Source organism: Sorex fumeus, unplaced genomic scaffold (genome assembly GCF_029834395.1).
Source record: "Sorex fumeus unplaced genomic scaffold, SorFum_2.1 ptg000063l, whole genome shotgun sequence".
NCBI classification, from domain to species: Eukaryota; Metazoa; Chordata; class Mammalia; order Eulipotyphla; family Soricidae; genus Sorex; species Sorex fumeus.
The window spans coordinates 49096138-49164860 of NW_026606120.1; the positions used below are offsets into that span (position 1 = coordinate 49096138).

The 68723-nt window shown below is 55.7% G+C and overlaps 3 protein-coding genes across 4 annotated transcripts in view; 1 reads left to right on the forward strand and 2 right to left on the reverse strand.

Moving 5' to 3' along the window:
- The first annotated feature begins 728 nt into the window (after positions 1-728).
- UNC119 (unc-119 lipid binding chaperone) lies at positions 729-5543 on the forward strand. The gene is made up of 5 exons (XM_056126875.1): positions 729-1042; positions 4021-4134; positions 4730-4832; positions 4952-5124; positions 5349-5543. Exons 1-5 carry the CDS (start codon positions 817-819, stop codon positions 5459-5461), a joined length of 729 nt encoding a protein of 242 aa, XP_055982850.1. The 5' UTR covers positions 729-816; the 3' UTR covers positions 5462-5543.
- A 7521-nt stretch (positions 5544-13064) lies between these two features.
- Positions 13065-27777, reverse strand: FOXN1 (forkhead box N1). The gene is made up of 8 exons (XM_056126865.1): positions 27655-27777; positions 26688-27152; positions 23591-23701; positions 21835-21965; positions 20053-20149; positions 16680-16887; positions 16012-16503; positions 13065-13384 (listed from the first exon to the last, which is right to left on the reverse strand). Exons 1-8 carry the CDS (start codon positions 27775-27777, stop codon positions 13065-13067), a joined length of 1947 nt encoding a protein of 648 aa, XP_055982840.1.
- Positions 27778-54949: 27172 nt separating this feature from the next.
- SLC13A2 (solute carrier family 13 member 2) overlaps positions 54950-68723 on the reverse strand; it is a 24290-nt gene continuing 10516 nt past the window's right edge. Inside the window, exons 2-12 of one of the 2 annotated variants that reach the window (XM_056126867.1) lie at positions 64054-64182; positions 62252-62388; positions 61939-62135; positions 60954-61134; positions 60760-60882; positions 58126-58344; positions 57862-57950; positions 57518-57639; positions 56190-56351; positions 55484-55621; positions 54950-55108 (exon numbers count right to left, since the gene is read on the reverse strand). In XM_056126867.1, the coding sequence (XP_055982842.1) occupies positions 54950-55108; positions 55484-55621; positions 56190-56351; positions 57518-57639; positions 57862-57950; positions 58126-58344; positions 60760-60882; positions 60954-61134; positions 61939-62135; positions 62252-62388; positions 64054-64182 (1656 nt within the window). Of the gene's footprint in view, positions 55109-55483; positions 55622-56189; positions 56352-57517; positions 57640-57861; positions 57951-58125; positions 58345-60759; positions 60883-60953; positions 61135-61938; positions 62136-62251; positions 62389-64052; positions 64183-68723 lie in introns of both variants that reach the window. The other variant, XM_056126868.1, reaches the window with a different exon arrangement.

Genomic DNA, 68723 nt, shown 5'->3' on the forward strand with positions numbered 1-68723 from the left:
TCCGGGGTTCAGTTTGGAGTAGTAGTGCAGAGGCTCAGAGCACCTGCCTGCATGCATAGGGGAGGTATTAGGAGTTTATGTCCTTCGTGCCCCTGTATGCTGAGACAGCCCTGGCAGCCCTGAAGCTGAGAGGGTTGCTGGCACCACAGGCTGGGACAGCCAGGCATGGGAAAAGGTGTGAGCACCTTGGCCAGGAAGTGGGGCCTCTGGTGAGCCCCGCAGACATACCTTGTATGCCTTAAGAGTGCCCTCCTGGAGAGCACGTGGGCAGGCACCGCCAGTAAAGGTGGGCCCCACAGGAAACTGCCCCCCCAGCCAGCACCACAGCTTAAGATGGGAACTTCACAAGCCAGGTGTGTGCCACACCCCTCCTCCCCTCTTCATACCTTTCTCGGGAGCAACAACGACAAAGGGAAGGGATAGGAGCAGGAAATTAAAGGTGTAAAAATTCAGTGCCAGGGCCATGGTACAGCAGGGAGGGCGTTTGCTTTGCCCGCGGCTGGCCCGGGTTCGATCCCCGGCATCCCGTATGGCCCCTGAACACCTCCAGGAGTGATTCCTGAGTGCAAAGCCAGGAGGGACCCCTGAGCATCGCCGGGTGTGACCCCAAATAAAAGAAAGGTGTGCAGATCCGGGACCTGCCCGGCCGGGTCGCAAGCGGGCGGGGCCGGCGGCGGGCCGCCCCGGGGGCGGGCCCGGGGCGGGGCGGCACCTGGGCCGGGGCGGGGGCGGGGCTGCGGGCGCTCCCCCTTCCCCGGGCTCCAGCCGGCGCAGGCAGCCGAGGCGGCAGCAGGCGAGCCGTGGCCCCGCGAGGCCATGAAGGTGAAGAAGGGCGGCGGCGGGCCCGGGTCGGGGGTGGAGCCCGCTCCGGGGTCCGCGGGCCCGAGCGTGGAGCCCAGACCCGAGCCTCCGCCGCAGACGGAGTCCGAATCCGGGTCCGAGTCGGAGCCCGAGCCAGGCCCGGGGCCCAGGCCGGGGCCGCTGCAAAGGAAGCAGCCGATCGGGCCGGAGGATGTGCTGGGGCTCCAGCGGATCACGGGCGGTGAGCACCGGCGAGGGAGCGCCGCCCGCGGGCGGGAGGGGAGGGGACCCTCGCGGCGCGCCCTGGCCTCCGCCCCCTTTCCCGCCCCCCACTCCGGCCTCCCCTCCCCCACCCGCTCCCCCTCGCCCCGGGCCCCTAGCCTCCTGCCTCCAGGCCTCAGAGCTCCAGGACCCTCCTGCCCCACCTTCCTCGAGCTCCCTGTGCGTCCCCACTCTCCTTGGGGGATTGGTTGCCACCCCACTCTCCCTTTAGGGGTGCCCATCCCTCTGTCCCGTGGTGGCGGGACAGCCGCCTCATCTGGGACCCTTCCCTAAGTCTTCCTTGCCTTGTTCTCTGCTCTAGGGGAGGGGGCGAGAGAGAACTGCCCCCCCCCCCCCTGCAGGCTCAGGGAGGGGGATTACTTAGGTGGCCACGAAATACAATGATCCCCAGGAGCCTGGGCCATCCCTTCTGTCCTCCCTCCCCCCAAAGGATCTGAAGGGGGGGGAACTCAGTGGGCCCTGGGGTGCGGGGGCCAGGGGGGTAGGGAGGTAAGGACACCCCTTAGCCTGGTCTAACCCGCAGCCTGGTCTCCACCAATGCGGGTCTGTGGCCGAACTACCTGACTCCTCTGTCAGTCTCAGCGTCCACAGCTCATTGCCTTTATGACCTTGGGCAAGCAGCTTCACCTCTGAACACATTCATCTGTGAAATGGGGATAATGACATTTGCCTTACAGGGCTTTTGTGAGAATAAATGCTCCGGCTTTGCACAGGTCCTCAGTGAGGCTTCTCCCGAGAGGCAGACAACTGGGCAGCAGGGGAGGGGAGGGTGACCTCACAGACTCAGGGCATGGAAGCCCTGTGGCCGAGATCATGGCTGAGGCTCAAAGAACAGGCTTTGCTCAATGGTAGCCCCTCGGGCTCCCCCTGTGAGAGCAACTCTTGGATCAGTGCTGAGTTCTGGAGCCCAGGACTGCCAGCCAGCCATGGAGGGACCAGGAAGGCAGGTCTGAACCTGTGCACCTGGGTCCCGTGGGGACCAGCTTCTCCTCTGAGCTAGGCAGCAGCCACTCAGCTCCCCCGTCCAAGCTGCTGTGGGTTCAGAGCATTCAGGATTCAGAGTCGCTCTGGGGTGGAACTTCCTCCTGGAGTTTAGGTCTGAAATCACCTGAGGGTTTATTTTGCAATTCTAGAGACTTTCAGCCCATGCACTACCATATTTCTCCTGTTTTGGAGGAAATTCATAGTGTTTCAAGATGGGGCATGTGTGAAGAGTAAGGTTAAAAAAAAAAAGCATCTGTAGAAGCTGAGGGCAGGGTTCTAGAACTTTCCACCAGTGCCCCCCTGCCTGCTCTCTATGACCCTAATCACACGGGTCTGAGGTTTGCTGTGCCTGGATTACCAGGTCCTGAATCCATCTTAGGAAACTATTTGCGGCTGAGGGAAGGGAGTTGTGGTCTGAGCCTTTGGCCACTCTGCGCCTTATTCTGGCCGGTCCCCGGTGACAGGCCTCCTCTTGTCCTGACCAAAAAGAGTGTCTGGGGAGTACTGTGCCCTGAGCACCTCTAAAGATGCTCATTCAATACATAGGTCCAGTTTGCAGTGGGAGAGACTGAGGTCAGACCACAGGAAGTTGTTCCCAAACGAGAGAAGCTGAAGAAGAGGGCGGGGAGGTAGCCCACAGGCTAGAGGGGGCCTTGTTAGTCCTTAGCACCACATGGTCCCCCCCAGCACCACCAGCAGTGATCCCTGAACCCTGCCAGCTCTGGCTGCCAAACCCGAACCAAACAAACCAGGTTGGGGACTCCAGGCAGAAGGGAGGGCTTTATGGGGACCTGGGACTTAGTTATCTTGGCCACCTCCTCTATCTCTGTCTTTGGGCTGGTGCTTGCTTCCTGTGAGAACAAGGTATGTTCTGGGTGAGAGGGGTTGTCCTCCTCTTCTCTCAGCTCTCAGTTTGCCCCCCCCACCAGCCTGCCACAGGCCCTTCTTAGGGGCCACATGGTCACACCAGGAAGGCTTCCTGGAAAGGGCCGCATCGGTTCGGAAAGAGCAGTGGCTTTACATTCACTTCCTCTTCCTGCCTCAGAGGACCGACTGGGGTGGCCTAGGGGCTTGGGGGTGATTTCCGGGCCCTTGTGGGGAGGATGCTGCGGTGCAGGCTGATAGCCCCAGACCCGTGCTGCGCCTCTCGCATCTGCCCGAGCACTGCCGGTGCTGCTGCAAGACAGGCTCTAATATTCCTATGCTCACCCAGGCAGGGCCCATCAACACTCAGTTTCTCTTCTGGGCCCCAGGACTCCCCTCCCGGCTGTGCGCCACATCCTCCTCCTGGCTCTTCCCTTTGTGGGTGACTCAGGCCAGGTAGATGACCTTCCAGAGTCTTCCACGTGGAAATGCACTGAGGATGGGAGCAGAGACGGCCCCTTCCCCTTCAGCAGCCTCAGCTCTGCAGAGCTTTGCTAAGCAGCTTAATGGAACTGGGCTTGTGTAAGAGGCTTCCGGGGAGAGGAGGTGGCCGGGGTGGGAAGCGACAGGACGGGCTGTCCTCCTGCCCAGCTCAGGAAAAATCCTTCTCCAGACCTGAGAGGTCACACCAGAGGTAGCTTTGGGTGCACGACCTCTGTGGAGCTGGTGCCCAAAAAGAAAGGAGTGTATCTGCCCCATCTGGCTGGGGGCTCCCCATTGGGTTGGAAACTCCATGGGCACAGTCATTGCACCAGCCCTGGCAAAGCGGGGCCTGGATTAAGATCCCTCAAGGTCAGGGTTGGCCGAGCCAGTATGGGGGGAGTATTTATCCTTTGCCCTGCTCCGTTCTGAGCCCAGCAGCCATCAGGATAGAGCTGTGTATCCCCCCATTAGATGCCAAAGACAGAGCTATGACTCCCCTCTGCGGCGGTAGGGAGCAGGGGCTGGGACGTCAAGGGTGGGAGCGAGTCCAGGGTCCCTTGGGAGCCGGGCCAGCTCCTTCCTGGCTCAGCCACCTGTCTCCCCTAGACTACCTGTGCTCCCCCGAGGAGAACATCTACAAGATTGACTTCATCAGGTTCAAGATTCGGGACATGGATTCGGGCACGGTCCTCTTTGAAATTAAGAAGCCCCCAGCCTCAGGTGAGGGGGCTTGTGGGCCTGTACAGAGGGAAGAGGTTTGGGGGGGCCAGGTGATGGGAAGGTTCACAGGCCCAGAGGGGTCTGAGCAAACTCAGGGCTTGGACCCCACCCTCTCAGGAGTCTCCAGGCCCATCTGGGCTGGGCCTCTTCCCCCTTTCCCTCCTGTTTCTGAGGCTCCCCCCACTGTAATTACAGAACTGTGTCTTCTGTAACCTGGGGACCCTCACTTGTAGTTGGTGAAGCGCTGGACTCTACCCCCAAGGTGGCACCTTCAATTGTGCATCAGAATCTCCTGGGAAGTTTTTTTGTTCTGTTTCATTATTTAGTTTGTGGGGGCCGTACCTTGCAGTGCTCAGGAGCTACTCCTGGCGTTGCACTCAGGGATCACTTGTGGCAGTGCTCGGGGAACTGACCATTTTGGGTGCCAGGGATTGAACCTAAGTATGAGTAAGCAAAATGCCCTACCCACTATACGATCCCTCCTGTCTTATGGGAAATTTTTTAAAGATTCAAACAGATTGGGGCCTGGGGCGGATCCCTGGGTGGGCGAGGGCCCAACCGGAAGCCACTGAGCCCCAGCTGGGCTACATTACAGAGCGGTTGCCCATCAACCTGCGGGATGTGGACCCCAATGCCGGGCGCTTTGTCCGCTACCAATTCACCCCTGCCTTTCTCCGCCTGAGGCAGGTGGGAGCCACGTGAGTCGAGGGGCCTGGGCGAGGGTGGGTGTGGGTGGCGGGAGCCTGTCCCAACTCCTTCCCCAGCCATTCTCAGGGTGCTTTCCCAGGCACTCAGCCTGCCCCTGTGTCTCGCTCAGGGTTGAGTTCACGGTGGGGGACAAGCCTGTCAACAACTTCCGCATGATCGAGAGGCACTACTTCCGCAACCAGCTCCTCAAGAGCTTCGACTTCCACTTCGGCTTCTGCATCCCCAGCAGCAAGAACACCTGCGAGCACATCTATGACTTCCCCCCGCTTTCCGAGGAGCTGAGTGCGTGCGGGGCCTTACGGATTGTGGGGTGCAGGAGGGGGGCAGGGATGCGTACTCACTCCCTTTCTGCCCACCTGGATCTCTCGTGTCTGCTCCCTCTGCCTGTGTCCCTTTACAGGGACCGAGGCTCAAAGAGGCTCTTTCAGGAGCTTCACCTGTGTGCCCGCCTGGGCCCCTGTGGGGACTGGCTCAGGCCCTTGACCTTTGCCCCCCATCTCTTGCAGTCAATGAGATGATCCGTCATCCATATGAAACCCAGTCAGACAGCTTCTACTTCGTGGAGGACCGGCTGGTGATGCACAACAAAGCGGACTATTCCTACAGCGGGGCGCCCTGACCCCCACCCCAAGCTGTCCCCTACCCCCGGACACTTCTGCGCCCTCAGTCAGGACTTCCCCAGCACGTACCTCTCCATCCCAGATTTTCTGCCCTGGGATTGCACCCTGAACTCGGAGTCAGCATAGGGAGAGGGGCTATCCTGGGTCTCAGTTCATGTCCAGGATACCTCTGGGGGCTTGGGGCTGGGGGTGGGGGGGCTGCAAGGGGGATATTTTGCCTCCATGTCCTTGAAGTTCTCCTGAGAGAGGAGAGGTCAGAACTTCCAACAGTCTCACTGCTTCTCTGGAGCCAGACCCCGTATCCCGCTCACCCTACAGGCTTTCAGGGTTGAACATTCACAGGTGACAATCCGTGGTGGAGATCTGGCTTCCAGGCCACCTGAGGGACTCTGGGTGTCCTAACCCCACCCCCAAACCTGCATCTTAGTGGGGCCCGGACACTGCCTGAGTTGTGGGAGGGCCCAGCTGACTACAGCCTATGGTCAGGGCTGGACCACCTGTGTATATAGTTTTCAATAAACTCTTTCTCCTTTTCCGTTCTCTAGTTGTAGGCCAGAGTGTGTGGAAGTGTTGTGAGTGGGGGGTGTGGACAGTAAACCTCTCGGTCCCCTGAGTCCCTGCACACTGACACCCTCACCCCTGCACCTCCAGCCGTGCAGCAGCTGGAAAGTTTTTGCCTCTGGGAGTCCTAGGCCCTAAGGGGGACCTGGAGAACACACGGAAACCAGGCCTTAAGCCAAGGCGGGAGGGAAAGTACAAGATGCCAGCTTGGCTTCCTGACCACAGGTGCTACTCAGTTCCCTGGGTGTACTTCTAGCCTCTTGCTTGTCAGTAGACAGGGATTTGGCTTAGGAACCATTTCCTTGTTCTTGGCTGCCTTGGGGAGACCTAACATATAACATGGCCCTGCACCCCTCCTCTCCCACCCCCACACCAGCCCTGGCCTGGCCCCATCTTCCTTGCCCTGTTGGAGGAGATCCAAGAAGAGGTAGCCGAGGTTACCCCAGGGTTCCAGGCGTGGATTCTAAAGGACAGTGTCATCCTCTCAGTCTGGGTGAAGGGTGATTTTTTTTTCCATCACACCCGGCAGCACTGACAGTCTGCTCCCTGCTGTGTTGCTTGGGGGTCACTCTGATGCTGAGTGCCAGCCTGTTGAGTTCCAGCTCGAGGGCCGAGGACTGGCTTCTAAGAGCTTAGTTAGAACCTTGACCGAGGCCTCACCTGTGGGTTATGACCCAGACTGAATGTAGGGGGTGCAAAAATATTGACAACAGTAAAAGGTTTCTGAATGTGCAACTAAAAACTGAAAAATTGATCCCAAATCCACTACACATTCAAGTTGTGAATCTGTGGTGTTTCTGGCAGTATTTGTCTGTGCTGGGTGTCTCAGATAAAAAGTGGTGATGAATGAAAAAGTTTAGGAAGCCCTAGACAAGGGCTGGAGAGATAGTACAGAGGTTGCATGCATTCAATCCCAGATCAAACTCCTGACATCGTACACGTTACAAATACAGAGTATGGAGTCTGGAGTAATCCTTGGGCACAGCCAGGTGTGCCTCAAAGTGTCAAAAAACCAAAACTACAACAAAAAAAGAAGTCCTGGTTTTGAGACCTGAGAATTCTTTTGGGCTTGGGGGTTCTTCCTGGGAGCCAGGACTTAAGCAGAGCTCTGGGAAATCCAAAATGAGTGAGAGCCACGGAACACATCCCTGGCCCTGGAATAAGATGGACAGAGCACACAGTGGACCAAGAGTCATCCTTCATGGAGTCCGGAGAGATAGTCCTGGGCGTGTTGGGTGCTTGCCTTCGTTGGTCATTCGGGTGTTGGGGCTTCTAAGGAAGATGAAATCCAGTGAGGAGGAATAAGTAAGAACAATGGGGTCAGATTATCTCCAACTGCCAAGTGGAGAATGAGACCAAAAATCACCAACAATGCCATGTTCCAGGTCTGGGATAGGGTGTTTAGAGTATGTTAATTTAGAATGTTCACAGTTATTTCTGAGGAGGCCCCTATTAGGCTCAATTTGTAGAAAATGCAGACCCAGAGAGTTAACTTGCCCCACTATTGCACAGCTTTTTGGTTTGTTTGGGTCACACCCCCTTGCTTGGGGGACCATGAAGTGCCAGGGAATAAACCCTGGTCTCCTGCATGCAAAACCTGTGCACCGACCCTTTGAGCTAGTTCTCCAACTTCTCAATGCTTTTTTGTGTGGGGGGGCTCTGTGCTCAGGGGTCACTCCTGACTGGGCTTGGAGAACCATATGGGGTGCCAGGGATTGAACTTGGGTTGGCAGCATGCAAGGCAAGCACCCTACCCACTGTATGCTGGTCCCATTTTTTTTGGGGGGTGGGAGTCACACCAGTGGTGCCCAGGGCTTATTCCTGGCTCTGTGTTCAGGGACCATTCTTGGCAGTGCTCAGGAGATCCTATGGAGTGCTGGGGACTGAACCTGGGTTGCCGCAAGTACAGGCAAGTGCTGGACCTGCTGAGGTCTCACCGCTGGCACAGTTCTTAAGTAGCAGCACGACCACTGCGACCACTGCTCTGAGCGTTGATAGGCGCATGACGGGGAGGTAAGCGCACAGAAGTGTGGGGAAGCAAGTGAGCACTTGAGAGCAGGGCAGAGGGATAGGGCTGAGCAGGGAGTTAAGAGGCCCAGCCAGAGCGAGAGTGGGGCAGTAGGGAAATGGGGGGGGGGATGGGAGGAGTTTTGGAGTGGGTTCTGCTGGGAGTTAAGGGAGGAAAGAATTTCACCGAGGGGTACATTGGCAGGAACTGTCAGTTGTCACAAAGGAGAGGAAGGTGCCCGGCGTGGGAGGGAATTTGGTTTATATTGGAGGTTCCCTAGAATTCTGGAGAGGACAGGTGTGTGTGTGGGTGTGGGTGGGAGGTGGCGTGGAGGGATTTGATGTAGGTGTTGTTAATCCACAGAGAAACTATAGTGAGCAAGAGGGACTTTTAGGTCCACAGGCGCCAGGAACAAGAGGTCGCCCTGATAACTTTGGTCATTGCTCTTGCTAAGGCAGACCAGTTTTATTTTTTGTTTTGTTTTTCGGTTTTCTGGTTTGGGGCTGCATACGGCAGGGCTCAGGGCTCTTAGTCTCGGCTCTGTGCTTAGGGATCACTCCTGAAAGGGCTCAGGGGACCGTGTGTGGTGATGGGCATCCAACCTGGATCAGCTGTGTACAAGGCAAGCGCCTTAACTCCACTCTCACCCCAGTCCCAGTTCTGTGTCTTTTTTTTTTTTGGTTGGGGGTGGGAGGCATCCAGTGATGCTCAGGGGCTACTCTTGGCTCAGAGCTCGGGATTGTTCTTGGTGGTATTCAGGAATTCTGAGGTGCTGGATATTAAACCTGGACTTCCTGCCTGCTCTCTAGCCTGGGCTGAGGTCCTGAGTTTTGGTTTTGCGTCACACCCGGTGATGCTTAGGGGTTATTCTTGGCTCTGCACTCAGGAATCACTCCTGGCAGTGCTCGGGGGACCATATAGGATGCTCGGGATCAAAGCTGGGTCCGGTGTGTGCAACGCAAACACCTGACCCGTGTACTTTTGCTCCAGCCCCTGGGTTGAGGTTCCGCTGCACTTCCCTAAAGGGACCCTCGGAGAGGGTCTCCTGCTCTGAGTTCCTCATCCCTGAAGCAGGTCACAGGCCTGCACTCCCCCCTGTGGAGCCTGTGTCCCTTGGGTCCTTCTACTTTGAAAACTTCCTGCCTCTGGCACTGCTGCTAAAGGCCCAAGGGGCTGCATTTGGTTCTTGGCACTTCCTCTAAGAACCTAAATTACCCTTGGGGAGAGAAGCTCAGTTCCAATCTTGCTGTATCCAGGCATGAATCTGTCTCTTTGCAGTGGCTCAGATATTTAGATTTTGAACTCAGGCATTTCATGAGACTCCCCTCTTCCCCGCCCTCCCTCCCCCATAATGGGATTAGCAGTAAAATGCAAAGATTACAGGGAGACTCATGGCTTGAGCCTATCTGGGTTGGACTGAAGCATTCACACTGGGAGTGCCAAACCAGCTGAAATATTGAGAGGCAATAACTGCTGGTAAATTGCCATCCTCCTTAGCCTGGTCCCGCCCCTTCGAGCCACCCTCCAATCCGCACCCAGCAACGGAAGCCAGGGGCGTGGTGCTCCGCTACCGCGGGCCCTGCTGCGGCTGATGGAGAGCCAGCCCTGAGCCATCCATCTCCCCTGTCCCGTTTTTGTTTTGTTTCGTTTTGGGGGCTCCACATGACGATGCTCAGCGGTTACTTCTGGTTCTTCACTCAGGAATCACTTTTTTTTTTCCTTTTTGGGTCACACCCGGCAATGCACAGGGGTTACTCTTGGCTTTGCACTCAGGAATTACTTCGGGTGGTGCTCGGGGGACCATATGGGATGCTGGGAATCGAACCCAGGTCGGCCGCGTGCAAGGCAAACGCCCTACCCGCTGTGCTATTGCTCTAGCCACAGGAATCACTTCTGATATGCTCCGGGAACCACATGGTGTGCCAGGGATCAAGCACGGCTCATCTGCATGCAAGACAAGCGCTCCCCTTAAACCCTGTGCTATGTCTCCATCCTCTCTGTTCAGTTTTTGAACCCTCAGGTTTGGAACCCCTGAACCGAAGGGTTAATTTTTCCAGAAGAGATCCAGAATCCATTCAGAATTTGCTGCTCACCCTTAACTGTGGTTAAAAGCTTGGCGACAAGTGGCCAGCAGGGGGCAGCATATGAGTAGGAGTGTGGGGTTCAGCGGAGCACGACGGGGCGGCCCCGTTTTAAAAGCATACGGTCCCCCATGGAGCTGGAGAGATAGTATAGTGCGGAAGGCGCTGGCTTTGCACGCTGCCAACTGGGTATCAATACCTGGTATCTCATATGGTCCCCTAATCCTTGCCAGGAGTGATCCCTGAGCACAGAACCAGGAGTAGTACCTGAGCACTACCAGGTGTGGCCCTCCACAAAAGTCAAAAGTCAGTTATAATGACAAATCAACAAATACAAGAACAAGACTCAAAGTCTTGAAAGCATGTGCTCTGCTCTTTAAAGCTGTCTCTCCATGCCCCAACCCCCAAACCTTACATTGCTGCCACCTTTCTTTTTCTTTCTTTCTTTCTTTCTTTCTTTCTTTCTTTCTTTCTTTCTTTCTTTCTTTCTTTCTTTCTTCTTTCTTTCTTTCTTTCTTTCTTTCTTTCTTTCTTTCTTTCTTTCTCTTTCCTTCCTTCCTTCTTTCTCTTTCCTTCCTTCCTTCCTTCCTTCCTTCCTTCCTTTCTTTCTCTCTCATGTGGGGGTAAGCACTCTAGGGTGTGGCTGACTGGGCCCAGGGCAGGGGTCTCGTTGAGGTCCTGGAGGCGTGACCTGCTCACTGCCTTGACCTGGGGTGTAGCGAGTTGGCTTGTCTGAACAAACCAGGATGTAAGGGTCTGAGATAAGAAAGTTTTTGCCAGTAAATCTCTTTTTTTTGGGGGGGGGGGTCATACCTGGCGATGCTCAGGGGTTACTCCTGGCTCTGCACTCAGGAATTACTCCTAGTGCTCAGGGGACCATATGGGATGCTGGGAATCGAACCCAGGCTGGTGGCGTGCAAGGCAAATGCCTCACCCACACTGTGCTATCATCGCTCCAGCCCCCTTGCCACTAAATCTCTTTCACAAAATGCTTGACCTTAACCTACAGGCCAGGGTTGGTCAGAGCTGGGGTGTCATGTCATCTGGGGGCTGAAGAGAATCTTCACCCCCTTTATCTATAGCCAAAGCCAGGCTGGGGTGGATGGGGGTCTTCGTGTGAACACCCAGGGCCATGCTGTCCCCACGCTTACCCCAGGCTGTCTAAGCCTTAGAATCTCTAGGAAGGCGAGTGCTGATGAAAGGTGGAGTTGTATTCTGGAATCTTCTATAGAGCTATTCTCTGAGGCAGACAGGCTTTGGCTGACCCCTACCTCCAGGCCCATCCTGAAAAAACTTTCCAAACAAACTCCCCCCGCCCCCCCACCCCGAGGTTATTCTGAAACTTGGGGTTCACGTGTATGCTTTTGGCTCCAATTTCAACCCTATTACTGTTCGGGCATAGTGTGAGGCTGTTTGCCCAGGTGATGCCAACCTGCCTGGGAGGTGAGTTTGACCAAGATAGACAGAGACCACCACCCAGAGTCAGCTGTGCGTGAGTCACAGTCCCTGTGTGGGGGTGCGAAGGCCCAGCCTGGGCCTGGCCTTGTTCGAGGAGATGAGGGCTGTCAGCAGCTGGTGGGGGGGTGGCAGGAGGTGGGAGCAGGCCCCTCGCCCTCCCTCCAGGCAGGGTGGCCACTTCTTCACATCCCTTTGGAAGCTCTCCTGGGAGGAGCGGTCTGCCCGTGTACCCCATCCTCGGTCCCCCCTGAAGTGGGGACAGCCCATCTTCCCAGATGCTCACTCTTGGGACCTGGAAACTCCCCGGCCCAAGGGGCGCACGGCAGTGACCACACGGGCTCGGGGTGGGAAGGGCTGGGAATGAAGCCTCAGGAGCAATGCCACAGGCACTTGCTTTATTGTTCCAGAATAGGGGACAGTGGCGGCCATGGAGGGCTCTGCCTGCGCTCCGACCTCATCAGAGACAAGCGTCCATCCACCTCAGAGAGAGCTCTTGTCACCCTGAGGCTCAGCACTTGCTTCTGGGGCATCTGGAGTCTGCTAGGGAGTCAGAGAAAGGGGCCTAGGCACCCCCAGCCTCCCTTTCCTGAATGCCCCAGCTGCCTGAAACCGTTGGGAGGAATTAGTCGCCTGGGACCTAAACTACCTGAACTTCTTCTAGGATTTGTGGGACCATGGGGACCCAGAGGGGACCCCCTGCACCCAGGATAGGAGGAGAAGATGCTTTCAAGTTTCTGAGGACGAAGGCTTTTCCAAACACTTTGTGTTGGGACTGGGCTCAGTTTGGTCCGGGGACACAGGTGGCTCCTCCCGTGTGCCCCCCTGAGAGAGAGGCCCCATACAGCGTGTGTGGAGGACGGGGTTGGCCCTTGCGGTCCACAGACGACCTGGGGAGAGGCTCCCTCTATCTTCCTCCTCCTCCTCCTCCTCCTCCTTGACTGACTGTGGGGCTGACCTCTGGGAGAATAAATACAGGAGCTCTGGGAAGGACTAGGCCTAGTGGGGGGTCAAGCTGGAGAGAAGTGGGTGTCAGAATCAGGTTCCAGGGTGGGCTTGGCCCTGAGGCCGCACGCTCTTGGAAGCCAGAGCCCTCAGCTCTCAGCAGCCTCAGAAGCGAAGCCAGGGTGTCTGGGAGGCTGCTCTGATTCCCCTGGATAGAAGGAGTGCAGGGGCCTCTATCTGAACGCCTGAGCGGGCATGGCCTCTTGGGAGACCCAGTAGGGGATGGGTGTGGACAGGGGGAAGTGGGGGACGCAGGTCCTCCTGGCTTGACACTTGTTCTTCAAGGGCCCTGGTGAGGAGCCGGCCCTCCGACGGCAGAAATGTGCGAGGGACGCTTTCGGGGGGCCTCCTCACACCCTCCGCTGCCAGCTCACAGACAAGTCAGCTGAGTGGCTGGGGGGGACGGTGGGAACTGTTTTCCTTCCTTGACCTTTCAAGTGAGCCCGACATGGGCGGCCGGCTGGGACTTCCAGGCTGGGCTGTGACGGGAGCTCAGGCGAGGGCCATGGGCTTGGAGCTGGGGCTGAGGTACACGGAAGGGCCCGCGGGGGCCGCGGGGGGCGTGGGCTCCAGCTCCATGAAGGCCGAGTAGAGAGTGGTGAGTTGCAGGTCGCCCAGCGCTCCTGAGGCCCCATTCCCTGCGGGGGCCAAGTCACCCACCACACTGCCCGTCTCTGCCAGGCAGGGCCCTGGGGGGAAGCAGTGGGGAGGCGGCGGCGGCGGAGGCATGGAGGATGGCGTTGGGGACGAGGTCACCAGTACCAAGGGGTCGAGGGCCAAGCTGTCATCCTTCAGCTGTTCCCACAGGTTCCCTGGTTGGGGGAGAGAACAGGCATCACTGGGAGGCACCAAAGGGTCCTCACTGGGGCTGGAGCGATAGCACAATGGGGAGGGTGTTTGCCTTTCATGTGGCCGACCCGGGTTCAATTCCCAGCATCCCATATGGTCCCCCAAGCACCCCCAGGAGTGATTCCTGATTGCAAAGCCAGGAGTAACCCCTTGAACATTGCCGGGTGTGACCCAAAAAGCAAAAGCAAAAAAAACCCAAAAAAACAAAAACAAAAACAAAAAAACAAAGGGCCCTCACCGCTCACCAGTTCTACATTCTCACAAGCCAATGAGGGTCATACTGGGGTTGCGCTGGGAATGGGGGATTCCTTGGAGATTCAGCTCAGCACCTCATCCACACGAAGCCCGCGCTCCCTTGCTGAGCTGTAACCCCAGCCCAAGGACAGCTGCCATGTTCCCTAGGGGACCTGACACTATCTATCACCCAGATCCTGGCTCTAGTTGTGTGATCCCAGGCAGGGGCTGACCCTTTCTGGTTCTTCCTGTCATGTAGCATGGTTGGAAAGCCACAGTCCAGAATCTTCCAGATGGAGCTTCCTCTGTTTGTTTGTTTGTTTGTTTTGAGGGTGTGTGTGGAGGGTGAAGGACTTGAGGTTTGTGGATGGAAGAGTAGCTGCAGCCGTGGGGTGCTCAGAGGTTGATCTGGGCACCAAGGGGGTCAGATGTGCATCCCAGATCAAGCACCCCTTGGCAGTGGACTGATGGACCCCATAACTGCTTTCCCGGGGCTTCTTCACCATTGTGGCCCAGTGATGTGAGCAGAGACCAGAAACACCTCTGGCTCGGGGGCAGACAGCACTGCCACCTGAGGCCCCTCTTTGTGTTTTGGGGCCTACATTGCGGTAGGTCAGGTTCTGGGGCTCCCGCATCACAGGCCATGGGGGCTGGACTAGATCCTGGATTGAGCGGGACTTCCCAGCTCTCAGCCCTCCTCTGCCTCTTGCTAGCTCCTAAGCTTGGTCGACTTGCCTGAAACAGCCTTCACTGTCTGGCAGCTCTATGACCCATTGAGAGAGCACACGGGAGAGACAGATGCCTGATGGCTAGGCGGGGCTCACACTCACGGGTGGAGCTCAACTCTCCCCTATCGGACAGGGGGCACAGGTTTAGTTGTAGGTTTCCAATGATAATTTTTTTTTATGTAGGAGTACTGCTATTTATTCAGCCACTGATTAGCTGATTGAATTGGGCATGAACTCCACTCCAATGATAATTTTTTAAGATCTGAGCCCTCTCCCCATCAGACTGGGCATGGCCCCTCCCCTGTTTATGGGTGTTTCTCCCCAGGCATAGAGAGGGTCTGGGGCCCAGGCCACAGCCTCCAACAGATCCCAGATTCCAGGCTCCAGACCTCCTGTGGTCACGACCAGGACCTGGGGGTGCCTTGGAGTTTCAGTGTGAATGGTGGGCTGGGTCACGTCCAGAGATGGAACAGGCAGCATGAATGGCATAGGCAGACCCTCTCCCTGCACTCGGCTCTAGGATTTGCAGGGCTCTGTGTGTGTGTGTGTGTGTGTGTGTGTGTGTGTGTGTGTGTGTGTGTTCCATGGGGATGGGGGGAAGGTAGGGTTGAATAGGGGGTGGGGCGATCTTGCTGCTCTTTCTGCATTGAAAGATGGTCTCTGGGGGCCAGGGAGATGGCTCAATGGGCTGGAGCACATGTTTTTCATTCAGGAACCCCAGGTTTGATCCCTGGCACTACATGGGCCCTTGAGTACAGAAAGCACATGGAGATGACCTAAAACCCCAAACTAGACAAAACAAAAGATGAGGGCCAGAGAGACAGTACAGCGGGTAGGGTGTTTGCCTTTCACAAATCCAACCCACATTCAATCCCCAGCATCCCATAAGGTCCCCCAAGCACCACCAGGAGTAATTCCTGAGTGCAAAGTCAGGAGTAATCCCTGAGCATCTCTGGGTATGACCCCAAAAGCAAAAAACAAAACAAAACAAAACAAAAAACCAAAGATGAATTCTGATGGCTAGGGGTATGGCTCAGTATGGCTTTGAGGGTTGGGGATAAAGCACACGGCTTGCACGTGTGAGGCCCTGGATTCAATCTCTAGCACCACCAAAGAAAAACAGAAAAGAAAAAGAGGAAGCCAGAGTGATAGCACAGAGGGGAGGGCTTTTGCCTTGCACGTGGCCGACCTGGGTTCAACCCCAGCATCCCTGAGCACCACCAGGAGTAATTCCTGAGTGCAGAGCCAGGAGCAATCCCTGAGCATCACTGGGTGTGGCCCTAAAAAAAAAGCAGAAAACAAAACAAGGAAAAGAAAAGAAATATTGGGCCGAGGGGAGGAGGGAGAGGGGAGAAACAAAATGTAAACTATGAGATAAAGCAATTGAGTTTGGAGTGCACTGTTTGGTCCTTTAGGCAGATCAGGAACTGAGTGGGGTATGATGGTGGGGTCACGTGTTCACAGGTGCCAGAGAGGAGGCCGGGACAATCTTCTTTGCTCCTTGTGAACCCCTGCTGGCTAGGCATGTCACTGTTTGATTAAGGTGCAATCTGCAGCCAGAAGGCTGGGGAAGAAAGCTTACTGCTGGGGTGCCTCTCCACTACCTCCCCTCCCCAAGTCCCACTCACCCTGGAAGTCAAAGTCAGTGAGAGAGGGGTTGATGGCGTCCAGGTCTGTGCCCAGGTCCCCGTCGGGCAACAGTGCGTCATGCATGGTCCGGGCCGGGGAAGGCTCTGCCAGCAACTTGGCACTGTGGCTGGGGGGAGTATGGGCAGGCAGAGGTGAGTCCTGCGGGGTGCCGGGCTGGGCCCGCAGCTCCAGGTGCCCGTCTGGCTGTGGGAACAGTGGCTGTGGAGGTCCAGGGGGCGCCAGGCCTGGTGAGAGGTGCGAGTATGTCTGCCCATAGCAGGAAGGTGCGTGGCCCCCGAGTAGGTCCTGCAGGGGGTTCTTGCCAGGGAGGGGGCCCGGAGTGGGATGGAGAGAGTGCAGCGGCTGGGGTAGCCCGACTGGGGGGACCAGGGGCCGGATGGGCCCTGAGCCTGGCAGGCCCGGGGGCGGGCAGCTCAGCAGCGGGGAACCCAGCTTCTCCCTCTTGTCTCCAATGAGGCTGTCCAGTTCTTCTGAAAAGGCCCAAGAGAGAGGGTTACCATGAGACCTTCCCTCAAGACCCTCCCAGGTCCCACCAAGCCCTGGACCCCTCTCTCGGGCACTTCGCTTGGTCATTTATTCTCTGGGCTCAGCGTCTGTCTCCCGGCCCATGGTATCTCACCCTTCCGGGCAGTGCCGCCCACCGCACCTGGCTTGGCCATGCTTTTGCGCACGGCGATGGGGTCTTTCCTCTTCCATTTCTGCAGCTCCTCCTGCATCTTGTCGATCTTGGCCGGGTTGAGGGCCCATAGGCAGCCCTTTCGGGAGGAACTTCCCGACTTGTTCTCCACCTTCTCAAAGCACTTGTTGAGAGACAGGTTGTGGCGAACGGAGTTCTTCCAGCCGTCAGGCGCCGTCTGCCAGAGCAAGACAATGACTCGGGCTGGGCACGGGCAGCCAAGGCTGACTTGGGGCTCTGGAAAACTCTTTGCCCTCTGGGCACAGAACACCTCCCCACTCTGTGGGTGTTTGTCCTCCTGAGCGTATCAGAGGACACTTGGCTGCTACCTTTGTCCTGTCCTTGCCCTGGCCCATCCTTCAGGGAGTCATCAAGGTCATTCATCAGCGGGTCCCTGAGCCCCTCCCCTTTGGAGCTGGACCATCCCTACACTCAAGCTGGGGTCCTCTGTGGAAAGGGAACTCACTCCTGTGTGGCCACCTGTGCTGGAAAATGCTCTTCATTTTGGGAGCCACGCCCAGCAGTGTTCAGAGGCGCCCCCTAGCTTGGTGCTTGGGGGGGTCTCTCCTTACATGGGGAGCCATGTGGTATCAGGGCTCAACCCCCGACTTCCGGCTGGTGAAGGACGTGCTCCAGCAGGCTGAGCTCTCTCGCTTCTGGGAAATGCTCTACTCCTGGGGCTGTCTCATTCCCGCTGGGGCAAACGTGGGAAAAAAGACGGTGGGGGTTGCACCTCCCTCCGTGTGTCCCAGGGGGCTGGCTGCCTGCTGTGGGTCTGTGAGTTCCTCTCAGTGAGGGCATGTGTGTCCCTGAGGGTGAGACTGTGTGAGAAAGTCTCCCTGGGTGTGTGTGGGGAGAGGGGAACTCACGGTTGTGTGTGTGTGTGTGGGTGTGGGGGTGTGAGTGTTCACATGAGCATGCCCGGGGGGCGTGTCCCGGTGGGGAGGCCAACCCTCAGGCAGGGGGTGCTCGTGCCAACAGAATAAACAGCCATTAGGAGGCCCGGTCACGCTGCCAGTGCAGTAATTGTGCCCAGGGAGGGTTGTAAAAACCATTAAGCTGACTCAGTGGGGTGAGAGGCGGTGGCGGGGTGCCACTGGGGTCCCGTCACAGACCCTCTACCCCAGCTCTGTGTGGGGCTCTCACGGGCTGGGGGCGGAAGGGGCTGAGTGCAGGGGGCACCCGCAGCTGGTCGGTTGGGCCTCCGTCCCATTCCCCTGGCTCCTCTCCCTTTCAGCTTCCAATTTCTGCTTAATGAGGGGCGGCCACTCCCTCCTCCCCGGCTCACTTGCCTCAGGGCCAGCCAGGCTGAATCACACCCCAAGAACTGGGCCCCGGTGCCAGCGTCCCTGTACGGTGCTGGCAGGACCTGTAGGGTTTTCTCAGGGGCCGCTGACCCTGTGAGGGGGCTGGTTGGGGTGACCCTCAAGGTTCTCAGGGCCACGAGGAAAGATTCTTGAGCCATTGCTGACAGTACATCCTTAACTCCCAGGACAGTCCCCATGAGGCGTCAAGGCTGTGTCGCCTGCTGGGCAGAGTTAATGGGCACTGGGCCCTTTTATGGCCCCATAAACGGGTGACTTGGGAAGATCAGGGCAGCCCCCACCCCAGTCACTTCCTGTTTGGAGGAGGGATGGTCAGCACCAGCAATTATGTCCAGTGGCTGGCTACTTCCCCCGTCCCACAGCCCTGACTCACTGCGCGAGAGGACGCCCACCTCAGCTGCTTTGGGCATGAGCGAAGCCCACCTCAGGGGTCATTCTGCCCTGGCCCAGAAAAATAACCTTCAAGTTGGGAAGGAGAGAGAGAGGCGGGGATGGTGTGGGAGGGGGGAGGTGGAGGATCTCGAAATGAATTCCTTACGGGGTCAGAGAGGAACTCTCAGTCCTGGAAACAAACTGTGCTGCTGAGTTCAAGTTGACCATTTTACAGATTGGGAAACTGAGGTCCAGAGAAGACAGGGCCTAGACTGTAGATCACACAAGGAGGCCATGATGCACCCAGACTCCAGCCCTGTTCCCTGGTGATGGGCCCTGCCCAGGTCACCCCATAGAGCCGGCTTCACCCTCTGGGGCCCAGCCCAGCCTAACAGATGCTTTCTCTCTGAAGTCAAACGTAAACTGGGGATGAGGGAGTGATGCAACTGGCTAGGAACAACAACTGGAACCAAAAAAAAAAAAGCTGTTAGACCTCTTCACTCTTCAGCCTCATAAAACAGGGATTACACGGCTCCCAGGAAAAATAATTAAGCCAGGAAGATGAGATGCTTGGTGGGGAGGGGCTGGGGGCTGGGCCGGGAGTTGCAGGGAGGGAAGGCTGAGAGTGGCTAAGGGCCCACATTTCCCTGAAGAACCCCCCCCCCCACCTGAAAACTTTGAGGGGCTAGAGAAAGTGCCAGGTTCCTGGCCTGCTGGGGCTGGGACAGCTGTGGTTACCTACTTCGAAACTTCTAGAATTTCAGTGGCAACTCTGGTCCCTAATCTCCCTGCCGTGCTTTCGCTCTCTTGGGCATCACACTCCAGCCACCTCTGGGGGCACTTCACAGAGAAGGACCTTGTTTGTCAGCCTCTGGGGATAGGGGTTGGGGAGGGGGTGGAGGGGTGGAGGGGCAGGAGTCAGCCACCAGCAGGGGGAGCTGAATCCGGGTTCCTTGGTTTCGGTGCCTGCCCTAGACTTGGGTAGCGACCACCTTGGAGAAGGCCTCAAGCTCTGATGGGGGGCGGAGGGGAGATGAGGAGAGGGGACGGGAGTGGGGGAGCGAGTGTTCGGCAGATCCCCGGAAGCCCCCCTTGCCAGCGACAAGCAGCAACTGTAGCTGGGAAGGTGGGGTGAGCCAACCAGTTCCCTGGGACACTGAGAGCCGCCGGTGGAGCCCACACCCGCTTTCTGGAAGAACCACGACCGAGCTGCCGCCCACAGAGGCAGATCTAATCTCTGTGTGGAAGGCACCGGATTCTGCAGGCTACCATGCCAGGTCCCCTGGTGGGGCTGGCTCCTGCCTGGACCCCTCCTGCTCTGTACATCCTGGTTCAGTGCTGGATCTCCCTGAACTATCTACTGCTTTGTGTGTGTGTGTGTGTGTGTGTGTGTGTGTGTGTGTGTGTGTGTGTGTGTGTTCGGTGGAGGATCCTCAGAGCCTCTCAGGACAGATGAGTTCTTCTCCCAGCAGAAAGTCAGATCCAGCCTATTAGGGTAACCGAGGGCGCATTTTGGGTTCTCTGCCCGTCCCCAGCACCTTGAACTCTGAAGGGGGAGGATTTCCTTCCCACCTGCCCACGCAGCCCCTGGCTCCTGACAGGCTGGGCTGAGGGCTGAGGGCTGGGCTGTGGGGTGCGGGGCTTACCTTGAAGTAAGGAAAGTGCTCCGTCATAAAGTTGTAGATCTCGCTGACAGGAAGGCTCCCAGTTTTACTGTTCTTAAGGGCCATGAAGATGAGGATGCTGCAGAGAGAAAGTCCTGGGGCTCTGAGCTTCCACCATCCCAGGGCCCCCTCATCTTGGGGACGGGGTTGGCTCTCGGGGAGTTTTAGGGGAAGAACTCACTGGCTAGAGGAAGGAAGTAGATGCATTCTGAGGTGGGAAAGGGAAGGAAGGAGACAGCAGCCCCCTCAGTGGACCCTGAAGTCGGGACTGAGATACGTGAAGTCCTTTATGGGGTCAGAGTGACAGCGACAGAACCCGTGCTTGAGCCACAGGGACATCACCTGCCTTAGCCATACACGGTGTGGCCTTGGGCGACAGCTGTCGCCTCTCTGAGCCCATTTCCTCAGCTTTGAAGAAAGTAATAGCTACCTCAGAAGTGGGAGGATTAGGGATGAAGGCCCTAGTGAAGGGGCGGAGGAGGGAGCACAAGAGGCTGGAGTGATGCCCTGTTCGCTGGAGACCTGGGTTCGACTCTCTGGTCCCCGAGCACCACATTAGGAGGAACCCTTGAGAACTGCTAGAAGTGACCCCCAGAGGAAAAGAAAAAAGACAATTTTTTTTTAAGGTACTCATTGCAAGGAAATTTTGGGACTAGAGAAATAGGCCATATGCGGATTAAAGTATTTGGCTTGCATTCAGCCAATCCCAGAATCAAATAAAAATAAATGAAAATAAGTTGATGGACGTGGAAGGAGAGAATGAAAGTTTCCTGAGTCCCTACAATGCACATTTCACATTATCTCACTTAACTCTCACAAAGACCTGTTCTTCCCCCCGCCCCCCCCCCCTTTTGGGGCCATACCCAGAAGTGCTCGGGGCTTACTCCTGCCTCTGTGTTCAGGGATCACTCCTGGAGGATTCAGTGATCATATGGGGTGCTGGGGATCAAACCCGGGTCAGCCCCATGCAAAGCAAGCATCTGCCCTACTGTGCTATCTCTCTAACTCCCTACTTCTTCTTTTTAAACATTTGAATAAACAGAGGCTCAAAGAGGCCAATGGACTTGTCAGAGGGGGTCACAATAACGAAGTCCCGTGCCTGGACTTTAACTGATTGATGGACTCGTGTCTCCATGTGCCCCCCTCTACCTCCAACCCTGCTTCCCCCCTCTCTGGGCTCCTTGTTCTTCCCCGGAACTCACTCTGCCATGACTGGGCCCTACAGAGGGTCCGGACTACAGGAGGGAGAGAGTCACTACAGGGGGATACTTGGAAGTTCCAGGGCAGGGGTCTTCCTGCTGGGTGGGGTGCTGCAGCCAGGCACCTACACCCCATCCTGAGGTGGCACCTGGTTTGACAGATGCCGAATAACCGAGTCACATCCCTCACTGAGTTCCAGGAGAGCGTTGGGGATGGGGCTCCTCTGGTGGTCTGGGGAGGGAAGGACGTGAGCATCACCCTGAAACTCTAGTCCTAGGCCCTAAGTTCCATGATGTTAGAACTTGGTGGGTGCAGTCCAGAGCAGAGGCCTGTGCTGAATGGAGCCACAGGTGTTGCTCCCCAGGACTGGAGGAGAGGTCAGAGGTTATCTTATCTCTACCCCTCTCCCTGTTTGCATGTGGAGTTCTCTCTCCAGCATCCTCTCAAAGTGCATTGGGTCTGACAGCTGCCTCCTGTTACCCGTAGGCCGGGATTCCGTGCCTCAGTTTCCCTTGGAGTCCTCTTTTCTCCCCTGCTCCCCTCCTAGTTGTGTGGGAACCTTACCTGTAGGAGTATATCGGCTTTGGGAAGAGAGGCTGGTGCCCATCGGTGCTGGCCTGCGGGGCGATGCGCTGGTACGGATAGTGAGAGGAACCCAGGTAGGGTACAGGGTAGCTGCCGCCACCTGGTGAGTACTGTCGGGGTCAAAGGGCAGGGTGGTTGCCATGGTAACGGGTCTTCCTAAGAAGCCAGTTCTCCCACCCCATGCCATTTTGAACATCCAGAGGGGAGCTGAGGCTGCTTAGAGTCTCCCCTCCCTTGGGGTGTTCTCTACCTGTCCCCGCTTGGCAGGATGTCCGAGGGGCCTGCCCTGGGGTATGGGCATCTGAGGGTCTGTGAGACCCACATGCCAGAACCAAAGCCTCTCCACGCTTCCATCCCTAGGCCCTGTGACTCCTCTGGTTGTCATGGAGATGCCGAGATCCCTGGCTGGGTTGGAGAGAGAGAGGGGTGCCCTGGCCTCCGTACCCTACCAGGCAGGTGCTCCCCGCCTCCTCTGCATCTCCTGGAGCTGCTGGGCCGGAAGTGGGGTGTCCAGCCTGGGCGTTTGCTGGGCACTGCCACCTTTTATGAGTTTCAGTGGCTCTTTGAAAGGGCTGGTCACGGTGGTGGGCAGGTGGGGGTAGGAGGTGGTTTTACGGCAAAGGGAGTGGCTGCGGTGCCAGGGAGGGCGTTTTATGGAGGCGAGGGGGGGCAGGCGACTCTGACTCCCCCAGCTGCTCCAGGCTGAAGGGCTCTTTCCAGGTCACCGAGAGACACTTGGTGCCTGAGTCACCCTCTCTCCAGGCTCCATAAAGCCCTGGGTGCGGCCATCTTGTTTGAGGAAGGGGTGCAGGACGCAAAGTGCCTCTGAACAGGGCTTGGCACGGCCAGGTCACCGGAAACCTGGTCGCCCCTTCCTTTCCCCTGTGGGCTGCCTCAGGGACACCCCTCGACCTGGGCTCAGGCAGTGAGACTCAGGGTGGCGTCTGCCATCCTAGCCAGCACCTTGGTGGATGAGAAGGACCTCACCCGTGTCCCCTTTGCTTCCCCCCATAAAGCCGGCAGCCTCACCACCCCCCACCCCATGTGCCCGTCTCCCGGCTCGGCCAAGATCAGGGCCGATGCCAAAGAGCTGGGAGCAGAACCTGCTCCACAGGCACAGCCTGTCCCAGTGCCAGGCTGCAGGTGGATGGAGCCGGGCGCTGGGCAAGCCACTTGCTCCGTCTTGCCCAGCAACTCCAGGGAGCTGCCTGGCTGCTCTGGGGCTCTTTTCTTTCTTTCTTTTTTTTTTCTTTTTAAAAAAATGTCTATCCTGTGCCATCATGGGCAATCTCTTGGCAAGCTGCACCTTGGGTGGTGCTGAGGCTGGGCAGAGTCATGGGGAAGAGGGAAAGGGCCAGAAACGCTGGGGACTTAGAGCTATGGGGGGTGGGTGGGGGGCAGTGTCTCCTTAGCCTGGCCTGGCCCCCAGACCACAGAGGTTAAAGACTAAAGAGCACAGAGTGAGGCGGGGGCTGAGGGCTGTTCCCTCATAGCTGCCTGGCATTGTACCCCTGGCTCCTTTCCCCTCCTTCCTCCCTTCCTGGGTCTATCTCAGCCCCCCCGCACCCCCCCGCACACACACTATTTCTCACACACCTCTCAGGCTTGCCAGGCCTCACATGAGCCCTATCCTTACTTTCTTCCCTTCCCATGAACCACTGCGCCCAGCAGGGGGGTCAAGTTTGCTCATGCCCCCACCCGAAGAAAAATGCCCAAATGCCCCAGACCCACCCACCTGGTGGAAGGGGGGCTGGGAGGGACAGTACATGTGCTGCAGGGGGGGCTGGTAACAGTACATCCCAGGACCGCTGTCCAGAGCAGGGGGCTTGACCTTGACCTCTGATCCCTGCAGGAAGAAAGAGCAGATGAGTTGGCTGGGCCTTATTTTCTTCCTACCTTTTTTTCTCCTACCTTTTTTGTGTAAGTCTCGAAACATACATAAAGGCAACCCCTACTCTTACCCCTGTGCCCTGTGGTTCTGTCTCCCTAAGGCTCATTCTTGGGGGCGAGAGAGATCTTACGGTAGGTAGGGTGTTTGCCTTGAACGTGGCCGCCCTGGGTGTGATCCCAGCACTGTATAGGGTCCTCCAAGGCCCACCAGGAGTGATCGCTGACACCGAACCAGGAGCAAGCCCTGAGCACTGCTGGGTGTGGCCACAAAGCCCAAAGCACAAATCAATCACTCCAAAGCTCATTGTCAGAGGACAGAGCAGAAAAAGAAATCTTCCAAAGGGCACTCAGCAGCTGAGTGGGATCCAGGCACAGTGCTCCCCCCTCCCCCCTGCTCCTCCTTGCAGCAAGAGGCTGAGACGAGGCTGTCCGGACCTCACGAGGCTGCAGGGGCACAGAGATTGCCCTGGACTGACTCCTCGGGCAGAGCCTGACCCTACGTGCCAAGACTGCCCCAGAGTCCGGCTGCTGGCTTAGAGGCCCTGGCCTCTCAGAGCACAAGTGCCAAGCACACCCTTCAAATGGCTGCCCTAGAGTTCCCACCGGGAGCCATGCGAAGGGGGACACAGGAAGTGGCCGGATGGGTTGTTCTAGCAGGGCCCCAGGCCACTTCCTCTTGTGCTGAACATCCGTCTAGAGAGGTTCTCTGCAGGGGACCAGCCAGTCCTCACAGCTCAAAACCATGCCCAGCTCAGAACCTTTTCCCCGCACTGGGAAGGTCCGGAGTCCCCCAGTCTCAAGGAGTCAGCCATGATTGCAGTGGAAACACAGAAACCAACTCCCCATCAGTTCTAAGCCCAGCACGGGATTCCCAGGGCCAGCTCAGAGCTCAACCCTGAGTAGGGACAAGACTAGCACGGCTAGTACAAATCAGGGCCCTGGGGACTCTCCTAGGGGCGCCCAGGGGGGCTGAGATCTAGGCCCGAAGTGTCCTATTAAAGGTGAACTGTTTCTGCATGTGCCCTGGGGTTGCTGATGCTGAGATTGCCATAATCACTGAATCTCAGGCCTGGAAGGGCCAAGAGGACTGTGTCCAACCCCCTCATTTGGCAGATAATGGGGCTGAGTCCACAGCAGGGAAGGGATATGCTGGAGATCAGGCAAGAGAACCAGGGATCTGTGGGGGCGTGGTGGTGGGCCCCTGCTCTGCACAGAGGGAATGTGTGGGTTCAGATCTTCGCCCCTGTCTCAGCCCTGCCTCATACAAACCTAGGTCTTGGACAAATCTCTTGGCCTCAATGGAAGCTCAGTTTTCCCATCTGCAAGATGGGAACAATAGCAACACTCTCCCCCACCCCTCTCTGTATTTTTATTTAAAAGGTAAAGGTAAAGGCCCTCCCGTTGTTCGTCGATTTGCTCGAGCGGGCCCAGTAACGTCTCCATTGGAGACTTTGTTGTTACTGTGTCTGGCATATCGAATACTCTCGGTAGCTTGCCGGGCTCTCCGAGAGGGGCAGAGGAATTGAACTTGGGTCGGCCATGTTGGCTGCGTGCAAGGCAAATGCCCTACCGCTGTGCTATCGCTCTAGCCCAAGGTAGGAGCGATAGCACAGCGGGTAGGGCGTTCGCCTTACAAGCGGCCAACATGGTCGACCCGAGTTCTATTCCTCCGCCCCTCTCGGAGAGCCCAGCAAGCTACCGAGAGTATTCGATATGCCAGACACAGTATTTTTATTTATTAATTTATTTTAATTGGCAGTGCTAGGACGGCGGGGCCAAGCCTGTGCTCTTCTGCTCTCTACTGCTCAGCTCTTATCTCTCCGTCCCAGGAGCAGTGGGAACTCCTCGTGGGGGAGGTTGTGAGGATGAAATGGGGTGCTTGAGAGAAAGCACATGGTAAAGTGATCGGGGCAGACACCGAGTGGACAGGAGCTGGGTGGGGGTGGGATGGGTGTGACCTCACAACGGGTTGCTTCATAGGGCAGAAGACATCAAAAGGCACCAAATGAGAAGGAGTAGGGGCCCAACCCACTGCTCTGGCCTGGGAAACATTTGTTGGGGGCATCCTTGGGGATAGAATGGAAATGTATTTAGAATTGAGGTGAGGGTGGGGAGAAGCCACAAGCAGCCGCTGAGCCTGGAGCACTGTTCCCTTTAGCATTCTTCCTGAGGCATCAAGGCTATGAGGCAGGTACTAAGATTCAGAGAGGCTAAGTAACTTTCCCAAGGTCACCCAGCTTGTGGGGATGGTTGTGGAGACACCATCTGAGATGCTTTCAAGGTATTTACATATATCAGGCCCCACTTGTGAAGGGTCTTTTGAGAAGACATCCATCATCTCTCAACTCTGCGGATGCTTTAGAGGGAATCCTATGCTCTGGGGCTCCTTCCTAAACCCTTTCTCTTTTTGCTTTTTGGGGCACACCCAGTGATGTACAGGGGTTACTCCTGGTTCATGCACTCAGGAATTACTCCTGGCCGTGCTCGGGAGATCATATGGGATGCTGGGAATTGAACCCGGGTTGGGCTGTGTGCAAGGTTCTACCCGCTGTGCTATCGCTCCAGCCCCTTAAACCCTTTCTTTTGACTTCTGGAATGTGTTTTTTCTTCTCACATTTGCATAGGGGCGTGTAGGTCTGCCTGGGGATTCTGGACACTTAAACAAACTCAGAGAAGCCATCACAACTAAACTCCTGACTCAGGAGCCTCTGGGAAGCTGCCAGCTTCCTCAGCCCCCTCTGTCTCGCCCACCTCGGCCCCTTCATGCCGGTCCAGGCTAGCAACCCTGCCAGAGGCCTTGAAGGCCCAGAAGGGAGCCAGGACACCCTTTGTCTCCAGGCCAGCTGCTACTCCGGAAGAAAGACCTGCATAGGGAGAGCAGGGGGCTTAGAGCTCAGATGACTCAAGGAGCTGAGGTTGCCCCCCAGTCGCCAGGTACTCACCAGGATTTGGGGGCTGTGCTCTTGGCTGGGGTAGGGGAGCCCGTTGCACCAGGCCTCTGCTGAGAAGCTGGGCAGGAAGGCCTCAGTCTCCCCCACTTCCACGGGGATTTCCTCGAAGGCCTCCAGTGCTCCCAGAGTCTTAAAGGGGTGTCCCTCGAGGGCCAGGGCTGTCTGGGCCTCGGGGAAGACGTCTTCATGGAAATGCCGCTTGTAGGGATGGAAGGGCACGTGGCCACCCTTGAGGAAACGCCCGGGGCTGTTTGCTGGGCCCCCCTCAAAGCCAAAACCCGGGTACTTGTCTGAGGGTGAGAGCCGGAAGGGGCCCGGGCCAGGCCCTGCTGGGCAGTGGCCCTGAACTTGTTCGGGTCCTGGAGATGCAACGCTGGGGCTATGGGGGGGCAGCGAGGGTGCCCTCTCTGGAGGACCGTCGGGCACGAACGAGGAGCAGCTGTAGCCGGCATGCTTCTGGGGCGACAGAGGAGAGAGTGTGAGTAGATGCAGCAGATCCTGCTCTGTGCGAGTGCAGGAGGTCTTTGGGGGGCTCGGGGGGACCCAGGTTAATGACAGAGGACAGCAGGGAGTGCTCCCCGGTAGCCCCTGATTCGAGCATGCCACTCTCTGTGTGGGAGGGGTGCGGGGGGATGTTCTGGGACACACCTCATGCTACCCCCAATTCGGGCTTGGGCTCACTCCCGGCAGGGCTAGGGACTGAACCCGGGCCACTGCTTCCTCTGCACACTAGCCCATTGGCTCTCCCTCCACTCTCAAGCATGTTGCTCTGGACCCTGACCCAGGAAAGCCCCCAGCCCAGGGGAAGCAGAAGTCACAGCTGAACTCGTCTGGGTTTTGGAGTCAGAGTCTTACTGACTTGAGTGGGGGTTGGTTTGCAGATCCTGGGAGTTTTCGTGAGCAGGGTGGTGGGCTGGGCTAGACCGTGCATGGGAACCAGGTGGCTGGAGGTACTTACGCTCTGTGGTGCAGGGGAGCCTGGGAGGCCGGGCGCCTGCATGAGGTCCCCTTGGGGCTCGCCCTCCAGGCGGGTGGGGCTTGGCAGTGTCACGTCAGACTGCGGTGGGAGAAGCGACACCATCACCCAGTCCTGGCCTCGAAGAAAGCCGGCTGCGATGAGAGTGAGGACCAGAGTCCGGGGGTGACCACCCCACACCCACCCCCTCCTCTCCCACCCCACCCCTGAGCTAGGACCAGACTCCAACAGACCCGTCCCACAATGCAAGAGAGATGGAGACAGAGACAGAGACAGAGAGAGAGACAAAGAAACAGACAGGCAGACTGACTGACAGACAGGAAGACAGTCTGACTGACAGACTGATATGTAGACAGAGACAGACAGAATGACTAACAGACAGGCTGACAGACTGATAGACTGCTATATAGACAGACAGACAGACAGGCTGACAGACAGAGACAGACTGACTAACACGCTGACAGATTGATATATAGACAGACAGACTGACAAAGACAGGCTGACTGACAAACAGACTGATATGTAGACAGACTGACAGACAGATAGGCTAACAGGCTAACAGACAAACTGATATGTAGACAGACCGATTGACAGACAGCAGTGGAACCAGGAGACAGCAGATCTCATGGGAGATGGGGCAGGAAAGAACAGAAAGGAATGAAGGAGAGAGAACAAAGGGAGCCCGTGAGGAACCGCCAGGAGTGGGGCTGGCTACCCCTGGCTCTGAGCTTAGAGGCAGGTGTGAGTTGTGGTGGCTGGGAGGCCCCAGCTCTGCCTCTGGCCCTTTGTTCCTGTCACCACAGTGAGGGACGAGGGCAGGAAACAGGGACAAAGTGGTATCCTCCTTAGAGAGGACCGGGAGCTGGAGAGGGGTCAGGCCAGGTCTAGGGTGTGCAACCCTCAGGAGAGGCTGGGCCTGTAGGGTCCCCTCGGGCCCCCGATCCTGATGACTAGAGAGGAGCCAGTGTCTGCAGGCCCCTGACACAGCAGCCCGGTGGAGGCCAGCACCGGCCTACCAGGGACCGACCAGCATGTTTCCTCCTGCGTCCTCCAAACTTCCCCAGGCCCGTGACTATAGCAGGGCCGGTTTCAACCCTTTGAAACACTCGATCATTCAGCCATGAAAGCATTCAGCTGTAAAAGCAAGGCCATGCTCACACTTGGAAGGACAAGGTCAGCACAGGAGGGCATTGTGGGAAGCGGAATAAGAGAGGAAGACAAGACTGCAAGATCTCACTGACGTGGGGGTTCTAATACAAACACAAAACCAAAACTCAATTCATTGAGTGGAGAATAGAACAGAAGTGACCAAAGGTACAACCTCTAGGTACAAACAAGGGAAGGCTCAGAGCTCACGACCCATGTGCCCGCACCCCCTGCTGCCACACAGGGAAGGCCTGAGGAGGCAAATCCTCAAAGTTCTCACTGACTGAATTTCCCTCCTCTTTCTTTTGGCCTTCAGTCTTTTCTTTTTCTCTCTCTCCTTTTTGGGGGCCACACCAAATGGGGCTCAGGGATCCTGCCGACTTGTTGCCTTGGGATCACGACTGATCCCTCATGTTAGTACTCAGGGGACCATGCGCTGCGGGGGACGGAACCCAGTGTGCAAAGGCTGCGTTCCAGCCCTCTGAGCCAGTTCCTGGGTCCTATCCTCTTCTTCTTACTGCATCTCCACAAGAAGACAGATGCGAGCTAAAGCTATTGTGACGATCATTTCACAAGATGTGGAAATCAAACCATCAGGCTGTTTGTATTCAGTCTACCATGATGCTTGTCTAATGTTTCTCAGTAAAACTGGGTAGAACATCTTGGAACTTTGCCCAGAGGGCTCTTTTCACTCAGACCTGGAATGCTAGCGAACCATGTCCCTGGCACAGCCCAGGGGCAAAGGGGATCCATTCAGAGCCCACGTAGCCCAGTGCAACCGTGAACACACTTCTGCATGCCGTCTCTTCTGGACGCTGCTGTTCTCTGGGGGCCTGCTCAGGGATGACTGCTCTGTGAGTGATCCAGAGCACGTTTGCACCAATTTCTCAGAGAAACCTTAGAAACTCCATTTTCCAGGTGAAGAAACTGACACTCTGTGATTTGTCCAAGTCACACCGCTTGTCCTTGTCAGAGGCAGACATTGAACCTAGGTCTTTCAGAGTCTGGAGTTGACCCTTCCTCCTTTGGTGTCTTTCTGGAGTGCAGGTGGGGTGAGTTGCAGGGCAGGTGACAAGTGAGAGGTGTTGTCCCCTCCCCCACCGATGTTCGGTTTTCCAGCTCATGTGCAGAGAGTTCTGGGCAAAGGGAGGGCCGGGGAGGCCCCAGGCAGGCCTTAGCCGCCCATTCTGGCCCCTCACCTTAACTAAATGCATTTTTCCCCTTCAGTTGACAGAAAGGGTTGTAGGGGCAATTTGTCCAAAGTCTCTCAAGGGATTGTCTGTGGCAAGACCAGTTGCGGGTGGAGGGGGGGGCAGGAGGGTCCCTGGGGAGGCTCTCCCGCCCCTTCCAGAGTCCACACTGCCCGTTCTCCATGTCCTGGAGCCCGCTCACTCCCAATACTAAATGTGGCGTGACCAGGGAAGCGCAGAGCTGCCGGTAACTGGACACCACGGTGTGTGGGGGGGGGCAGGCCGGTCCCTACTGATGGGGAGCAAGACAGCCCCATCCTGGCTCCGCATGACTTCCCAGCCTGGCCCCTGCTCCCTGAACAGCTCAAGCCTGCTGGCCACGCCTGCCCCCCCTCGTCCAAGGCATTCTCCAGCACCTTCAGAGGTAAGACTGGGCCCTTCCTCCTGTTCAAGGCTTCTTAAGTGCGGAGTGGGATGAGGAGGGGTTGGGGGAGGTGGGGTAGCCCTGCCCAAAGGCAGAAGAGCTTACAGTTCAGAGCCAGTGTTTTAAACGGGGGCTGACATGAGTTTACATCTCAGCGGTATCACTTTCCTGGCTTTGTGACAGAACAAACAGTAGCGTTGCCTACCTCACTTTGCTTATCTGTTTAATGGGCCCAGCTCACAGGTCATGATGAATATTCAGTGAGGGTATACGGAAAAGGTGCCCGGCACCCCGAAAGTGCCCACAGATTCATACAGACAGCTGCCTTTAACTGGGCCAGTGTGTTCGTAACCCGTGTGTGTGTTTTTATGATGATCTTGCTGCTTTGAGCCTGGCAGACTAGGGAGACAGGTGGGTGGCCCCCTGCCCAGGAGGCTGTTGCCCTGGCTAGCCATGGACTGGCAGCCTGGCCTTTGGTATCCTGGTCTGGGGGCAGAGAGGCTGCCCTGGAAGGAAGCCAGCCCAGTTCCCCTGAGACATGCACCAGAGTAGACCCCTGAGCCAAGTGGGGATGCTTTTCCCGCTCTCTGAGGGGCTGCCCTTCCCAGGGGAAGTCACAGCCCTTTCTACTTCCTATGACATTGTCTGTCATCGGGGCTGTGTGCCTGCCCACCAGGGCCCTGCACCAAGGCTCCAGGACCTTTATACATTGGCTTGGCCAACCTGCCAGCCAACCTCCTCCAGGCCCCTAGGGACAGGATTAGCATCGGGGTGGCTCTGCCAAGTTCAGAACCTGCACCTTGATTGGCACCCAGGGTGCAAAAGTCCCTGGAAGGCCCGGGTAAAGGGTTTCGGCTGGGCAGGCTCTGTAAGTGGTGACTCCTGATACGCTGACCCTCGTACCCTCTTGTGTGCCACAGTGAGAGCTGTGCTGAAGTGTCAGAGAAGAAGTGAGGTGCCCAGTTTTTTTTTTTAAGACCATATGGCCCAGGGTGATGGCTCAGAGGGCTGAAGCACATTCTTTGCATGTAGTAACCCCACGCTTGATCTCCGGCCCTGAGTGGTCTCTCTCACTCCAGCACTGCTTTGAGTGACAACCAAGCACTGTACCCCCAATCCAGGCATGGCTCCAAAACAACGACAACCACAAAACCCGCATGTTCGCTAAGAAAGAGGGTTCCTCCACCCAGGTATTCCAAAGGCTCCTCCTGCCTCCGGGACGGGGCAGAGGGGTCTGCCCAGTGTCTGTGGGGGATTCCGACCTGGCTTAGGGAAGGACTTAATGGGGGGGAGAGAGATGGGGCTGCCTTGGACTCACCCCCCTCCTGAAGCTGAGTGATCTGACTTAGAAGCTCACAGAGGGGCTGGAGCAATAGCACAGCAGGTAGGGCATTTGCCTTGCACGCGGCCAACCTGGGTTCGATTCCCAGCATTCCATATGGTCTTCTGAGCACCGCCAGGGGTAATTCCTGAGTGCAGAGTCAGGAGTAACCCCTATGCATTGCCGGGTGTGACCCAAAAAAAGCAAAAAAAAAAAAAAAGAAGAAGCTCACAGAGCTCCCCAGTCTGATCGGGCCTATCACTCCCTTTTCAGTAAAAGATAACTCAAGTCCCCCAACTGGAAATCTACTTAGTTAAAGCCAACAAGCCAAAAGCACCCTCCAGTTGCAAAGTCATTACTGCCCCCATCACTCCTGCACCCCCTTGGAGTGAGATCACCCATTTTGGGGACCACTGCCTTCGAGTCAGGATTGCTTGTTTGTTTGGGGGAGGCGGGGTCTACTCTGGGCCTGGGGGTTGCTCGATCGCTTCACAGGTGCAGAGCCAGAGCTCGAGCCTTCCCGCACAGTGCTCACTAGACTTTGGAGCCATCTCCCAGGCCTAGGACCGGGTTGAATCTCAGGAATTTATGTTGGGCAAGTTCTTAACTTCCTTTCCTGGGCCTCAGTGTCCTCATCTGTAAAATAGGGCTAATAATACGTCCCTTGCTGGAGGATTAGATGAAATATTGCTTGTAAATAGCTTAATGCATAGTACATGCTCAATAAAAGATAGCTATTATTAATAATTAGCAGAGGGACAGAGCTAATTTAAAGCATGAGCTCTGGGGGTGGGGGAGCCGGAGGAGCACCTCTTCCTGTCCTTGCCTTGCAACTTCCTTGGGCTCCCCTATATTCTCCTTCCTCCCTGGCAGACGTGCATCTTTCCTCCTCTGTCCTCTCTGGCCTCGGAGACATCCCTGCTGTGGCCTGAGAGATCCAGGGCACAGCAGGCAGAAGGGGTCTCCGCTGGGCTGGCTCTGCGGTCCAGCGGGGCACCTGCTTCCCAGAGGAATCTTTCCCTGAACTCTCACCTTTCTCTGCCCTCAGTCAGCTTCAGGGGAGCCTTATCTGCACGCACCTGTATGCCACTGAGCTCAGGCAGGAAAAGCCTCTCTTTTGGGGGCCATATCCAGCTGCGCATGTTGGGGCTCTGGCCAGGAAGGCATGCACTCCAGCCCCTTGGGCCATCTCCTGGGCCCCAGGAGTCTCTTTCTCAAATCCCAGGAACTTCCCCAGAGGGCGCCATGACCCTGACTCTCAGCCCCCAGCCAGGGCTCTTGTGGTGGGGTGTGTCCTGTGGTCCCTTTGGTGCCTTTGTGGCCATCCTCTGCACTCGCCTCTCTGTAGCACATCCCATTTATAAGGTGCTCTCGCCTTGGTCATCTCGCTTTATCTCCCCCCTGCCCCCGAGATAGCTGGCATCAGCTTTTAAAGACTTCGCAGAGCCACGGTGGCCAGTGGCCGCCATCTCTTCCCAACTCTGTGGAAGGGAAGCAGGGGCCACAGCAGGGGGTGACCTGCAGATACGAGCCGAGGCATCTGTACAAATCAGTACAAACCAGAGCTTTGTTTTTTGAGAGCTGGTTCATGAATTTGAATCCACACACCACTGGTCAGACAGCAAAGTCATCAACCCACTTTTCGAGGTAGAAAACTGAGGCCCAGGGAGAGGAAAAGCATGCCTCCTAGAGCCACACATAAAACTGGAAACCACATCTCCTGATTCTTGGACCCCAAGTCCACTGCTATACACACAACACACAGACAGACAGACAGATACACACAGACACACAGACCACATATGCAGACAGACTCACAGATTCACACACATATATAGACAAACTCATAGATACAGACACAGATAGCTATACACACATATGCAGACAGATATACACACAGACACACAGATCACATATGCAGACAGACACAGACAGAAAAAGACACAAACAGACACACACAGATACACAGAGACACACACATATTCAGAGAGACACACACTGAGACAGACGAAGACAGACACGCACAGACACAGAGAGATACACACAGACACACAGAGAAACACAGACACAGACATACAGAGGCACACAGACACAGACATAGAGAGACACACACAGATACAGACACACAGATACACACAGAAACAGACACAGACACAGACACATGTTGACAGAAATACAGAAGAGACACAGACACAGATACACACATATACACTCACGCGCGCGCGCTTGCTAGTGGGGTTTCTGGGAGAATATGATTGAAAGTTCAGGTCAGTATCTGAGTATTCTGCTCTGAACCTCTCTTCCTCCTGTGCTCCTTGGGGGTTGGAGGTGGAAGACAGAGGTGACTGGTTACCCCTGCCCTCATGAGGAGGGAACTGGCCCCCCGCCTACAGAGGGAGCACAGTGGGATAGAAAATCCCTGGAAAGCAGACCACAGGAGCGACAAGCCTGATTGCCGAACTTGTGTTTCTTACAGCGTCTCCCCAGTCCGCAAAACCCTTTCTCGGCACCTCAGGCTATTTGAGGTGCGGGTCTGGGGACTCTGCTAGCATGTGATGTCTACACTATAGTCATATTTGTCTGTACTTCAGTTTTCTTAGGAGTGAAATAAATGGGGTGCTGAGACCACGCGCAGCTACAGATACTGCAGTTGACCCTGCATGGCGGAGTTGGGGTCCTTAGCGCTGTCAGAAGGGCCCTTACCCGTGAGCTCCCTGAGCAAATTCTCAAGGGGACCCCAAACACCTGGGTGTGTTATTATACCCCAGAAGAGGGGGCGTGTATCTGTTGCCATGCCCATTTCAGGGATGGGGACACTGGCTCAGAAAGGCCAACCTGATGACGTGCCTATGTCCACTCAGCTAGTAAATTCTGCTCCCCAGGATTCAGACACTAGCTTCAAAGCCAGAGTGCTTAACCATTAGGCTGCCTGGCCCCGCCTCAGGAACACCTCAGCTTTCTTGCTCACACCTGGAAGCCAGAGAGTGGGGGGTGGGGGTGGGGGTGGTGGAAGGAGGTTTCCTTGGGAGGGTCTGTCCCTTCGTTCCCTGGGGGCAGCTGAGTCACACAAGACACCTCGGCAGGGCCTTCTTTGGGCCCTCCCTCGCACCACACGGCCACACGGGCTGGAGCTGCCTCCTCCCTTTATGAGCGAGGTGGAGCCTGTGCGTTCCACCTTAATGGTTTCTGTCCAGGCTGAGGCAGCATGTTTTACGAGGGGTGGGGCTCTGCCCAGTGTTGCCGATGGCCCCACCCGGGGCTCCGCCTGCCAGGCTGCAGGGAGGGGTCCCCTGGAGCAGCTCAGTAATTACCCAGTGGGGGCTAACAGGGAAGGGCCTGGGGGCCTGCTCCAGAGACTTGGGAACCCCGGGATATTGGGGGTGTAGGGGTGCCGAGAAGGAGATGGCTCCTAGCTCGGTCCCTCCCAGCAGAATGAGGGACACTGAGGCCAAATTCAGGCCCCTCTGGCTTGGTTTCAGAATTTGGGTCAGTCACCCCTGCCTTCCTAGGTGAGGAACGTGCTTTGAGGAGCGGCCAGGAACAGAGTGGCAGAGGGGCTAGTGGGGGGAGAAAACCAAAGGAGAGAGACCGTGGCCCTGTGGTATGCTGTCCTCAAGCGGGTCAGAATCCCTGGTGCTTAGCCGTTCCCCCCACCCGCACCCACCAGTAGGGCTGAGCCTAGCCCCAAGCTGTCCCTGCAGCCTCTGTCCAACCCTCTGAAAAGGCACCTGAGTGTCTTGCATGCTGACCCAGTTCCTCCCTTTGTCTTGCCCTCAGTCTCTCCGCTCCTCTCCATCTGCAGGCTCATCCTTCCTGCTACTCACCTCCGGGGCCAGTGAAAGGCAGTGGAGGCATCTAGGGACCAGGAGACTGCCTCAGCCTGACCGCGGACACCCGTCTCCACCATCCTGTTCTCCCACTCCTTTCTCAGCACCCCTTCCTTGCCAGGAGCCCTGGCCACCTGCAGGTAGCTTCCCATCTCTCCAGTCCCTCTCCAGTCCCTGCCACCCAGCCCTGACCCAAAGTAGCTGAATCCAAGCACTCACAGTGGGCTCTGGGCCATGGCCACCATCACAGCTTCGGGGAGTCATTCAGTCAGCAACACCCCAAGAGCCTCCATCAAGGTATAAATACTCCCACAAGCCTGGACCAACCCCCTGCCCGAGGGCTGGGGCGGGGCTGCCTCCCCAGGCCAGGCAGGCAGGTCACATGCCCCATAAATGCCACAGGACCACAAGCCAATCCCAGCAGCCCTGGGGAGACTGCTTTGGGCCTGCCCTCTCTGGAAGGATGGGTGATGGTTGGATCACCCATGGTTGGCTGCTGGGTGATAGATAGATGGGTGGATGGGTGATGGATGGGCTGGTGGATGGATGGATGGATGGATGGGTGATGGATAGGTTGGTGGATAGATGGGCGATGGATAGACCAGAGAGGATGGATGGGTGGTGTATGTTTGGCCGATGTATATATGGGCGATGGATGGATGGGTAATGGATGCATGGTTGGGTGATTGATAAACCAAAGAATGGATGATGGCTATAAAGATGGATAGATGAGTGAATGGAACGGACAGATCAATGGAGGGAGAGTTTGGTGAGAGACAAATGACTGGATAGAATGCTGGATGGATGGACAGGTAGACAGACAGATGACAAGCAATCTTTAAGAGGGGAAAGAAGGGATGCTTGGATTCAAGGAAACAAGAATTCAAGGAAACAATTCACATTCAGCTCTCCCATCCACCTTCCCAGGACTGATTTTCACCCCTTCTCTGGCAACGAAGTCAGAGAGTGCCACTCTCCTAGTTCCCCCTGCTCTTTTGATGGCCCTTCCAAGAGGACCTTCGCACTTCACACTGAAAGGTTCCCAGCCCTGGGGGGTTCCAGGGAGCTTTTACTTTTTTTCTCATTCACAGTTTGCCCTATCTCCCTCCTGCCTGCTCTGAGTCCAGGCTCTGAGATTGACTTTTACTCCCAGAAGGTCAGCTTTTCCTCAGGGTTAGTTCAGGGTTACTCTCTCTCTCTCTCTCTCTCTCTCTCTCTCTCTCTCTCTGTGTGTGTGTGTGTGTGTGTGTGTGTGTTGGGGGCAGCAGAATCCTCAATACTATAAACATGAAACCCTTACGAGCAGCTGAGGGAAACAGAGCCCCAACTCCTTCCTCAGGGAATTTTACAGTCATCACTGGGTCCACAATGAGAACAGGCCTGGTCAGGAACTTGTAAATGACCAGGATGACCTGAGAGAAGCCTTGGGGGCCAGACTGAGGCACATCTGCCTGCTGCAGGAGTAAGAGGGTGGTCAGGGGGGATAACTGAGGTAACAGGAAGATGAGTCCACAGAGGAGGAGTCACCCACTACTCTCTGTTAGTTGGCTCCGAGCAGGGCAGGCTGGGACCGAATTAGCTCTGAGCACCACCAGCTCCACGGCCCATGGCCACAAGTCCCGCCCCCCGAGTGGAGTCACTCAGGGCTTGTTTCGCCTCCCCCACTCAGGCATTTTATCATCTCAGAAGTCTCTGTCTGTCCTTGAGAGCCCCCACTTTTCCTTACAGGGTGGTCTTCTGAGCAAGGGCCCCAGAATTATCCTCTCCCAGCTCAGTTATCATCAGCACCTTTCGTGGGAATGAACCCCCGTTGCTGCTTTGTACAATGGGCTCCTCATCTTTGCCCTCCCCACCTCAGCCTGCTCACTGTGGCCCAACTCGGGTCTGGGAAGGAGGGAGAACCGGAACTTTGAGCACCCTGAGGAAGAGAAGCCGACAACTTCCTGTCTGGTGCTCCTGCTGCCTCCCTTGGGGTTCTAGGCCCACAGGACTTCAAGATAAGGATAGAAGAGACACTGAGATCTTTTCCCCTTCTCAGGGGACTCCCCATGGGGTGGTTAAGAGTGCTCACAGCCAGCTGGCAGGTCCCTCTCTGCCTTTCCCCCAAGGGGAGCGGGATATGAGGTAGCTCAGAATTCTACCATCCCAGGAACTAGGGGCCTCTGGCCCTCTGTACATATCATTATCAGGAGGACTGATATTATTACCCATCTATTATTAGGGATATTAATTTGGTCACCACTACTAATAATATAGATCTAGTATAATACAAATAATACAGCGGCTGTCCTTCCCTCATGCCATCCAGAGTGCACGCATGCGTGTACACACACACGCGCACACACACACACATAGACATGCATGCATACGCACACATACACACATGCACGCATACACACACATGCATACACATACATACAAACACACACACACACACACACACACACACACACACACTTGAGGCTTTAAGTTAATTGCTTAACTTAGAAAGCTTTGGAGAAGAGCACCAAGAGGTCTCCCTGTCCAATCTCTCCTCTATTAAACATCTGGGGAGATGGGGAAACTGAATCTGCCCAGCCGAGGACCTCGTTCCTGCCTCTGCTCGGGACAGGCCCTTCTCTAGGGTCATTCTCTTGCCCATCCGAGGAGATGGGTGTCCAGAGACAGATTCTTGGAGCCCATCCTGAGCCCATCCAGCTCCTGGCCTCTATCCCTGACCTTTCTCTTACCTTACATCCTTGACACCCACTGCCCATTGTCTAGGGTGTCACGTTATCCTCTCAAAGGACATTCTAAAATCTTTCCCACCTCAGTTAAATGGACACATTCATGGGAAGGCCCAGAGGGGTCAAGCTGCCTCCCCGGAGGGGATCTCAGACAGGGAGCACTGCTATGGACACCTCAGCTCTGTATAGGGGGACAAGGGCCTTTAAATGCAGAGTTGGTCACTGGGTTTCCTGATCACTGTGGAGTGTGTGTGTGTGTATGTGTGTGTGTGTGCATATCCTATGCCCCCGAGTCTGATGGGTTTGGGACATGGCTCTGGAATTTACAAGTGTAGGTGGGATCTGTTACTGTCTTCAGGGGATCCGGTTCCACGGACACGCCCCTTCTAGGCTCTTGTGATTGTGATTGTGTGTGTGTGTGTGTGAGTGCATGTGCAGTGTGCCCAGACCAGCTGTTTGTCAGGAGCAGTGGTTTCAGGTCGGGGGAGCAGAGCTTGGGGTGCACTGACAGTGCATGCCCAAGAGCACGGGGTGGGAGAATGAGCTCAGACCTCCTACTGGGGTTCTTTTGCACCTCCCCTGGGGGGTACCCACCCCCTGGGGTTTCCAGAGTACCCGTGGGAGCATCGGTTCCTTTTTTCTGTGACTCACAGCTGGCTCTCGACTCAAGTTCCCTGAGAGAGCACGATTCAGCTAATTCTCTCTCCGGCCCCATTAATCGGAGCTGACTAAGCACGAGCCACAGGCGGGGTAGAGACTCGGGTGCTCAGCCCGGTGATTCCTAAACACCCCGGCAGCTTCCTCACTTCAGCAACTGTCTAGCCCCCTAACTCGATCGATGCTGCCACTGCTTCCTTGGCGAGGAGTGAGGGGGCGTCTCTGAGCCCATGCCCCTCTTCTGCTCTGCCACCCACCTGCAATAGCAGACGGTCAACTGAGCATTAAGGCCTCAGCTCAGCTCTGGCATCTGAGTTGGGTTTTTACTGTTTGGCCTGCCGCCAGCCTTGATGGCTCAGCTAGGACCAGGAAGCTGAGGGCTTCTTCAGGGATGCTACCAGCCAATCCATTTTGTTTTAGTGGCCCTGCTTGAGGCTTTTCCCAAATACTGGGTGAACATGAGTATAGACGAGGACCTGGGCAGGGCTGGAAACTGGGCACTGAAGAAGGGTGCTGGGCTCCAGGGAGGAATCTTTGATGTATGAAGGAATCTGCCCCAGGGAGGTGGGTGTGGGAGGGGACGGGAAGATAGGAGCAGCCGGAGGTGAGTCTGATGGGGTCGGGAGGGAGATGGAGGTGAGTCTGATGGGGTCGGGAGGGAGATGGAGGTGAAATTGGGGAGTTGGGTAAGAAACGGGGATATGACTGGGAGTTGAAAGGAGACAGAGATGGAGTGGAGGGGTGAGGGATAAGGTGGGGGTGAAGCTGGAAACAGAAACAGAGGGAAGTGCGAAGGATGGGAATGGATACATCGGAAAGACCAAATTATTCAGGGACCTTTGATTGACGCTTCTGAAATATGCTCTCCCCTGAGGTCATCTTGTCATTCCCCTGATCCTGGGCATGCTGCCAGCCCAACCACACCCACCCCAGATCAATAGCTGCCTCTCTGCTCAGGAAACCACCTTCTGTGGTCATAGAGTGCAGCCAAATTCAGTTTACAAGGCTGCAAAGGCTCTGAAGTCTGATGTCAAGGGCTCCTGCTGCTGGGCTTGCTGTGCTGCCCCCTGCAGGCCGTCTAGGGAACGGCAGGCTGCAAATGGAAGGAAAAGGGTGCGCACCCCTGTGATTCTTAGGGAATCAGGGGCAGTGGGTACAAATGGCTCGTTAGCATATGGAGCTGGAAGGCACCAAGGGGTAGGGGCACTGGGCCTTCCTTCTGTCCTTTGGTGAGTACAGGCAGCAGGACGTTTCCCGCTGACTTTAGCTTGAGTCTGCAGGCTCAGGCTGTGGTGTGGGTGACAATGCAGACTGGAAAGAGAATGGAGAACCTGCAGGGGTGCAGTCAGAGGGCAGCTGAGAGTCCACAGGTCATGGGAGCTGGAGAAAGGCTTTCCCTGACCACCAACAGCAACGAGAGGGGCAGGTGGCAGCTTCCCAGAAGGGGTGCGTCCTTGGGAGTGGGACGGGGGCCTTCCCACTGCGTTTACTTTTTTGCAGGGGCATCTTTCTCCCTTCAGAGGACAGACAATAAAAGCTATTAGTGGGGGGCCATCTGGGATCAATGTAGGGATGAGACAAAGGCACCCCTAATCTTTCACCTTCTCAGGATTAGAATCAAGAGGATTCTGGGGCTCCCTGAGCCCCTGGGAAATAAAGTCCTCTGAGAACTCCCTGGCATTCCCGGGAGAACAGGTTCCTGGCCCTGGGAGGTGAGTGAGGCGCCGGGCCTGGGGGGCAGCGTGCCTCGGCAGGCCTTGGAGCCGGGTGAGCTCCGCAAGGCAGCTCGGGCGGGGCTGGGCGGGGAGCTGGGCCGGGAGGACATGTGCCTCTCCCCATGGCACCTTCTCTGCTGAGGATTCCCAGCCGCTTCTGGCCCGCAGAGAGAGGGGCTGGGGCCGGCGGGGCTGCCTCCGCGGGTCAGGGCGGCCCTGCGGTCCAGCTGTGGCTTGCATCCTGGGGGTCAGAGAATGACCAGATGGTAAAAAAGACCCAAGCCAGGTCCGACACGGGAGGGCAGGACTGGAGTGCTCTCCCCCTTTCCTGCTCCACTCATCCCCCAGGAGTGGGGGTGGGGTTGGGGTGAGGGGACCATGGAACAAGCAGAGCTGCCCCTTACAATTGATTTCCAGGGAGAACTCCGGGCCGTGGGACCCCAGGTACTGTGCTCCTTCAGGATTTGGAGCCGGAGGCAGCGCTACCTGGTGGGATGGACCAAGGACCGGCAAAGAGGCAGGGGACACAGAAGGGAGGAGGGGACCCCCATTGGGAACCTCCACACCTGTGGGTGCAGTGAGAAGAGGCTGCACACCCACTGCAGAGCCCAGCATCCATCTGCTTTGGACATTTGTAGGGGTCCTGGGAGACTCCATGGGGAATCCCAGGGCCTCACCCTATCAGGTAGGAGGTGGGAGGAGGGGGCTTCCTGCTACTCTAGGCTTTTCTCTAAGGGTTTTAGCTCCCCAGGCCCCAACTTTCAGCTCTTGGGGTCCAGGAACTTCCTGCCTGCTTTAAATCTGCTCACCAGGGCCTCCTGGCTTCAGGGGGCTTCAGAGAAAAAGAAGTCTTAGGGTTTCTGGGGGATCCTTCCTGGGGTTCAGCTTCAGGAATGGGTCCCGCACCTGTCTGCCACCTGTCTACCGCTCCTCCAGGTGCAGCCTCATGCCTGCAGTCCAGGCTGCTCCCGGGCCCTGGGCCTCTGGACCCTAACCCAGGTCGCTCAGAGATGCTAAGTGATCCCTTAACCAACATACCCCTGGGCACCAGCCAGTGCCCCAAGCTGGGCTCCCCCTTCTTTATCCTGAAAAACCACAGCATGGGGGAATCAGCCTCCCCGTCTTTCAACTCCACTCTTCCAGTACTAGCACTTTCCGAGACCTCCTGTTCTCCCAGCGAAGTACAGGGGCAAGTACCATCTCAAGTGAACACACACACACACACACACACACACACACACACACACACACACACGTAGCCAGCCTGGATGGGGACAGAGGGAAGAGCAGAGGACGGGCCCTTCTTGGCTCTCAGCACTCACCCTGTGCCTTGAGTGTCCTGTGAGCTGCAGAGGGAAGATGGGGAGCACCCAGGTGCTCTCCGACACTGCTTGGACCCGTTAAAAAGTCCCCCCGCCCCCCTCCAGGGCCTTGGCCCGGCCCCGCTGGCCTCCACGGCTGACTTGGGCCCGGTCTCCTCTTACCTGCTCAGTGAAGCAGGCGGCGTGGGGGCCCGGGGCTGGGGGGCCGGGGGGCTCCGTCCTTCTGTCAGTCCGTCAGCTCGTCCTCCCCGGGTCTGTGCTGACATCAGGTAAGGGGAGGCAGCTGCTAGGTGAGCCAATAATTATGATATCAGCTTCCCCTTGCCCCGAGGGGCCGCTGCCAAAGTGCGAGAAGAGTGAGGTGACTAAGAAGCCAGTTTGCTCCTTCGCTCTTGTTTGACAGGTACCGGCTTCTGTGCCCGCCCCTGCCGCGCCCCGGTCCCCCCCACCAACTCCTCCCTCCTCTTGGGCCAGCCCAGGCCCCCAGCTTTTGCCAACGGGCACAGCCTGTGGAGGAGGGGTTTATCCTGTGGCCCCCACCTGCACCCCAGAACAGGGACGGCTCCCCCACGGGTGGGGCCAGGCCTGTCGGGGCAAGCACTCGTGTGTCAGGAGCCGGGCCACACTATGGATGCTCAGGGAGCTGGTGAGGGGATTCGAGGAGCTCCTGGGGGGAGTTGGGCCCCAGTGGGGGCTCCTCAACCTGTCTGCCCCACTAGCCATCCTAAGCACTCCTCTGACACTTTAAGGGTGTCTCCTCATGTGGGGGACCATGTGTTGGAAACTCATGCCCTGGGTCATATGCACTGTTCAGTCGCAGGTTTTTTTTTTTTTGCTTCTTGGGGTCACACCCGGCAATGCACAGGGGTTACTCCTGGTTCATGCACTCAGGAATTACTCCTGGTGGTGCCTGGGGGACCATATGGGATGCTGGGAATTGAGCCTGGGTTTGCTGCGTGCAAAGCAAACTTCCTACCCACTGTATTATTACTCCAGCCCCTCCGTCGCAGTTTTGCTGTGCTTCTGCCTCTAGGGCTCCTGGGCTGGGGAGTCAGATCCCATGTCCTGGTCCCTGTGCATGTCTAGGTGTGAGTGCTCCACCCCCCACCCCCTCAACATGTGGGGTTGTGATGTTTGCACATTCTGCTGTGAGGCTTGTTGGAGGGGGGTCACACACCTATAGTGGTGGTAATTGCACATGAGATCTCGGGGGACAGGGCTCCCCATCCCCTGTGCATTTACCTCCTGTCTGCACACTTGTCTGCTCCAAGTCAGCTCTCCTGCCCTGTGCTTGGGGCTGTGTCCTAAGGGCCACTCTGTAGGAGGGATGGCGAGAAGCCCTTGTGGGAGTCCACATAGAGAGGGGGTGCCTGGCCTTGGTGCTCCGGCCTCCTCTGCTTTTTTCCAATCTGTCCTCCTCCCGGAAGGCCCCCCTGCTCGGACCACTCCTGTTCTTCCCCCCAGACTCCTTTTTCATCCTTGTTGGTCCCCAGTCCCACCCCCATGTTCAGCGCTCTCTTCCTCCTTATCCCCTGGCTCTGTGTCTGTCTGAGCCTCTCTTCCTGGAGCCGGTCTTCAGGAACCTAGTGATAGAACTGGCTGCACGCTGAGCATGCTGGTGGGTCACTCCTCCAATCTTGCTCTGTCCCCATTCCAAGGAGGGTGGTAATGCCAGCCCTGGGCTTGGCGGTGGTCTCCAGGCACCAGTGTGGATGAGATGAAAATATCCATTCCAGAACAGAGGGTGCAGGGGTGCTAGAGAGTGGATCGGGGGCTTGCCTTGCACATGGCCCACATGTCTGACCTGGGTTCAATCCCCAGCGCCCCATATGGTCCCCTGAGCCATGCAAGGAATAGTCCCTGAGCACAGAGCCAGTAATTAGCTCTGACTACCACCGATATGGCCTCCTGCAAAAAAAAGGGTGCAGAGGAAAATCATGATGAATTCACCTGTGACTGGGGTTACTGGTTCTCCCCCGTCCTGAGTGCTCCGGTCCCTTATCTGGCCACAGAGGAATCTCTTGTAATTTAACATAGAGAGTTGCCACTGAAATAGGTTCTACTGAATGTTCCTAGCTCAGTTGTTGGCATATAGTAGGTGCTCAATAAATGTGTGCCTGATGGGGCTGGGTGAGAGGAGAGGATGACAATAGTCCTATATCCATGGGGATTAGGAATTGGGTTCTGGGACTCAAACCAGTTCAATCCACCTTCCTCTGGTGCTCATAGCAGTCATATACCTGCTCTCTTAACCTAATAACACGGGAGTCTCATGGTGAAAGGGCAGCTGTCAGACCTCGTCGTGTGTTTGCTAATTGCACGTATCTGATGTACACAAGCCTAATTGTTATTTCTAGACTCACAGGGATTTCCATGAGGATGCTCAGGGCACCTAGAACTATGAAAGTTCTCGGTTGGAGGCTGCTATCGTTGCTCTCAATCAATATAATTCTGAAGGCCCTAATGAATGCAATGAGATAAGAAAAAGAAATAAGGGACAATGCTAAGAATGTGACTCAGTTGTAGAGTGATTATCTAGCCCCGGGTTCAATCCCCAGCACATAAAGGAGGAGGGAAGGAAGGAAAGTGGCAAAGAAGGAAGACAGAAGGAAGGAAGGAAGGAAGGAAGGGAGGGAGGGAGGGAGGGAGGGAGGGAGGGAGGGAGGAAGGAAGGAAGGAAGGAAGGAAGGAAGGAAGGAAGGAAGGAAGGAAGGAAGGAAGGAGAAGAAAGTATAGTGGGTAAGGCATTTGCTTGGTACTCAGCCAAGCTGGGTTTGATACCATGCACCTAATATGGCCTCATTAGGACTGATCCTTGAGCACAGAGCCTGGAGTAAGCCCTGAGCACCGCTGGGTATAACCCCCAAAATTGAACCACTGAAAGAAAAAAAAAAGAGAGAAAGAGTCAGGGAGGGAGGGAGGGAGGGAGGAAGGAAGGAAGGAATGAAGGGAGGGAGGGAGGGAGGGAGGGAGGGAGGGAGGGAGGAAATAACCCAGGAAGGAAAGAGATACAATTTTAAGGAGCTGGGAGCTGGGGTGTGGCTCTGCAGTAAAGCACTTTGCCTTGTGTGTATGAGGCCCTGGCACTGCTAAAACCAAAACCAGCAAACAGAAACAACCAAAAAGTTACAATGATGTGACAGTTTACTTTGAAAATCTAAGAGGATCAGTGAAAAACTACTAGAAGTGAAGAGGAAATTCAGAGAATTAAGGTAGAGCACATGTTAAGTATAGAAAAAAACCCAACCCAATACAACTAAAAGAATCAATTGCAAATGTAAGGAGACAAAAGATCCAATTCTTTTTTGGTTTTTGAATTATACTATGCAGTGCTCATGGCTTACTCTTGACACTGTGCTCAGGGATCACTCCTGACTGGGTTTGGGAGACCATATGGGGTGCTGGCGATTAAACCCAGGTTGGCTATGTGCAAGGCAAGTACCTTACTCACTGTACTATCACTCCAGCCAAAAGATTTATTTCCTATACTAAAAATTATTGTGGGGTTGGAGCAGGTAGGGGTACAGCAGGTAGGGCTCTTGCCTTCACTTGGCTGACCCTGAGTTGGTCCCTGGAACCCCATACGGTCCCCTGAGTTCTGCAAGGAGTGATCTCTGCGTGCAGAGTCAAGAGTAACCTCTGAGCACTGGCAAATGGAGACCCCAAAACAAAAGCAAGACAATAGAATTATAATTTAAGCACTATGGTTACAGTAGTGTTAAAGTTTATGGTATTGATCTCCAAAGTTATTGCTCTGAACCACTGTCCTGCCACCAATGTCCCTGAGGGTCCAGTTCTTTCGGACAGTAACAGCACAAAATAGCCATGAATAATCTGGGTAATAAGAACACAAAAGCTACACAAAGGAAATAATACAGCAAGGCCTGAATAAGTACAGAGATACATTCTGTTCCTGAATGGAAAAACTCAATATAAGTATTGCAGTGACGTGAATTCTAACCTGAACGATAAATAAACTGAGTGTAATTCAAATCGGAAGTCTAACTTTCATTTCCTTCTGAGCTTCAAAAGTTTATTCTAAGGTTTGGGGAAGAGCAAAAGCATGAGCATTGATGAGAGCTTTATTTATTTATTTATTAGGTTTTAGGCCATACCCGGGTTTGCTTAGGGATCGCTGGTGACTGTGCTCAGGGGACCATATGGGATACCAGAGATCAAATCCAGGTTGGCTGTGTGCAAAGCGAGCACCCTACCCATTGTATTATGACTCCAGCCCCAGCACTTTTTGAAAGGGAAGACTAAGAGCAGAACTTGCCTTGTCAGATTTAAAACTGTCCAAAAAAGAAACATGCATTCCATTACCCTACTTGGGTATCTAATTCCTCTTTTTTAATTTCATGGGGTTTTCATTCTCTCTGGAGATGCCCGTGTTGTCACTGGAATGTGTTCCTGTCCCCTCTTCCCTTTTAATGAAAATTCTTCTATATGTATTTTATACCTTACAAAGCTATATGATTGGATTTCAGCCAAACAGTATCCTAACACCCATCCCTCCACCAGTGTACATTTCCCAGCACCAGTGTCCCCAGGTTCCCTCCCATCATCCCCCACCCCGCCCCCACCCCCTGCTTACCTGCCTACCTCTATGGAAGGTGCTCTCTCTCTCTCTCTCTCTCTCTCTCTCTCTCTCTCTCTCTCTCTCTCTCTCTCTCTCTCTCTCCTTTTGAGTATTGTGGTTTGCAATATAGATACTGAGAGGTTATCAAGAATACCTACTTTTAACCCTCAGATCTTGTCCAGAATAATCTTCATGAAAATTCTCTACTCAGGCAGCAGACCCTGGTTTGAATCCCAGCACCACATATGTTCCTCACAGAGCACTGCCGGGAGTGATCCCTGAGCCCAGACCCAGGAGGAAGCCCCAGGACTGGCAGGTGGAGCTCAAAACAAACAAACAAAACACCACAAACCAACAAAAACCCAACAGCCAATCAAGCAAAAACTTCTTAGTTTGAGAAAAAAAAAAAATCAAAACGCCTTCAGCCATGTAAACTGTGATTTGGGTGCAAACCAACAAGTCAGTCAACAAAAGATAACAGAATCCAGATAGACTGGGGGATTTGTGAGACACCGAGTAATAAAGTGTTTTAAAGCCGCAGGAAAGTGAAAATTTCAGTAAATGGAGTTGGAATTAAATGGACTTTCCATTTGAAAGAAAGAAATCTAAAGCTTCATGTTAGTCATTAAAAAACCCAGATGGTGAGCCTGGAGAAAGAAGACAGTGGGTGGGGCACTTGCCTTGCACATGACCTACCTGGGTTCGATTCCTGGTACCACATATAGTCTCCCGAGCCCCACCGGGAGTGACCCCTGTGACCCCTGAGCACAGAACCTGGAGTAAACCTTGAGCACCTTTGGGTGTGCAACCCCCCCCACAATCCAGATGGACTAAAGATCTTCTATAGGGGCTGGAGTAATAGTACAGTGGGTAGGGCGTTTGCTTGCACTCGGCCAACCCGGGTTCGATTCCCAGCATCCCATATGTTCCCCTGTGCTCAGGGGAACTGAGCACCGCCAGGAGTAATTCCTGAGAGCACAAGCCAGGAGTAACCCCTGTGCATTGCCAGGTGTGACCTAAAAAGCAAAATAGTAATAATAAATAAAAAATAAAATAAAAAACATACAAACAAATAAATAAAGATCTTCTATAAAACAAAAACCATAAAAATAAATAGAATACTTTTGTAAGGATTTCAATAATATGGAGTCAAAAGAACTTTTTTTTGGTACTATCTTCTTTATGACTGTGCATGTTTTTGTTTGAATTGAACTTTTTGGGGGTTTATTTTGTTTTGGAAAGCAATTTTCTTTCTTTTGGGGGTTTGTGTGTGTCGGTGGGTGGGGCACACCCAGAGGTGCTTAGGGGTTGTTTCTAGCACAGAGCTTGAGCCACTCTGGGTGGTGTCGGGGATCAGGTGGGACCAGGAATCAATTCCAGGGTTTCTCTATGCAGAGTATGTGCTCCAGTCCTAATTTAGCTATTTCTCCTTCCCTAGGGAGAAATAGCTAACTATAATAGCTAAATAGGAACTATACCATAAGCAAAGTTAAAAGAGTTATAAAAATTATTGTGGGTACCACTCTTAGCGGTGCTTTGAGGGACGCATAGTCTGTGGTGCTGGGGACTATGCAGAGCTGGAGATGGAACTCAGTGCCTCCTATAAACAAGCAATACAATTTTTAATGAATTTATTAAAATTGTGTTTATTTTAAAGGTCCTCCCGTTGTTCGTCGATTTGCTCGAGCGGGCCCAGTAACGTCTCCATTGGAGACTTTGTTGTTACTGTGTCTGGCATATCGAATACTCTCGGTAGCTTGCCGGGCTCTCCGAGAGGGGCGGAGGAATCGAACTCGGGTCGGCCATGTTGGCCGCTTGTAAGGCGAACGCCCTACCACTGTGCTATCTGCAACCAGAATACTGGCTTTATGCTCAGGGGTTCTCCTTGGATGAACCCAGATCTCCTGCATGCAAAGTATGTGCTCATCCCACTGAGATATCTCTCCGGCTCCATGGGGAAAGCATTTTAAAAGCATGGCAGCAAATCCCTAGCCATAAAGAAAGATGCTCAGTAAAAAGTAGACACTTGGGGGTGGGGGGGATATTATCCATGGTGGTGGAAAATGGGCCCTGGTGGAGGGATGGGTATCTGATCATTGTATAATCGAAACCCAAGCACAAAAATTGTAAATCTGCAACTGTACCTCATGGTGTTTCACTAATAAAAAAAAAGTAGACACTTCTTAGAGGGAACTATACCATAAGCAAAGTTAAAAGAGAAAAATCAGCTCGGAAGGAAGTGTTGCTGAGCTGGAGTGATAGCACAGCGGGCAGGGCGTTTGCCTTGCACGTGGCCGACCCGGGTTTGATTCCCAGCCTCCCATATGGTCCCCCAAGCACCGCCAAGAGTAATTCCCGAGTGCAGAGCCAGGAGTAACCCCTGAGCATCGCTGGGTGTGACCAAAAAAAAAAGTGGTGCAACATTAAAAAAAAAGAATAAGAGTAAAAACAAGAAAATGTTGCGACACAGATGACAAAGGGTTATCTTTTGTATTGAAGCGCTCTCCTAAACAAATCAGAAAAAGCCCTGTCGCTCTCACAGCTCAATGGGCTAAGGACATGAAAAAGCAGGTCACAGTTACAAACGACCTGGTCAAAAAAAAAATGAAAAGATTTTCATAACTTCATTAAAAATCAGAGAACGCAAGTGAACCCAGGGCCCAGGGTTCTGGGAGGGGCAGAGCCTTCCCACAGGGAGCTGGAGATGAACCCCTTTCTCTCCTGCGACGGCTCCACCCCTGCCCGGGGAATGGGCACGACTAGTGCCTCTACCCTTCTGGAAGCTCCACTTCCTCGTGGCACATGTTGGAGCAGCCTGGAGAAGTTCAGAGTCCTGGGCTGGGAGGTTGCTGCGCCATCTCCTTCCCCTCCTCTGCCTCCAAACAGGACCATCCTGCACTGTCACATCACACAGCCCCTCCGAGCCCTGTCCAAGCCCCTCTCCTTGCTGCCTTGTGCTACCCGTTTCTCTGGAAAGGAAGGATTCGTCTCTGCTCCTCACTCCAGTACCCTCATCTCCTGGCTGGGCAGGTGGAGTTGAGCCAGACCTTGGCCTGGGCAGGCTGGAAGTGGGTACGTCAACAGGCTGGGGTCTGGGCATGGGGGCCCGGCACTGGCTACCTCGCTGCTCTGCCTAGGCATTCCTGAGCCACTCTTTAGGGTAGGGCGGGTGCCCCCAGGGAGATAGAAGACCGTGTTCCTGCCTCTGGGAACCCCATGCTATGGAGGTAGGACTCCCTTGCCTCCTGGCCCCTGCATCTGGATTGGTCATTCATTTGCTTTTGTTTGGGGGCCACTCAGGGACCACTCCCTGTGAGCTCAGGGGAACATATAGAGTGCCGGAGACTGAGCTTTGGTCTGCCGCATGCAAGGCAAGTGCCCTGCCACTTTCCTGGCCTTCCAGCTGCCAGTTGGTGACGTGAAGGACTGTTCTCAGTGGACAGCTGCTTGACGCCCTGGGGCTTATGAGAGTTTCCTGGGGGAAAGTGCTTCTGGCTGTGGAGGATGGAGGAGCAGAGGCTAGAGCTATGGGTTTGGGAGGTCTGGGTGAGTTCTGGTTGGCTGACCCTCTGGGAAATCCAGGGAGTTTCCAAGCTGTGAGCTTGGGGGGCGGGGGTCTGGATGGGAGGGACCCGGGGAGAGGCCTGCTGAGGGTGTGTGTATGGGAGGGTAGGTGGGGGGGGTGGGACGGGGGGCAGACTTCTCGTGGCTTGTCTGAATCATCCCTTCTGCTGTAGGAGGCCAGGCTGTGGAAAGGGGAGCCACGTTAGTTTGTGGTGTGTGTGTGCTTGTGTGTGTGTGTGTGTGTGCACACACACGTGTGTTCAGTGGCTCAGTGTTTGTGTGGCTGCCCCCTCCTTACCTGTGTGTGAGTGTGATGCAAGTATGAACACTTCTGTTCTCATGTTCTTGTGTGCCACGATGTGCGTGAAGATCTGGAGTGCTAATGGCCTCTGTGGCTCTGCGGGTGCATCTGAGCACATGGTGTGAACATTCAAGCACTGCCTTGAGTGTCAGTATCCCGTGTCCCCTGGGTCCACAGGCACCCGTGACTGTGAGTGTCCTTGTGGGTCTCTGTGACAGACTCTGAGTGCCTGAACGTCTGTGAGTAACTTCGCATACATGGTGTGAGTGCGCGCGCGTGTGTGTGTGCGTGCACACATGCTCACAGGTTAGCATGATTGTGGGTCCTGAAGAACCTATGTCTCCAGCCTGAGAACAGCTGAACAAGCTTTGTGTGCAGGAGGCCCAAGTTTGATCGCCAGCACAGCCTGTACCCAGAGTATGGTCAGGCGTGTCCCCTGAGAACAAGGCCGGGATCTGGTGCTCCTGAACACTGCTGGGTGCAAAGAAACAAAAAACATCCATGGTTCATGTGGCCCTGTCTGGGGTTTCTCCACCCTCTGGATCCCGGTGCTCGTTCTCCATCAAGCTGTGCCCACCCTCCGCCCCACACCTTCGTCCCTTCGGATGAGGACTCACCTTTCTGAGCCCTCACTCAGAGTCCCTGCCTAGTAAGACCTCAGGGTCCTTTTGATGGTGAATAATGGGCTGAGACTGGGGTGGAGATGGGGCACCCTCTCCCGTGAAACCCACAGGATGGTCCTTGTCCTGCCCCACCCCCACCTGCACCCTGGCCAACACCGCTCCCCTCCTCCCTCAGGAAGTCAGCGGCCTCTCCTGGAGACTTTGGGGGAAGACTAGGAAGTCCGAGCCTGGGCCCCACGGGGCCTGCTCTGGGGCTGGGCTGCCCTTGCCCACACCCCACGTCGGAGCGGGAGCCCCCTTCCACCTTCCCTGTCTCTTCCGTTTTCTGCTTTATGGTTGGTGCCAGGAATCCGACCCAGAGGCTCCTCCGTGTGGAGCTCCGTCTCTGAGCCATGTCAAGGGCCCTTCTCCTGCCCTTGGGCCCCGCCGCCTTCTGTCCATGCAGGTTGGTCCCTGAAATGCCTGGCCAGGTCTCTCCTGGACCCCGGCAACACCGGGGCTTCCTAACTTCCTAGCATGGTGAGCAAGGCTGCCTCTGGGAATGGTCAGCAGGAAGAGGTGGGAGGCACACAGGGCCTTTGGGGAGGGGGGACAAACAGAAGGGGTTGACACAGGAATTTGAGCCAGACGGGACAGGAGCCTTGAGAGGCTGCCTCAAGGCTGCAAATCACCCTGCCCTCCAGCAGAGAGGAAAGGCTCTGGGGGGCTCACAGCCCACCCTGCTCTATGCCTCTGATAGAGCAGCCAAGGATGGTGGCAGGGCCAGCTCTGGGTCAGGGTCAGGGGGCCCAGCTGCAGCAGGCAGAGGGGCCTCAGGCTGTTCCCAATGTTGATTTTCTCTGGTACGGGGAGCTCCCAGGCAGTGCTCAGGGCGCTAGGATGACTCCCAGTGATTCTTAGTCAGCCAGGCCTGCAGTTCCAGGAGCAGCCGAGGGAGCTGCTGGCAAAGCCCGGCGCCCTCAGGGCCCTTCCTAGCAGGGTGAGCAGGAGAGAAGGTGTTGGGTGATGCTTGGGATTGAGCCGGGCTCAGGTACATGCAGGTATGCAGGTATGCACCCTGACCCTGACCCTTGTGTACTCCCCAGAACAATTCTATTCTTTTTCTTTCTCTCTCTTTCCTTCCTTCCTTCCTTCCTTCCTTCCTTTCTTCCTTCTTTCTCCTTCCTTCCTTCCTTCCTTCCTTCTTTCCTTCCTTCCTTCCTTCCTTCTTTCCTTCTTTCCCCTTCCTTCCTTCCTTCCTTCCTTCCTTCCTTCCTTCCTTCCTTCCTTCCTTCCTTTTTCTCTCTCTTTCTCTCCTTCCTTCCTTCCTTCCTTCCTTCCTTCCTTCCTTCCTTCCTTCCTTCCTTTTTTTTTCTCCCACACTCATCAATGCTCAGGGGTTACTCTTGGCTCTTCAGTCAGGAATTACTCTTGGTGGTGGGGCTTGGGAGACCCTATGGAATGCTGGGATTGTACCTGGGTCAGCTGCATGCAAGGCAAGTGCCCTACCTGCTGTGCTAATTCTTGAGCTCCAATGGTGCCCCAGCTGGGCTGGCAGGAGCCACCCAAAGCCCCCTGCTGTCTCTCTGGAGGGATGCAGAGGCCCAGTAGTGCGGCCGGGCACAGGCCTGGTCCTTGCAGGGCCCCATCCACCTGCCGCGGCCCCGACTGTGTGCAGGCAGGGGCCTCGCTGCCAGGCAGCCGGCTCCACCTGACCTGGCCCACAGGCCCTTCAAAGGCTGGCCCAGCAGTGCCGCTTTATTGTCTGGCTAATGACGGTGATTAGCCGACAGGTGCCGCCTGGCTCATCCGCCCTCTTGCCTACTGCAGTCGACTCTTGAGCACCTGAAGCAGGCCTGGCCCCTCAGCCCTGCCCGGCACCCCCACCACAGACCCGTCCACCCTCACGCCTGACTTGCTGTGTTCCCTGCACCCCCCATCCCACTGCTGTGGTCCCCTCCCACCATCCCCAGTGCTGAGTGACCGGGACCCCCTCTCTGACCTTCTCTGTGGCTGGGAACTGTGGGTGGGGCAGTGCCCTCTGGCCCCGCGGCATTGTGGGTAGACCCGGCTGAGGGGGCGTCCCACCATCAGGGCCCAGCCCTCTGCCAAGAGGGGGTGCTGTCGCCTGGGGCTTGCGGGGTCTTCCTTCGAATCTGGGTGGGAGCCATGATTTATGACTGTGCTTCATGAGTGAGGAATGCCAGCCTGGGGGGCCAGGGTGGGCGCGGCGCCCACCACCTGCCTCTCCCCACTCGCTCTTGTCTGGCATGTCCTGTCAGGATCCCCTGTCCCCGGGGGACAGCCAGGTTCTCCCCGTTTGGCTGTGCGCTCCCTGCTCTGGAGGACTGTGTGCAGGCCCAGCATGGGGAAACGCAGAACGGGGCCTTCCTTGTGCTCTCTGTTCACAGCTCAGCACCCCACCCCACTTTCTTCATTTTTGGTTTTGGGACCATGATGATACACAGGAGTTACTCCTGCTCTGTGCTCAGGAATTACTTCTCGTCGTGCCTGGGGAACCACATGGGATGTCGGGATTGAACCTGGGTCAGCCACGTGCAAGGCAAACGCCCTACCCACTGTGCTATAGCTCCGTCCCCCCTTTTTTCTTTAATTGCGCACAAAAGTGATGGTGAGTGTTTTTCTCTCCTCCCTCTGCAGCAGGAGGGGATTTGGTCAGACCCTGGAAACTTCCATGGAAATAATGAGTCCTAGACTTTAGCCCTTTGTCCATGATGAGAGCGACTCTGGAACGATGCAAAGATGACCTTGCTGTGGAGGATGGGGGGTTCCCAGAGGGCTGGGGGTGGTCATGCACCCCCAACTTGCACGATAAATGGACACTCTGGAGTCAGGGCAGACCTGAGTGTGCTCTGGTCCCCGCTCTGGAGGCCGTGCCGTTGAGTCTCTCCTACATCCTCCAGGCTGCCATTTGGGGTGAGGGTCCCTCTCTGCGGATACCTCACATGGGTCAGCCTGCCTCCCTGGTGTGGCGGGACTGGTTTTTCCGGCTGGAGGAAGGGTCGAGGGCTTTATGTAAATGCCCAGGGAGTGCTCTGGGAACAAGCCGGTTTCCCCAAAGACACGCAGGGACTGGCAGTGCCCAATTAGCGGCTGGTGATGTCAGCGCTGCTTTCCCGGGTGGCTGCGCCCACTCCGATGGGCCTTGGCAGGGCTTCATGGCCATTACCTTCTCCCTGGGGTGGGAGGGGTGCCAAGAGGACTGCCCTAGAGAACGGAGATCGGGTCCCCTCCCTCTTGCTTCCCTGGCCCAGGGCTTGGATGGACCTTGGATGGGCCTGGAACCCACTGGCAGAAACCACGGCAGACTCTACTGAAAAGGAGTTTATTGGGGCTAAACCCTAAACCCTTCCCCAGACCCTTGGAGTCTGGGGAAATTTCAGCACCCTGGCAGGTCCCAGAGGCTGTTGCCATGGTAACTACTGGTCAGCCTAGCTGCCTGGGCCCCCCAATCCTAAATTTCAATAAATATAGTGCAAACTGCTGGAGTGCTGTCGTCCAGTCTCTCATATACAGACCAGCAACCCACGCTGGGGTCATGTGAAAACACATGGACCTGACCCCACACACACATGCACGCAGGCACTCATGCACGCACACACCTGCAGCTCTCAAGACACGTGCGCACACACACACACACACACACACACACACTGCATGGACACACACTTTTCACAGACACACAGGATCACACAGCCACCTCTTCTCTCTCTCTCTCTCTCTCTCTCTCTCTCTCTCTCTCTCTCTCTCTTTCTCTCTCTCTCTCATACACACACACACATGTCTCTCAGTGTTTATCTTGGAACTGGGGGTGACCTCTTCTGGCTTGGCTCAGACAAGTAGGGATGGGATCTTCCCAGATGAGGCTGGGGTGCCCCGAGTCTAGGGGCTAGGCATGGTGGCATTGGGCATGCAGGCAGTGGTGTTAGTGTGTGCCCAGTCTGGGAAGGTGTGCAAGTTGAAGATGGGATAGCTCCAGCTGTTGATGGCCAGCGTGATGACCAGCACCCCGAGGATATTGAGCAGGAATCCAGTTCGGGCCTGGTGGGGGGGAAGGGAAGAGGTGGATTCACTGGTCAGGTTTGGGGCTTGGGGGGCTCTGGAGTGAAGTCCTCAGCCAGACTGTGTCCCTGAGGGCCTGGCCTGTGGTGCCCAGCCACACCCCGCCTCCCCTCACCCTTCTCCTCTGGGAGTCCTCCCAGCCCCTCCTCCTGGTGCTCCTGTCTTCCCTCAACATCTTCTCTCCCTTTCACGGTCAAGGGCTGGCAGGGCCCGAAGGGGCTTCACTGGGGACCATGTCCCCACCTCCCCAAGGGTTCCGCCGACCTGGATGAGGGCCTGTTCTTCATTGTGAACCTCAGCGGCTTTAAGCTCTCTGAGGGCCGCCAACCTGCAGCACCAGTCACCTTTACTCACCATGTCGGACACTTTGAGGCCCCCGAATGAGAAGACGATGGCATTGGGCGGGGTGGCCACGGGCAGCATGAAGGCCAGGGAGGCAGCCAGGGTGCAGGGGAGCATGACATAGAGCGGGTGGAGGCAGATGGCCTGAGCCTGGGGGTGCAGAGAGTGTGGGGCTCAGTCATCCCAGAAAGGAAGGCGTGGCCCCACCTGCCCTGCGCTCCTCAGCAAGCACTGGCCATGACCCTCCCCCACTTTGCCGGGAGGCATGCGGTGACCCTGGCGGGCCCCTGACCTCTCTAGAGGGGATGAGTGTGCAACCCGGCCCGTGGGGCGTGGAGAGGGGAGGGGCCCATAAAATGGATCTCAAAGGGGCTCTGGGTGTCATCAAAGGCTGTGGGGAGCGCAGCTGGGGAGACCAGGGCTGGGGACGCTCCGGGGAGCAATTTCACCCTGTCACCTCAAGAATGACCAGACCAGGGGCTGGGTGGAGGTGGCTGTACCCGCGAGCTCATTGGGATATTCAAGGGGTGAGTCAGGGGCCAGTGGTCCTTGGGGCCCAGAGTAGCTCAGAAGCCTAGTGAAGGAGGGACACTTAGGCATTTTCAGGGTTCAGGAGATGAGCAGAGCTGCAGACATGACTCACTGCCCCCAAAGGAGGGGTCCTGGGGGGGTGCAGTCAGGAGGGCTGCTGGGGGAGGTGTGTGCAGGGTCAGCTCACCATGGAGGCCAGGATGGGCAGGAAGAGTGTGGTGGTGGCCACGTTGCTGGTGCACTCGGTGAAGGTGGCAACCAGGAGGCAGAGGATAAAGGCGATGGCAGGAGCTGGAATGTTCTGCAGAGGGGTCAGCTTGTCCCCTAGCCACTCAGACAGGCCGGATTTCTGTGGGCAGAGGAGAGAGATGAGAGAGAAGCTGGGCCGTGCGGACAGCATGGAGTGGCGTTGGCTCTGGGAGGGTCCAGCTTCAAGAGCAGGGCAGGAGGGAAGTGAGAGGCAGCGATAACCCGCATCCCTACACCTCTGTATCTCTTCCAGAGGGGAGGGTGGGGGGATGCCAAAGGTCTTTGGGGGAAGCTGGGGCTTGTTGGGCAGCCTATACCCCGTATACTCCTCCCGATCCCCCCCACCCCACCTTCCTGCCCTCTCTAGCCTGGTTGGTTAGGGCAGATGGGATCTTGATTCTGGCAAGGAGAGAGCGGGCAGGGCCCTGGGAGATGGAGCAGAGGCTGGACAGAGGATTGAGACAGCCCCCAGGAGAGCTCCAGGGGCTGGCCCAGCCCGTGTCTGTAAGGTGAGATTGGGCCCCAGGAGCTGAACCTTTGTCTTACACAAACCACAGAGGTGCAGCAGGGGAATACTTGTGGGTAGACTAGCTGCAGAGCCCGGGGTCCTGGGCGCCCACTCCAAACCCAGCGCTGTCTCCCCTGGTTTGTGCAGTGAATGAGCTCAGCCGTAACTCTGAAGCCCAGGGCATGGGCCTAGGCACCCGGGATGGGATGCTGGTTGAAGCCCCAAGTCGAGCTGGGCATGAGTATGGCACCCCCTAGTGGCCACTATGCTCAATAACTGCCGGTCATGCTCAGTCGTTTTGGGCTAGCGGGAGGCAAGTCCAGGGTGAGTGGGCGGAGAACATTATTCCTGCCCATTCAAAAAGCCCTTTTCTGAATGCCCTGCCACAGAGGCAGGGTGGGATGGGAAGTATGGGGGTGGGAAGGATACTGGGACCCGTGGTGGTGGAGAACAGGCACTGGTGGAGGGATGGGTACTCGATCATTGTATAACTGAAACCCAAGCACAAAAATTTGCAAGTCTACAACTGTACCTCATGGTGTTTCACTAATAAAATTTTTTTAAAAAGCCCTTTTCGGGCAGAACCTAACTGGGAAGAGATCTCCATGGCTTCCCCTGCCCCTCCAGTGGGGCTTGGATAGAGCAAAAATAAGGCTGCCTTCAAGGGGGCAGTGGTAAGGGTCTGGGGAGATAGAAGCAGAGTCCCTCTTTCCCAGAACCTCCCTCACTTGGGCTGCCGGGGGGGCTGGGCCTCTCACCTCACTGCCCTTGGCCAAGGCGAAACCACCGCCCAGCAGGAAGACGATATTCCAGGGCATCTTCTCATTCACCGTCTTCCAGTTGAGGAGGGCCGAAGGGCCCCTCAGCTTCCCCGGTTTTGCTGTTCCCCAAGCAGAGGGGGTTGGGTCACTGACAGTCAAAGAGACCTTCCTCCCCCCTCCACTTGGGGCAGGAGCCGGACCCTGCAACCTCCTGACTTTGTCCCGACGCCTTGTGCCCTGTCTCCCGGGGCTGGGTCTAATTTTGCCTTTGATGGCAAGAGCGACCAAAGGTCCTTTGTATGGCCTGGGAGGCCCTTCCCTGCCTCAGTGCAAGTGCTTACCTGGATCCTGAGTTAGCCCTGGGATCTGGGAGGGCACGATGAACAGAATTATGCTGATGAAGATGGACACTGTCCCATCAGACACTATGCTGTGGGCGGAGAAGTCTGGTCAGGTGACTCAGGGCTGCTCAAGGACAAAGCTTGCTGGGGTCTCTTCCCCCACACCGGCAGCTCCCCTGGAGTGCGACCTTCTGTTTTGCCCCCTTCCACTCTCCTTTAACCAAGGGAACCCTGGAAGGATCCCTTTCCCTCCAGAATGCTTACCTGTTCCCTTTGGCATTGGCAAAAGCCACGTTGCCCCAGCCAGGGAAAAAGCCTGGCTCCCGGGTGAACCAGAGCACCACCAGGAGGATGAAGAGGAACGTGACCGCCCCCTCGGCAAACGTCATGGAGCCCAGCCGCTTGCTTTCGGTCTGAATGACGTGGTAGGCAGCCTTCTCCTGTTGTCGCGCCTGTCCACCTATGCCGAAGTTCTTCCGGAAGCTGCAGGCAGAGGACAGGGCCAGTTGGAGGGGATGGGGCATTAGGCCAACTCAGGGTCTCAAAGTGTCTGTGATGACAGATAGCTTGCAGAGACCACAGCCACATCCTATGTTAGGGCCCTGTACACTCTCAGGGTTTGGGGTTCTGGTTTTGTTGCAATTTGTTTAGGGGGTTATACCTGGCTGTGCTCAGGAATTACTCCTGACCCTGTGCTCAGGGATTACTCCTGGTGGGGCTCGGGAATCATATGGGATGATGGGATCAAACCTGGGTCACCTGTGTGCAAAGCAAATGCTCTACCCATTGGACTATCTCTCTGGCCCCAGGCTCTGGTTCTTATTTAGCAAGCGTGGAGGAGGGGAGCTGGGCTTCCCCAGGCTCGGCCAGCTCCGTCTGCCCTGCGGACTCCCGTCCCACTGATAGTCCTCAGGCCCAGAGTGAGGAGGACCAAGAGGTCCAAATCCAAGCCTCCTCTCCCATCTACTGACAGTCTCTCAGGAAACCTTACCCTTCCTGCCCTGTGCAACTCTGACCCACCTCTGGGGCCCCCAGACGCCCACCTGCCCGTTTACCACCCATTAACTTTTATTTATTTATTTATTTATTTTTTGCTTTTTGGGTCACACCCGGTGAAGCACAGGGGTTACTCCTGGCTCTGCACTCAGGAATTACTCCTGGCAGTGCTCAGGGGACCATATGGGATGCTGGGAATCGAACCCGATTTGGCCACATGCAAGGCAAACGCCCTACCCACTACGCTATCTCTCCAGCCCCTCACCCATTAACTCTTCATGTGGCACATTCCTGCACATCTTCAAGGGCAAGAGCACACTTTACCTGTCCTCCAACCCCTGGTAGATCAGTCTGTGCTGCTCTCTTTGTCATTGTAATCGGGGCCACCTGGGGTGGGGCTGGAAGGGGTGTGTGGGCCTTGACCTCACACATGCAGGCCACTGGCGCTGACTCCTGGCTCCCCACTGCTCTTTTTGGCTGGTCTACCTTGCCTGTACCAGCCCACCCCTAATCTGGCTTCCTGTTGCCTGCCTGGGCAGTTTTTCCAAAGCCAAGCAACAAACTGCAGGGACTAGAACAACAGTACAGTAGGTAGAGTGTTGGCCTCGCATGCAGTCAACTCAGGTTCAATCCTCAGCATCTCATAAGGTCCTCCGAGCACTTCCAGGAGTAATTTCTGAGAACAGAGCCAGGAGTAAGCCCTGAGCATCACCCAGGGTGGCCTACCCAAAAGCAAATAAGAAAAAAAAAAAACCCAGACAACAAATAAAGAATTTCAGCAGCCTCTCGTGCCTGAGCTGGAAGGGGCCATAACTCTTCCACCTACCACATTCATCCCCCGCTCTGGGCATCTCGCTTCCTCTAGCAAACACTCCTCAACCCTGGGTCCAGCTGTGCCTTCTTCAGGTCTCAGCCTGGAGCTCTAGTGACCAGGGTTGGAAGCCAGAGTAAGACCTATTTAGTGGGACCAGGGGGAAGGACAGTGGACACGGCTGCTGAGGTGTCCAACACTGTGCATGTGAGACTGTCCTTAAGAGTGCTGTGAAACAGTGTTGCCATGGAAACTGCCAGAAACGAAAAGCCCTATCTCATGCTTCGGGCACTAAGCAAGACCCAGTCATGCCTTTGGGTCACACCTGGTGGTGCTCAGAGCTTAGTCCTGACTGTGCACTCAGGGATCATGCCTGACAGTGTTCAGAGGACTATGTAGGGTGCCACGGATCAAACTTTGGTTGCTGTGTGCAAGGCAAGTGCCCTGCCTGCTGTACTCCAGTCCCCAACTTTTTTTTTTTCCAGGGGGTTTCAGAGAGAGGGAATAGGGTTTGGGCCATACCCAACTGTGCTCAGGGCTTACTCCTGGGCGGGGGGGAGCGCGCTCTCCGGGGACCATCTGCAGGGCCAGGGATTGAACCCAGGTCGCCTGTGTGCCAGGGCTTCAGGGGGTCCCAGCTCATATCACCTCTCAACCCATGGTGAGCTCCTAGCAAGGAGCAGGAGGTGGAGGGGGGTGTTAGGGTCAGCCAGGCAGATGGCAGGGGCGCAGCACACGCTCTTGGAACCGACCACTCTCCCTGCCGCCTCCAGAAGTGCTTACAAAGGCCGGACCACATGAGAGAATGGAAGGGATCCAGGCCTGGGCTTCGAAAGACCTAGTTTTCCATCCCAGCACTGACAAAGCTATCACTCCTCAAACCTCAGTGTTCTCATCTGTGAAATGGGGTAATGCCTTCTTCCTAGAAATTCCCTGACATAAGCGTGGGACAGAGGGAGAGAGGTGAATACACCTTATTTATCCCCTCCAACCAGCCCCAGTAGCCAGGTGGCCCTGCCAGGAACGACTAGGGGATGGGAATGGGGTGGGGGGGCATGCACCCTGGCGTCTCCCCCGACACCACCACTTACTTGAAGCCCAGGAAGATGATCTGCAGCCACACCCAGGACAGCAGGAGCAGGATGAGCATGGTGGGGAAGGCGAAGCCGAACCAGGAGGCAAAGTTGATCACATTGCCGTTGTCGGGGAAGAGGCTGCGGAGGGGTAGCCGTGAGACTCTGCCCCGAGCCCCCGCACCTCATCCGCCTGCCGCCCCCGCACTCACGAGTCGATCTGGCCTTGCAGCACCAGGTTGGGGGTGGTGCCCGTCAGCGTGGCGATGCCCCCGATGCTGGCGGAGTAGCACACGCACAGGCTCATGCCCTGGCTGAAGCGGCGCTGCTCCTGCTGCTTCTGCGTCGACGGCTGAGGGGGCGCCTGCGGGCCGGGGGCCGCCGCCCCGTTATCTGGGAACAGGGATGCGCTCAGGTGCCAGCGGGCGCGGGGTTGACCTCCAGGGTACACGTCAGTGGGGAGCCCCGCGCTGGGCACGGGGAGCCGCCCCACCCCCACCCCACTTTCTAGTCATCTGTCATCTGCCTGAACTCCCTCCTAAGGGAGAGAAACTGAGGCACGGAGAAGGGATCACAGCAGGAGAACAGTCTGGGCAGGTCATTGACCCACCAACTCCAGCTCTGACTCTCCTGCTCCCCATCCACCTCCCCTGCACACCCCTCCACACCCCTACGATACCCCTACCATACCCCACACCCTCCACAGCCCTCACACCCCACTAACCCCTACTTCCCTACTCCCCTCACACCCCTCAGGTTCCCACCACATACCCCTTTACTGCCTCAACCCCCCACCACACCCCCCACACTCGTATTCCACCATATCCCTCACCACACACCTCCATACCCTCCATACCCTCCACACTCCCAACCACAACCCCATCAGAGCCCCATACACCCTTAGACCCCACCATCTCTCACCATACCCCACCAGACCCCATACACCCCTGCACTCGACCGCCTCTCACCACACCCCCACCACACAGCCCTACACCCCCAACACACATCCCTACAGCCCCAACATACCCCATTTACCCCTACCACCCCCACGCTCCCCCACACCCCTCAGACCCCCACCACATGCCCCTACATTCCTTTACACCCCCATACCCCACTGCATCCCCACCAGACACCCCTACACCCCCACTGGTCCCCCCACCTCCCTCGCAGGGCGGACCCCACGGCCTCTCCGCTCACCTAGCTGGGACTCCTTCTGGGGTTCGGACTCCTGGAGCTCAAAGGTGGGGTTGCTGCTGCCCCCCTCCACATCCGAGGGCGCCCCGTGCAGCTGCTCCAGCACCGCGTGGGCAATGGGCACCATCATGGCCGTGGTGGCCGTGTTGCTGATCCACATGGACAGGAAGGCCGTGACCAGCATGAAGCCCAGCATGAGCCTGGGGACAGACAGACACTCGTCCTGCCACTCTGGTCAGTGGCCCTTCGCGTGGGCGTGGGGGACGGGGGATGCCCACATCCCTGCTTCCCGCCCCCCGGGGCTGTGGGCACTCACAAGGCCGGCCGCACCCCAATGATGAGAAGCACGTTGAGGGCGATGCGCTTGTGGAGGTTCCAGTGCTCCACGGCGATGGCCACGAGCAGCCCCCCGATGAAAAGGATGTTGGTGTCCTTCAGGTACTCGATGCAGACCTGGGGGCCAGGGCAGCTGAGTGGTGGGCAGGGAGGCGGGGGCTCCCCGTGGCCCTGGGGCTAGCAGAGTGTAGGCACGGACATTGGCCCAGCCCAGGTGGCTCCCCGGGTTCTCAGAACCCAAAGGAAACGGTCTTTGAATGACCCACTATGAGACAGAGACCTTTGGTGCTGAGTCTAGAAACTCCAGCTATGGTCCCTAGGCCAGCAATTTCTGCACCCTGGAACACTCTAGACTGAACATCTTAGGCCCTTCTGGAACTTGGGCTTGTCGCTGCTACAACCAGCGTTTAATAGCAGCTCGTCTGAACTAGCCCTCCACGATCTGGAAATACCCCGAAGAGAAGGAACCCCTGAACCAAGTCCTTTCACCAGATCTGAGGCTCTCCCACCTCCCCCCAGCCCCCACCAACCTAATAAGTCCTGCTTTGAATAAACTCCCAATGCCAGCCACACCTCTGCTTTCTAGGAACCCTTTCCCCGCTTTCCTCTGAATTAAAAAAAAATTTTTTTTTGAGTCACTGATTTACAGTACTGTTAATGATAGGGTTTCACACACACAGCATTGTAACACGCGAGAATCTGCTCCCCCCCCCCACTGTTTCAGGGACACTCCCAACTGCACCCCACCCCATCCCCCGCAACCTCAGGTCTATAGACCAGTTTTCAAGTTCTATTATCTTTGAGTGTTTGTTATTCCTCTGCTGTAGCACTGTCCTCCTGTTGTTCATCCATTTGCTTGAGCGGGCACCAGTAACATCTCCATTGTGAGACTTGTTGTTACTGTTTTTGGCATATCGAATAAGTCTTGGGTAGCTTGCCAGGCTTTGCCATGCAGGCAAGATACTCTTGGTAGCTTGCCAGGATCTCTGGGAGGGGCAGAGGAATTGAACCCGGATTGGCCGTGTGCAAGGCAAACCCCCTACCCGCTGTGCTATCACTCCAGCCTATTCCTCTACTATGTTTCTTTATAGTCTACATATGAGAGAGAGATCATTCTGGGTCTGTTCACTCTGCATGACCTCTCCAAATCATGCAGTAAATTGCATGATTTTGTATCTTTCTTTCCTTCCTCCAACCCTTCCTCCCACCCTCCCTCTCTTTCTCTCTCTTTCCTTCCTTCCTCCCTCCCTCCCTCCCTTCCTTCCTTCCTTCCTTCTGTCCGCCCTTCCTTCCTTTCTTCCTTTCTTCCTTTCTTCCTTCCTTTCTTTCTTTCTTTCTTTCTTTCTTTCTTTCTTTCTTTCTTTCTTTCTTTCTTTCTTTCTTTCTTTCTTTCATCATACCCGGCGATTCGCAGGGGTTACTCCTGGCTCTGCACTCAGGAATTACTCTTGGTTGCGCTCAGGGGAACACATGGGATGCTGGAGATTGAACTCAGGCCAAGTTAAGCACTATACCTGCTGTATTATCGCCACAGCCCCTGATTTCGTCTTTTCTTACAGAAAAGATGAAATGCCTCTGTGTATCTGGGCCAAAGTTCTTTTTATTTGGGTCACCCCACTGCTTTTTGCAGGACTCCCTGGCCTACCCAGCAACAAACATCCCTCTCCTTTTCCTTCCGTGTGTCCTGCCCATGATTAGCATGGGTCACTAACATGCTAAGATGGGTTCTCATTCCTCCCAGCCCTCTCAGCTTCCTCCTGTGTGTGTGTTGGGGGTACTTACTTCAGAGGCATCCATGATCCCCATCATAGGAAACAGGACCAGAGGGAAGAAGGCAGTGACGGCCAGGGGCAGCGCCTCCGTGCACCAGAAGAGGGCCATGACGATGATGCTGTAGCCGCAGTAGGCTTCCTGCAAAGGAGGGGCAGGGCCATGGGAGTGGGCAGGCAGCATGTGACCTGGAGTCACGGTCCCACCTGCCCTCCAGGGAACAGGGCACTTGTAAGAGCGTGGGGAAGAGCCACAGTCATTGCTTCCCAAACCCAAGTCCTATTCAACATGTTTGCAAAGAAAATGCTCAGCCCCAAGTCTTTCACTCCTACATGGAGCATTTTCTTTGCAAGCATGAGACAAAACATCTATAACAATTTGCCTTCTTCCACACCACATTTTCCTCATATAAAATGTCTTTGTTGGTGCTGGAGAGACAGTACAAAGAGGGTGAAGGCACTTCCCTTGCATGTGACTGACCCAGTTCGATCCCTGGCATCGCCTGTGGCCCCCTGAGCCCCTCCAGGAGTGATCCCTGAGCACAGAGGCAGGAATAAGCACAGAGCAAAGCTGGGTGGGACCCCAAAACAAACTAACCAATCCTCCAAAACAAACCAACAAACAACCCCCCCCACAGGCAACAACAGACTCCTAGGCCCCCCTCTCTTATTTCAGAAGCATGGGAGTGTCCAGGGCCCTAGAGTAGGAGGTGCAGGGTTCTCTGCAGACTGCTCTGTCATCACAGACACTCTGAGCCCCTAAATAGGTCTAATGCCCCCTCTTGCTAGGTAAGTACTCTAATCCTTGTACTCTCTCTCTAGCTCTTGGTTTTATTATTATTTTTGCTGTTGTGGAGAGCATGCTCAGTGGTTCTCAGAAGCTACTCCTGGCTCTGTGCTCAGGAATCACTCCTGGTGATGCCAGGGATCATCCCAGGGTAGACAGGATGCAAACCAAATGTCTTCAGACCCTGTCCTATCTCTCCAGCCCTAAAATTCCAGTTTTCAAGAGAAAAGAAACCTTTGATGATATAAAAATACCACCTTTGAAGAGGCCAGTCTGAGAATCCTGACCTCAGACCATCCTCCTTGACAGCCTCCTCCTGCAGGACAGGGCAGACAGGGGAATCATTAGCCAGGAGGCCTCTGGGGTTGGGGTACCCGCATCCCAGCCTCCACCAGGTCAGTGTTAACTCTTGGTTTGCTAAAGGAAAGGGCTGTATTCTGGGGCAGTGTGGACTGGGGGTGGGGGGCAGAGAGCTCCCTGCTTTCTTGCCTTCTCCTTCTTCCCAACTGTGACGGACTGAACCCCAATGGGTCCCACGCTCTTTCACCCTAGGGCTTGGGGACAGTCCCTTGTGAGTGACCTGGGTGAAGAAGGAGGAAGTGGCTGCTTCCTGAGCAAGTCTTGGAAATTGGGTATTTTCCTATCTTCTGGATATTATGAGTAACTCCAGCAGCCACTGAGAGACAGGAAGGTCATGTGATTCCAGGGGAGCCCAGAGCAGGACAGTGGCTTGCTCCAGATCCCTGAACTAGAGATAGCAGAGCGGTGATGAGGCCCAGGTAAGTGGCAGGACTCCAGAGCACTCCTCCTGCAGTTAGCTCCTGGCAAAGGGAAGGCGCCCTGGGGTCCCAGACACAACTGCCCTGTGCTTTCCAGTTGGCCCAGCTCCTGTCCTTTCCTTTAAGCCTCTGCCTTGAGTACCTACCCGACATCCCCCTGCCCTGTCTGAATTCCGGGCCCCTGGGTCGATGGGGTCACCTTGACCCTCATCAGAGGTTCCAGGCCTCCACCTCCTGTTGATTCAGCAGAAGCTGCTGTTTCCTTGATCTCTTCCCCACCTGCCATGATTGAGCTGTCGGTTATTCAACCTCCCCTGGGCAACAGGGCCACCATTCCCTGTCCTGGACTCTGGCACTCTCCACCACCCCTGCCACCCACCCAGAGTTCTCAGGCCAGAGGCAAGGGGGTGACTGATTCCAGAAGAAATCTCTGCTCAGAACCACAGCAGGTATAGCACATGGACTCGGGCTGGTGCTCTGTTAGCTGCTGTGTGACAATAATCAGCGCAGACGCCCGTTCCACAAAGACGCGAACCAGTGAAGTTTCACTGACACCACTAGAGTAAGTGAAGAAACCGAGCTTTCCGGTTCTGGAGAATCGGAGCCCCTTTCCCCTCCACCTCCAACTGGATGCCTCGCGGTTGAGGGGTGTCTGTATCAGGTTTGCTGTGACCCTTATAATGTACACAGGCATGAACCGAGGCTCGGGACCCAAATGGAACTTCTTTTCCTGGGAGCTGCCAGTTCTGACTAACTGGTTCTGGGTGAGATCCTTCTTTCCTGATACACCTCCAAGACCCCTCCCATGTTCCAAGAGAACTCATTGTCAAGCCTGCCTCTCTTAGCTTACTTCCGTTCTCCCAGGCTCCCTTGGTGTACCTTTTTTGTTTTGTTTTTCTTTTCTATTTTTTTTTTTTTTTTGCTTTTTGGGTCATATCTAGCAATGCTCAGAGGTCTCTGCACTCAGGAATTACTTGTGGCGGTGCATGGGGGACCATATGGAATGCCGGGGATAGAACCCAGGTGGGCCATGTGCAAGACAAATGCCCTACCTGTTGTACTATCACTCTGGCCCCTTGTTTTTCTTTTTGTCACTGGAGCAAAACCCAGCACCAGTTTGAAAGTTCCACCCAGAGCCTCTCTTGACGCTGTGCTTCTGGCCCACCATCCTGGGAAGACTGGGAGGCTGGAGGGAGGTTCACTGACCTGATCTTACTGGGTCACGGAGTTCTTAACTGGGGCGTGGAATTCCGAAGAATAAAGGCAGATGGGAAAACACCCTCATCTTTTCATTCACGTCTAACTACGAGTCAGTGGTGAGAGGGTTCAGTCATCACAATGGTGGGGAACTCGTCACAGGTATTTGAGTGTGGCTCTCAGCGGCACATGCCCTCACAGATCAGTTGTAGGCATCTCAAAAAAATGTATCTCAGAATCATGTTTCCCACCATCCTAATGTGAAAATGAGCCGAGTTGTCAACCAACTCTAGACCCCTCTACTGCATTAGCAATAACAGAGCACGCAGGCCTGGGGGAGGCTCCCGGACTGGAAAATGCGCTTCCCACACTGGAACCTAGCTTTGTCCCTGGCACTGAGCACTACAGGGAGTGCCCCCCCCCCCAAAGAAGCACCTATACTTCTGCTTTTGTTTGGGGAGGGGGTCACACCTGGCGATGCACAGGGGTTACTCCTGTCTCCACACTCAGAAATTACTGGCGGTGCTTGGGGGACCATATGTGATGCTGGGAATCGAACCCAGGTTGGCCGTGTGCAAAGCAAATGCCCTCTTGCTGTGTTATCGCACCAGCCCCTGAATTACAGTTTTAGGGAGGGTGGGGGCGGTTGAACCATACCCAGGGCTTACCCCGGTTCTGTGCTCAGGGATCATTCCTAGTGTAATAGCCTAAGGGATATATGTGGTGCCGGGGATTGAACCCCTGGTTGTCCATGTGCAGTGCAAATGCCTTACTCCTATACTATTTGCAAGGCAAGCACCCCACCTGCTATACTCTCTGGCCCCGCTTTAATAGTGATTTAAAAATATCTGGCTTCTTGATAATCCTCTGAATTTAATTTTTTGCATACTCCAAAGCAATGCTCTAAGGCAGCTAAGACTTAGTTGTGGGTTAGAATTCCTGCCTTGGGATTAAGGGATAGGAAATACATGGGGACCTTTTTTTTTCTTTTTGGGTCACACCTGGCAATGCACAGGGGTTACTCCTGTCTCTGCAGTCAGGAATTACTTCTGGTGGTGCTCAGAAGACCATATGGGATGCTGGGAATTGAACCCAGGTCGGCTGCATGCAAGGCAAATGCCCTACCTGCTGTGCTATTGTTCCAACTTCTTGACTTCCCCTGAGGAGTTGGTCTCCTGATACAGTGGGGTCTCCACCGGGCCCCACAGCACAGACAGGAGCAGAGTGGGCAAGTTCAGGTGAACTCAGGTGGGTGCTCAGGAACCTTCCTTCTCTCTCCTGCCTCCCACCTCCACCAGCCCGTGTTTCTCCTTCTCCATGGGCCTGAGGATGCTAAGACCTGGGGCTGGTCAGCACGGTCTGCTAATATTTGTTACTGTTGTTTAGGGGTCTGAGTTGAGGTTAGGGAGGCATTTTTTTTTCTGAGACCCCACCAGGTACACCCTCTGAGGGCTGATACCTGGGCATCTGCCTCCTCTGCCCTACTGTGACTGAGGATCCTGTCTTCAAGGATGGCATACCCAGCTTCAGAAGCAGAACTTGGGATGGGGACGATAGCATAGCAGATGGGGTATTTTCCTTACATGCAACTCATTCAAGTTGGATCCCTAGTACTCCATCATATAATCCCTTAAGTTGGCCAGGAGTGATTCTTGAGTGCAGAGCCAGGAGAAAGCCTTGAGCACTGCCAGGTGTGCCCCCTCCCAAATATGAGCAAAAACAAGCAAATAGAGCCTAGAGGAACTTGGGGGATCAGACCTTCCTCCTGATTGCCATGATACCCTCTGCCATGGTACCAGCTCTGTGGAACTTGGGCTGGCCAAGCCCAGCTAACAGCTGAGATCTTGAAAATGGGGAGACATAGGTAACAAGGTGGATGTGCCAAGATGTACAGAAAGTGGCTGCTGCATTTCACTGTCC

Coding starts and splice junctions, on each gene's coding strand:
- FOXN1 (XM_056126865.1), bottom strand. CDS start 27,777: ATGGTGTCGCTTCTCCCACCGCAGTCTGACGTGACACTGCCAAGCCCC. Junction 27,153..27,654: donor GCTCCCCTGCACCACAGAGC/GTAAGTACCTCC, acceptor CTGTCGCCCCAG/AAGCATGCCGGCTACAGCTG. Junction 16,504..16,679: donor CAAAAGCATGGCCAAGCCAG/GTGCGGTGGGCG, acceptor GGGCCTTTTCAG/AAGAACTGGACAGCCTCATT.
- UNC119 (XM_056126875.1), top strand. CDS start 817: ATGAAGGTGAAGAAGGGCGGCGGCGGGCCCGGGTCGGGGGTGGAGCCC. Junction 1,043..4,020: donor GCTCCAGCGGATCACGGGCG/GTGAGCACCGGC, acceptor TGTCTCCCCTAG/ACTACCTGTGCTCCCCCGAG. Junction 5,125..5,348: donor CCCGCTTTCCGAGGAGCTGA/GTGCGTGCGGGG, acceptor CATCTCTTGCAG/TCAATGAGATGATCCGTCAT.